The sequence below is a fragment of the Zingiber officinale genome, chromosome 1B (assembly GCF_018446385.1).
Source record: "Zingiber officinale cultivar Zhangliang chromosome 1B, Zo_v1.1, whole genome shotgun sequence".
In the NCBI taxonomy this organism is placed as follows: Eukaryota; Viridiplantae; Streptophyta; class Magnoliopsida; order Zingiberales; family Zingiberaceae; genus Zingiber; species Zingiber officinale.
This window is the reverse complement of record NC_055986.1, coordinates 10,354,549-10,426,230: the sequence shown is the minus strand read 5'-3', so window position 1 is coordinate 10,426,230 and position 71,682 is coordinate 10,354,549. Positions and strand designations below refer to the sequence as shown.

The window sequence follows — 71,682 nt, the reverse complement described above, 5'->3', positions numbered from 1 at the left end:
TATTTTTTAATTCGGTAAATAAATTATCTAACTTAACATCTGATGAATTGTTATGAGTTAGAGTAAATTTTAGATTGACACAACATTTTCGCAATTCATCATCATTCAAAGTTCTTAACATTTTCGAATCAAATAAAAAACCGAATATATTTTCAAAAGTTTTCATTTGCTCAAATCTACATTTTAAAGAAGCAATCGTCATGTCTACAACAACAACAAAATAATCAATTTTAAAGAACTCTGATAGTGAAACTTTATCGTCCTCTTTTTCATTAAATTATTTTTTCCTAAAAATATAACGCTTTGTTGTACGTATTAGCTCTATGTTCATATATGATGCAAGACTTTTAGTAATAGTTAAACTTGCAATAAAATCATCATTCCTACTTTTCAAAAAAATAAGATTATACCTTCCAATTGTTTCATGGCAGCCCCAAATCGCTAATTTTTTATTTGTTTACCACTTTACAAATTGCAACCTAAAAGGATAAAAGAAAAAGATAATATCAAGAGGTTCTGAAATATGAATTTGGGCCCAATTACCCAAGGCCCCAACTACATGCCTATAATACATAATACTAAAAAAAAAATTTTGGGTCCTCCTAAATTCTGGGTCCAGGGCCATCGCCCAGTATGACCCTCCTCCAAGGCCGGCCCTGAATAATACCAATGTGTTTTTAGAACTCCAACTGGATACCTTGTGTTAACTATAAAAAAAATGTGTTTCTAGAACTCTCTTGACTCTAATCATGCCCAAAATTTTAAAATTTAAACACTATACGACTAATTGTGAGTTTTGACCAAAACTTATTGATGACCTTATGAACATCAGAATTAACTCAAACTAGGACCAATACACTTTTATGATCCTTCTTAGTCTCATTATGTTCTAAAATTTTAATTCTATAGCTTAGATAACATTATGTGGATTTTTAAAATTTAAATAATTTTATATATTGTAACATAAACTCATTGTTTGACTTAGACATATTATATTCATTCAATAATAGCATTGATGTATTCATATAACTTTCTAGATTATAACCACGTCTAAAATTTTAAAATTTGGATATTTTATGACCAATAGTGAGTTTTAAGCCTAAACTCATTGATGACCTTAAGGATATTAAAATCAATACAAATCTAAATCAATGTACTCTTAAAAATCTCCTGAGTCTGATTATACCCTCAAACCTTAATTCCATATATAGTTTATATAGTATGTTGTAAGTTTCTAAAATTCTGACAATTTTATGTAATTTTGATATAAACTCATAGTTGGATTTAAATATATTATATTTACTTAAAAATAACATCAATGTATTCTTGAAACTCTTCTAATTCTGATTATATCTAAAATCTCAATGTATTCTTGAAACTCTTCTAATTCTATTATATCTAAAATCTAGACATTGTATGATTATTAGTGAATTTTGATAAAATTCAATGATAGCAGTACAAACTCCATAATTTAAAATTTTGGACATGATGAGACTCAAGAGATTCGTAGGAGTGTATTTGTCATGATTTGAGTTGATTCTGATATACTTAAGACTATAAGTGAGTGTTAGTCAACTATCATTAATGGTTGTACAATGTCCTTATTATAAATTTTTAGGCATAGTAACATATTGATACATTGTAGAATGAATATAATAGACTTTAGTCTAATAGCCAGTGTGCTGTGCTAAAATTATACTAAATTATTTAAATTTTAGAAATTTATAATATGATATTTAAGCTGTGGAATTAAAGTTTGAGGGCGTGATAAAATTCTGAAGGTTCCTAAGAGTCTAAGAGCGCATTAATGTTAATTTAAATTGATTAAGATGTGTGAGCAGAAAGAGCATAGAACCGTGACTACTATAGAGATCAACCGTAGATGTGTTATTATGAGCATTTTTTTGATGTATCTTATCCGCCAAGTTAATTAAGAGAGGGTCATATAACTCGGGACCAGATCTTCTTGTCCATAAAAAAATAGACTAGGAAATAGATCATTCGTATCGGATCGTGGTTGTGATTTGACCTCCGAAAGTGAGCAAGTGTCTAATTTACCGCGTGCTGAGCAGGCACGACCTCCAGACTTTCAGTGGCTTCCGGTCGTCCGCTTCGATCTAAACTATAATCTGATGGAGACGATGAATACAGAGAGAGATTGCAACAAATTGTGATCAAATTGTGACAACGATCCTGATTCCGTCCGGAAGCTGAGTCGGATGAAGGCGGACTAAGGGTGTCAATTCGGGTGGGTCGAGTCGGGTTGGGTCGGGTTGAGTTTTTTTTTTTTTAACCCAACCCGAACCCGATCCGAACCCGAGTTCAACCCAAAACACTTAAACCCGAACCCGAACCCGAACCCGACCAACCCGATCAACCCGAACCCAACCCATATAACCCGAAAAACCGATTCAAAACGACTTTTTTGGGCTATTTTCCCTATAATTCTTCACTTTTATCTCAATACTCCATCATTATCATACAAATATACATAAAAACATCTAAATTTTTAAAATAAAATTTGATTTAACCAAAAAAAAAATCTACAAAACCCTATATTTAAGTCAACCCGGGTCAACCCGAACCCGAACCCGAACCCGACCCGACCCAACTCGAAAATTTTTTACTCTCCAACCCTCCAACCCGAACCCGACCCGAACCCGAAAATGCTCAACCCGAACCTGATTTTTTTCGGGTCGGCTCGGGTTAGGTCGTCGGGTCGGGTTCATTTTTGACACCCCTAAGGCGGACCTTGTTATGTGAAAAGTTGACGGAGAGTCGTTAAAATGCTGACTCTGCGAGGTACCCTCCTAGAGAGACTCACACGAGCGACTTACGGAGAGGAATGATCAGGATGATGGTGCTGTTGCCCTGCACACACGCAGACGAGTCCACCGGTCGTCAGAGACCAAAAACCAGGGAAAAAGTTCCGGGTCAGGTCCTCCGACGCTCAAGTCAGGTACTTTTTTCCCAGAAATCGCAGAGAAAGGATGATAAGTAAAGAGCTAGTAAGCAATGACGAGTGAGCGTACTTGCATAAGGGACAAAACATTCCTTTTTATACTGCAACGAAGATTCCTGGGTCGGATGGGTGTCAGGGAATGTCGACTGTCAGACTTTGTCTGGCAGTGGTTAACACGTGGCTCTTCCTAATAGGCTGGCGGCAAAACCAAAGGTGTATTGAGCCCCGACTGTTGGCATATTCCCTGACACCTTGATTATTCCCTCTGACAAGCGATTGCGATTCCTCGGCTGATTTGTCCTGTAGCTCCTGACCGATCCAGGATCTGGACCTGCCCTGTTTTTATATACTATATACTGTTGCCTTCGACTTGTATGTCCCGATCTGTGTTAAGCTCGTGTCCAGATCTGCCCTTGTCACCTGCTATCTCGATCTGCCTTCCAGGTCTGTGTTCAGACCGGTGACCTTTGGCTTGGGCGTCCCGACCTGCACGCTGGGCCTGTTGCCGACCCCCATCTGTCTGCTGTTATCCAAGGCATGAGCGTCCCGACCTGCACGCTGGGTCATGAACGTCCCGACCTGCATGCTGGGTCTGTCCGCCGACCCACGTTTGTTTGCTATTATCCAAGGCATGAACGTCCCGACTTGCACGCTGGGTCGACTTCCCGACCCTCATCTGTCTGACTATCCAAGGCATGAGCGTCCCGACCTGCATGCTGGGTCTGTCCGCCGACCCACATCTGTCTGCTATTATCCAAGGCATGAACGTCCCAACTTGCACGCTGGGTCGGCTTCTCGACCCTCATCTGTCTAACTATCCCAGGCATGAGCGTCCCTACCTGCACGCTGGGTTTGTCCGCCGACCCACATCTGTTTGTTATTATCCAAGGCATGAACGTCCCGACCTGCATGCTGGGTCAGCTTCCAGACCCTTATCTGTCTTGACTATCCAAGGCATGAGCGTCCCAACCTGCACGCTGGGTCTGATAGCAGACCTGCTGGTAGTTTCCATCCTTAGCTATACATGGCCCCCAAGCTCATTTATTACTTACTATCAGGGCTGGGTCTTATAATCCTCTTTTTTGACTTTGGCCACATAAGCTGGACCTTTGACCTCCCTGCTGTCCATATCAGCCTGACTGCTGACTAGCCACGGAGGCTTGACTTTTGATCTTCCTGTCCTCCAGATTAGCTTGACTGCTGACCCTCTTGCGACCTTGACTCTAAGCCACATCATCTTATCGATCCCACAAAACACGCACCGTATCACAAGCCTCCCCCTCAAGTCTAGTCGAAGGAGACCCTAGTCCGACTGACTAGACCCCACTACAAGAAAATTAAGATTTTACAACACTTAAAAGACAACGTTTTTTTTTAAAAGCGTTGTCTTTGTTTTTTTAACAACGCTTTTAGTGAAAAACGTTGTTTATCTCTTTATTTTCTGACTAATAGATAACATTTTTTAAAAATCGTTGTCTATTAGTAATTTTTATGGGTCAAAGATAATGTTTTTTGAAAAATATTGTCTATTATCAATTTTTTAGTGTCTACAATAACGATTTTTAAAAAGTGTTATCTATTGTCAAATTATCATCTCAATCTGGGATGTTATTAACCGTTGGATCGTAATAAAACCCTTTTTTCATTCGATCGACAAACCCTCTATTCCCAAATCTCATCGCCCTCCTCCATCTCCCCTCCTCTGCTTTGCCAGCCTCTGCGAGATTCTCGTCTCCTCCAGCCCATCCTCCGTCGATCGCTCCCTCGACAACGCTGGCGTCCTCATCTCCTCACAGGATGTGGAGGCCTTGCTCAAGCTCTCTTACTCCTTGTCAGGTATCGTCGTTGGCTTCTTTCTTGGGCGGTATCCCGCTACCTCAACGATCAACAATCACCCTATGTGTGGAACTTTATGGTCGACCTCCTCGGCAATAACCTCCTTTTTGACACTATGTGGAACTCTGTTTGCTCCATGCAATTTGAGGGCCTTCCCTCACTATGCGAAGCTATGGATTTCTCCATCGGGTCACTGTTTTGTGCCTTGCGTTATGCCAAACTCAGCATTTTCGTGTAAGGGTTGGCTCTATAATTAAGTTCCTATCTACCAATTATTTCAAAGCCCTAACTCTTTATGACTCTAAATGTGAGGGAAAACTACCAAGTCCCACATTTAGGAGACATGTGATTCAGATGCAAGGTCTTTTATTGAAATACTGCAGAGGTAGCAAAAGACAAGTATCTTAAATGATAGAAGAGTCAAATAAAACCATTTATTACTATTATTATTATCTTTATCTTTTGATCTATGATATGAAAGGTTTTTGACCTGGATTACTTATGTTAAGAATATTATTAGTAAATATCAAGGGCTTCTTGAATGGTTTATTACAAAGCCAAGGTTTGTTGCAACTGCAGGATATATGGATGTCCTAGGACACTTTATCTTATGAGTTTTTCCATTAATCCTTTTGAAAATCTGTTATGTTCATTCTTCAGTTATTCGATCATTCTACATCCAAGGATGGCAAAGTTGCAAATTGATCTAATTTTCCATCTTTGGTGTGGTCAAATTGGGAAATCTTGAATGTTGCCAAGATCTATTTTTTTCTTGAATTTGATATATATTTATTAGCTTGAAGTATTTCAATTTGGCATCAGATATGACTGCTGTTCAAATATAATTACAGCCTGTTCCAAGAATGAACAGTATTCATGTCCAACGAGGATTTTGAATGTTGTCATCTAACCTCAAGTTTGTGTGGACAGTGGAATGCCTCTAGTTAGCCATTGAGCTATTTCTACTGGATTTAATATTTTGTAGTTTGCTAATGTATTTAATGTTAGGTTGATCCCATTGTATAGCATCAGTAGATTTCTAGTTAATCAAATAGCAAATATAACATTTGAATACAATTCTATTATTATCCTTTCACTATGACTACAAAGAGATGAAAACTAAAATGCACATATCTTTTGATTCTTGCACTATCGTCTATATTTTATTTTAGTTATCAATTTGATATTTTCTCTTTTTTGAAAAGTCACTAAAGTCATGTCTGTATGCTAAATGCACAATATTACACAACTCTGTTGTCTAAGTAGTTGTATGTATTTATAATTCTCATAAATTTGCAGGAACTGATTCTTCAACCCATTCACCTCCCAATAGGATTGGACAAGTTTCACATAGTGTTGTTCTAGGAATTGTTAATATTTATGATCAAAGAGAAGTAATGGGCTTGTTACCTGATATTCGTCGGGTATTTTCTTCAGAAGTTGTATGACTTCACCTTTACTTGAAGTTATGCATTTCTATGTTTTGGTCTCTTGCAGGTTTATCTACAATATGCTTTATCCTTTTTAAAGGTTGGTGTAGTTCTGCTATCTCTAGGAGATAGTTTTATGTTAGATGTTCAATAGTTTTCAAATTTCCCATACATTTTACATGTGAATGAGTAGCTCATTTTAAAATTATTTAATAAGTATTCTAAAAATTGTGCTCTATGTCTTAGGAATTAATGTCCTCTGTGGGGTAGGGATCCTTTCAACTCCTTATGCTGTCAAAGAAGGGAATGGCTTGACCTATCCATAGTTCTAATATTTTCTGTGCTTGCCTGGTATACTGGCATTCTGCTGCGCTACTACTTGGACAATGAGGAAGGACTTGAGACATACCCTGATATCGGACAAGCAGCCTTTGACACCACAAGCTGATTTGCCATCTCTGTACGTATAGTGCATATCAATTGCCCATCCCTTTTTACCTATTAATAAGAGATCTGATGAGCTAATTAACCTTGGTTATTTAATCCGTGTATCGTAGATTGTTCTCTACCTAGAGTTGTGTGTAAATAATGAAAACAAATTCATATTTAAGCTTTGTTGGTAGTTCTATTTTTTTTAACTAAATATTTAATATTTCTGTTTTACTAATTTTTGTATATTATGTAGGTTTGCTGTGTTGAGTATCTCATTTTAGAGAGGGATAAATTTTCTTTTTTGTTTCCAAATGCATAGTTGGAATTAGGTGGGCTACATATGGACTCTCCTCTTCTCTTTGCCATTTTAACCACTCTTCTAGTACTTCTCACAACAGGGGTTCGAGATTTAAATGTTCTTAGTTACCTATCAGGTGATTATATATTTATTTTCTTCTATTTGCATTTGTTAATTGTAATGTGGTATATTCACCTTTTGTTACCTATCAGGTGATTATATATTTATTTTCTTCTATTTGCATTTGTTAATTGTAATGTGGTATATTCACCTTTTGACTAGATAAATAATTAAATGCTAGCACTTTTTATTGAAAGAATTAGGTAGCTCCTAGTAATAGCACAGGACATTCACAAGATGTTAGTAGCAGAGCTCAACAAAACAATCAAACACAGCCACCTATTACGTTGGTCAATCAACCCTTTCAAGTGCACAGTTATAGAAGGAGAGGAAAGACTTGTTACTCTTTTTTTTTTTATTTATCAGCAACAGACTTGTTACTCATATTTCACATGTCGTTTTGCTTATTCCGGTTGACTTTCATTAAATATTGAGATTTTGAAAATTTTACATGTAGTGTCTTTTCAGATATTTTGAATGGTGAATGGATGTATTCAGAAACTCCAGCTAAATAGCTCGGATATGGATGATTATAGGAGCAGCAACTACATGTTATGTGGCACTGCATCCAAACCTCAAGGGGAGGGTGTGATTGGAAAGTACTTCAGCGAAGAACTATTAAGAAGACTTTGGGATTTAAACGAGAAGATGATTAAAGCCAATGAGTAAAGAACATTCAAGTCAAGAGGATAAGTAGCATCTATCAAGATTATTTAAGTTCATGCAATAAGATGTAGTCGATAGGAGTAGTTTTGAGTGTTTCCTAATTAAAATTTCTTTGTATGCAAGTAATTATGTTTGTTATAGAAATGTAAGGATGATAATTTCTATATTGATCTTAGTTGTTTATTTAATAATATGTTGTTAATTGAAATAGATTTATTTTCATTTGTCTTTGGTATTAAAAGACAATAGTTTAAAATTTTTTATCTTTTACTAAAAAAACAACGCTTTTTTATGCATTGTGAAATTATTGTCTTTGATAAAAAAGACAACGCTTTTTATGCATTATCTTTAACAAAGACAACGCTTTTTATGTATTGTCTTTAACAAAGACAACGTTTTTTATGAGATGTTTTTGTAAAAAATGACAACGCTTTTAAAGCGTTGTCTTTAAGCAGACTTTTAACAACAGTGCTTTTAACAACGTTTTTTTAGCCACATAGACAACGCTTTAAAAACGTTGTTTATTAGTTTTTTTCTTGTAGTGCCCCAGTGTCCTGAATACCTGATCTGGCTCTTAACTCCTTTGCCCACCTATCATCCCCCTGATTCCTGTAGGATGTCCAGCCGTCCTGTGAGGTAATCGGGCTCACTTCCTGCTTCTGTTGACTCCTCGACCTATGAATCCAGTTAGCCTTTAACTGCCACACTGGTTTCCAAGCGACTCCTCAGGTTCCGAGGGAGTCCTTTCACCTTCCTCTTCTTTATAAAAGGCTTAGTCACTTTACTCCTTACTCCTCTATCTGCACTTTCTCTTCGTACCCACTCCTTAACTTGCTCATGGAATCCCCCGATTGGTCTACTCTACGTCACCGGTTGGCTATAGCCGAAAAAGCCTTACATGACATGACTTTGAGCCGGGGTCTTCAGATCTCCTTTCGTAGGGAACTAGAAGAACTATGGCAAGCGGCTAAATGCAGGATTCGGGCGGAAGTGGCTTTGAAGATGAAGGCGCAGACAAACTTTCACGCTCAACTTCATCATGTCCTCTACTTGAAGCTGAAGCATGAGGATGAGGTGTCTTCTCTGAAAGAGGAGAATCGACTGCAGGGTGCCACCATTGATCAACTAGGGCCACCCTTGACCATGTCCAGATAAAGCTAGCTCAGGCGAAAACTCGTTTAGAAAGAGGACACCAAATGTCTGGATCTGGTAGCAATTGAGGCTGCTGTTATATGTTCCTTTTTTGAATGAAATGCAACATATTTTCTGTTTTGTGAATGTATTCCCTTGTTCTCGTGTCTTTGTGTCTTTATCGTTATGAAACACCTGCATTCTTTTAATATTTCTAACAAAGATAATAAAAACGACTGGCGTACCTCACTCTCCTTGCCCTTCGTCGGCCTACTATCAAACAGTGATGCATGAGAATAAGTCAGGCTATATCTCGCCCATATGCCTGTGAAGAAATACCGCTCGAGAAAAGTTGTTGAGCCAACCCGGAGGGTCGTTGGTCGTGAGAGCCTTGCTCACTTATAACTCGCACTATGCGCGAGAGTCTGGGACAGCCGACCGAGCAGCTCGGTCGTTGGGCGTGAGAGCAGAGCTCACTTATAACTCGCACTGGGGCGAGAGTCTGGAATAGCCGACCGAGCAGCTTGGTCGTTGGGCGTGAGAGTAGAGCTCACTTATAACTCGCACTGGGGCGAGAGTCTAGAATAGCCGACCGAGCAGCTCGGTCGTTGGGCGTGAGAGCAGAGCTCACTTATAACTCTTCTGGGGGCGTGACACAGCCGACCGAGCAGCTCGGTCGTTGGGCGTGAGAGCAGAGCTCACTTATAACTTGCACTGGGAAGAGAGTCTGGAACAGCTGACCGAGCAGCTCGGTCGTTGGGCGTGAGAGCAGAGCTCACTTATAATTCGCACTGGGGCGAGAGTCTGGAATAGCCGACCGAGCAGCTCGGTCGTTGGGTGTGATAGTAGAGCTCACTTATAACTCGCACTGGGGCGAGAGTCTGGAATAGCCGACCGAGCAGCTCGGTCGTTGGGCGTGAGAGCAGAGCTCACTTATAACTCGCACTAGGGCGAGAGTCTGGAACAGCCGACCCGGAAGGTGACCTCCAAGTCAAAATGGATGTTACCGCTCGGGATATATACTACTGACCTGGGGGTCAATCTCCCGCCCTGTAATTGCTTGAAGCACTTCGACCTCATCTGTCATCAAGAAATATATCATTAGCGATGTTGTGAGGATAACTGTATTAAAGTCTTGCTTCTCCTTAGCCTCATTGCATTTGAATTCTTTTCCCGCTACTTTTCTTCGACGGTTCCCAAGAAAATTGCTGAGTAAGCGTTTCCGTACTCTTGCTTCATCTAATGATTTTCTTATCACGTCCATCATTAAAACAGCTCCTAGGGGATCGACACCTGTCTCATGCCTTTATTGCTTATGCAGGATGACGCCACCCACGCCACTCCTTTTTGTACACGCTTTCCCATACGAACATGCCTCTCGGCAATCGAACGGCTTCAGTCACTTCACCCAAAAAGATACTCACCATCTCTTTTCGATATTCCCTAGGAGACCTCCCTTTATAAACCCTAAAGGCAGTCCGCAGTCATTGCCTTGTGCGTATTAATTACCTTCTTCCTGTTACTTCGACTTCTCCGGCGTCTGCATCTTTTCTTTTCTAGGCTCCTCCGTCTAGCGCTCTTCTCCTCCCCGACTAACCTCTTCGTCAACCTCCTGTACCCTGATAATGGCTGATGGTAAGACCACTCTTTGGTATTCCTGCTTCATTTCGGATATAGATGACCACGATCTATCCGTGATTCGCTCAGACTTGCAACTTAGTGACGCCTATGAACTCCGAGTCCCCACGCCGCATGAGCATCCTGCTAATCCTCCAGAAGGTTTTGTGACCATCTTTAGAGACCAGATTTTAGGAGGCCTTCGTTGTCCCATCCATCCATTCATTTCTTCCCTGAGTGAATACTTTGCCATTTGCATCTCTCAGTTTGCTCCTAACTTCTTTAGGGCGGTTTGCAGCACCGTTATTCTTTGTCGTGTATACCAACTTCCCTTGACTGTTCATTTATTTTACCACTTCTATTCCTTCAAACGCTCGGAGCCAGGAGTGTTTATGGTACATGCTAAGTCTGGCTACAAATTTTTTTCTGACATGCCTTCTTCGCACAAAGGGTGGAAATCCCGTTTCTTCTTTGTCAGACTTCCTGGGCCGCTAGTCGGGCCAGCACAGTGGCACTCTGATATCCCTTCCGACCTCCCTATACATCGACACCAACCTTCTTGTATCCCTGCTTCAGAAGCGCTTCAAGGCGTGCTCATTAACTTTTCTATCTTATTATTGGAAGACTTTCTATATTTGTTTGGGCTCAGTCCTGTTCAGAAGGACATCGGGGCTCCGTTTGGTAAGACCCTGTTTTCCTCTCAGCTACTATTCGCTAACTGAGGTATCTTTCTTTTTCATCACAGAGGCTGTCATGTTCCGAGCGTACGCTTCCGATGTTAAGCGCCGGTCTGCCTCTTATTTGAAAAATCTAAGTGAGGAGCTTAAACAAGGTGTGGTAGCTTCCTCCCGATCCGGCCCTTCTGCTGCCCGGCCTGCTCCTTCTTCCTCCCTACCTATCCTGTCGACGCCCACCCAGGAGGAAACTTCCTCAGCCATACCCCCGGATATGGCTTCCACAGAGGACCCGACTATTGTAGGGATGATCAATCCGTCTACCAAAGAGCAGGTTGAGGGGGCCACTGTGGAGCAGGTCGGAGAAAAGCGTGCTGCACCTTCCCGACCGGCCAAACGCCCGAAGCTTCACCGCAAAAGGCAAAAGGTTACTCCAGCTATCCAAGCATCACCGCCGCCTCTTCCTTCCATCCGTCGCTCATCTACTGCCCTTCTTCCTTCAGAAACTAAGGTTGCTACTCCCGCCCAGGAAATTAATGCGGTGCTCGAGGTTCCTGTTGCATCGCCCCACATATCAGTCCCAGCTCACGGTCAAGACATATCTCCCGAGCAGACTTCTCTTCCAGCTCAGGCTTCTTCTCCCGGTCAGCCACTCTTATCTTTAGTGGACCAGCCTGGGAACTCTGCAACTCCATCTGCCTCCCTTCACTTAGATGTTCCTGCGTCTACTTCTAGATCTCGGAGGAAAACTCACAAGAAATATTCATTTACTGATTTTTGGCGCGTGCCTTCCTCCGCAGGCCCAGGGGCCTCCACCGAAGTTACTGAAGGGGATCCACCTCTTATTGCTTTGGTCGAGTTAGAAGGAGATTTAGCGGCCTCCTGGCGTTCTGGCAATCGCAAGTTTTGGAAGAATCCTCCGATGCGGGGGCTAGATCGAGTGACTTGTCAGATGGTCGCTGTAAGTCTTCATACCTCTATGTTCATATGCTATAATCTTTTATAACCTTTTTTCTTATATCTAACTGTTAGGATGTATACTAAAAGTCTAGCTTTTGGTATAAACATTTATCTATAAATAAGAATCACATTGGTCAAATATCTACATTTGTTTGTAATTGTTCAATTAATTTTTATTGTAGATAACATAGTATGTGGTGTCACATACAGAAGATAATGTTATCAGTACCTTATAAATTATAAACAGTAGCTCATGACCAAAATGGAAAGGAACAAACCATTAGAAGGTCGTAGTGTAATTAGGTGTTAGTTTATCTTAACTATATAATTACACTAGTACACTTAGAGTGTATTGAGTAAGATCATCAGAGGTCGTTTCTTTTATACTGACTTTATAAAGGAACAAAAATCTCAGTTATTATGGAAGTGTGTGCTCTTAATCCTAATATAATAACAAACACATATATTTGATATTTATTTCTTTAATTTATCAATGGGTGAGATTTAGTTCGATAAATCAATAAGCCCGATAAGTTGGGAAATGATATCACTTATAGTGTGTATTGTTGAATATAAAAGGAAACTGTGTCCTAGTGATCTAGGTTGATAATGTCCCCAAGAGGAGCTCATAAGTATTGTCATGTTAAACCCTGCAGGTGGACTTAGTCCGACATGACGATAAGGTTGAGTGGTACTACTCTTGGACTAAGATATTAATTAAATGAGTTGTCAGTAACTCACTTAATTAGTGGACATTCGACATCTTAAACACAGGGAGACTAACACACTCATAATAAAAAGGAGCCCAAAAATGTAATTTGGAATTGGTGCGGTAGTTCAATAATAGTTCTCTAGTGGAATGAATTATTATTGATAAAATTAAGTTGTGTGTTCGGGGCGAACACGGGATGCTTAATTTTATCGGGAGATCAAAACCAATTCCTCCTCTCGGTCCCTATCGTAACCTCTTATTTATAGAGTACTATACTCACCTATACCCACCTTCATACCCATGTTGTAGGGGACGGCCAAGCTAGCTTGTGGATCAAGCTAGGGCCGGCCAAGCCTTGGTCCATGGGTGGCCGGCCCTAGCTTGAACCCAAGCTTAGGTGGCCGACCCTATTAATTTTTTAAAAAAATTTAATTTTAAAATTTTCTTATGTGAAAGATATAATTTATTGGAGAGATTAAAAATTAAAATATCTCTTTTATAAGGTTCTACAAAAGATTAAAGAAAGGGATTAAATCTCTTTCCTTATTTGTAGATTGAATAGATATTTTATTTTTCTTCTTTGTAAATTATTCACATGTTGAAAAATTAAAATTATAGAGATTTCTTTTTATCAACCATGAAAGGATTTTAAAGGGAAATTTTATTTTTTAAAATTTCAGAAGATAAATAAGGAATTTTAATTGTTGATTGAAAATTGCCTTGTTTGCTCTCTATGAGGTGGTCGACCATGATATGATCAATTAGGAAATTTTATTTAATTTTTTCTTAATTAATTCATGTCAAGGAAAGTTAAGGAAATTTTATTGTAATTAAATTTCTTTATTTGCCAAAGCCAAAGATTATAAAAGAGGGGGTTTTGGGTGTTTTCAATGTGAACAACCTCTATTATTTTCTCCCTCTTTTCTTCCTTGGTGTGGCTGGCTCTTCCCTTTCTCTTCTCTCCATCCTTGTGGCCGAAACTCTCTTCTCTCTTGGAGATCAAGGTGTGGGCGGATTCTAGCTTGGAGAAGAAGGAGAGAAAGCTTGCATCCCTTGGAGCATTGGTGGTGGTTTCTCTTCATCCTTGGAGGTGCTCTTGTTGTGGCCGAACCTTGCAAGGAGGAGAAGAAGGTGCTTTGGTGGTTTCTCATCTCGGAAAATCGTTGCCCACACAACGTCCGAGGTTAGAAGAGGAATACGGTAGAAGACCTAGAGGTTTTTGCTTGCAAAAGAAAATGTATACTAGTATTTAATTTCCGCATCATACTAGTTATATTTCTTTGAAAAATACCAAATACAAGAGGCATGCGATTCTAGTATTTCGAATTTGTTTTCGATGTTGTGTTCTTTTATTTTTCTTTTCCTTGTGATTTGATTGTTCTTTTTGGTTGACCTAAAGTTATTTAAGGAAATTAAATATTAGCTTTCTTTAAAAGGCTTTGTCTAGGCGGTGGTGGTTGTTCCCATATCCAAGAAGGTCATGTGTCTCGCCATGCAGTCCTGGAAGCCAATTTTAGAAATTAATATTTAATAGAATTAATAACCTAGGTGATTTGGATCGAACGTGTTAAGTTCCGCAGGAGATCCAAGTCTAAACCTAAAAGAACGAATAAATTAAACTTTGGATCAAACGTGTTAAGTTCCGCAGGCGATCCAAGTTTAATTTAAAAGAACACATGGTAGCTAGGAAAAGGTTCAGACCTTTGTACAAAATTTTTGTACAGTGGAACCATTAGGTTTTCCGAGTAGCAACCAACACTAACACAGGCCTGCTCTGCCAACCTAAGTGCCATTCAATACGCCTGCGGCTTGCAGAGGGAAAATGAAGTGCTGAAGGCTCGTCTTGAAGAAATAGAATTGCCCCTAACTCCCCGCGATCCACTCCACCCGACTTCTAGAGATCTGGCGCACTATCTTCGCTTAATTGGAGAGTCTACCGAATCTGCCCGCAATATTTCACATGCGGCTTTTGACAAGATAAGGGCTTTGGAAGCAGCTCTTCAAACAAGGGAGTCGGAGTTGACTTCTGTAGTGGAAAAGCATCAGGAGCTAGCAGCTGAGCTAGATAAGAAGGATGGTCAATTGGCTAGTCTGCAAAAAACCCAAGAGAATCTTCAGAAGACCATAGCAGACATCCAGGGTCAACTGGCTGCTAGCGCCGACCGGGAGAAAACACTTCAAAGCCATTGGGAGGCCAACCAAGCGACTCTTAGATCTGTGCAGGCCGACCTTCTGAAAATGCAAGAGGATATTTCCAAAGTCAACAAGCTTTGACGCAGGCCTGTACTGACAAGGAGAAGGTGAAGACTGAGCTGGCGGATTATCAAGCAGGTGAAGTCGATCGTCTGAGGGCTTACAGGCAAGCTTATGTTACCTCCCCCTTCGTTATGAAGAAAATAGGAGATCTGGTGAATTTCCTAGTATGCTGCGGCGCGGGCGGAGGAGCTCGCTAAATGTTTGAACAGGATTTGCTTAAGGCTGCCCCCTCGGAAAATTTTCTGGACATAGGTCGCATAATGGACGAGATTCCTGACGGGTCGTTTCCTTCTTTTAAAGATGATGACGACCTCTTCCTTCTTCCTGAGCCCCCGGCCGATTCTTCATCCGACCCCATTGAATATCCGTCTAGCCCTGTTGAAGAAAATCTTCCCCCTGCTGACGATAAGCCCTAAGCTGGCTCTATGTATTACACTTCTTGATGTAAAATTGTACTTAACCGACTCTTTTTCAACATCTTTATTGACTTATCTTCATTTTGGCACGCTCGTGCTTCTCATGATATTTCTTAATGGCGGGCCCTTGACTCTCTTATCATAGTATGATAATATGCTAATCTATTGTTGGTAGCTCTGTATATTGCTTGTCGGGGGTCTGTTTATAACAACACACGTCCTTGTATGCGCCTCGGCCTCTTATTTTAGGCCCCGTTTACCCCTGACCAAGGATCCTTCTATTTTCCTGACCTGCTCCCTTGTATTCCTTTGTTGACCCCGCCTTGGTCTTGCTCCTCAATCTATCCTTGGTCCCGTTTACAGATAGGGCTAACTAAAGACTAGGCTATTAAAATCTATGCACAGGCCGGGATCCGTCCTATACCAGGTCTGCATAGAAGAAGACCAGGAAATTAAGAGTTAAGGGCAGACCGGAGCCCTTTGTGCTCCAGGTCTGCATAGACAGAGGCCGAGTTATTAAGAGTTAAGCCCAGCTCGGAAAGGCGTGAACACTTTCTAAGACCACTGTTGGTATCTTTTCCTGAGGTCCGCCTCTTCGTACCTCGTGCCAGTACTTTTCCGAATATGCCCCTGGGCGTTATTTCCGAGGAAGATCCTTTGGCCGTCGCTGTTCCCACTCATTATTTTGCTCCGACGGATGATAGTCTGACGAAATTGCCCTTTTTCTCAGCGACTATAAATATCCTCCTCGCTTTTGACCTCCAGCGTTTTATATCCTTTTTCCTTCCCTTAAGCCTGAACCTCTTCTTGCTCCTGCTCTGCCTGCTTCTGTGTCGATAGTTTTCTGCTCGATCTTGCTTCTTTGTGTTCTTCTTTTCCATGGCCTCCCCCTCCTTTCTTTCTTCTTTGATGGCAGTGCACTATCCTGGCTCATCCACCTTCGATGAATTAGACCGGGATGACCTACGCTACACCTACGGAGTAGAGGATGACGTGCAAGTGATTATTCCTACTGGAATACATCAATTTTTCAATCCTCCTGCTAGCTCTAGCACTTTCTTCAAAGAACAATTTGTAGCGGGCATTCGTCTCCCTATTCACCCTTTCTTCTCCGAAGTATTCCGCTATTTTCGAATTCCCCTAGGACAACTAACACCCAACTCCATCAGGATTCTCTGTGGCTTTGTAGTACTGTGTGATGTGTGCGAGTTATCTTGGTTTGTCCACTTATTTCACTGCTTCTTCACCCTTCGGCTCCAGGAAGAGGGCACATTCCATTTTTATCCTCGTCTCCGAACCACTTTTTTCTCGCCCCTGCCTCCTTCTGCTCCCAGCTGGAAGAACAAATTTTTCTTCATTATCTTTCCCCACGAGATGGAGTGGCCCTTGCGATGGCAACAGTCACTCCCGCCCCCTCCAGAACTAGGGGAATTTCATCTTGACTCCCTTTACACAGAAACTTCATCTCGCTTGTTCGGCTGGCAGCTTAACTTGACACGGCTATTATCATCAAAGGAACTGTTGTCCTATTTTCGCCTGAGTTATCTAACCCTGGAAACACCTCATTCCCTGGGTGAGCCTCTCTTTCCTTTCTGATATGGCTTTGTGAGTACTTTGTTTCTTCTACTGCAGCTAATCTCCCCCTTTATCTTGTGCAGCTGAAGTCTTAACCCATGCCTCAGAGGTTCATCCCCTTCCTATAAGCGATATGGAAATAATGAGGCATGGACGAGTTATCCTGCAAAGGAGAGCCCTTCCCCACTCGTCTTCAACTTCAATCGGCGTGGCTTCCCGGGCCCATCCTTCACCCCGACCTACTCGGCGAGGGTCTTCTGGTAACCGCCCTGCTTCCTTGGCTCGTCCCCCTCGCCCACGCACAGCACGCATCCCTCAGCCATCTGCGCCCGCCCCCTCCTGCTCGTCCAGGCGGGCCACTTTCTACCTACATCGTACGTACATGATTCTACACACCATTCTTCAACCAGTCAGTTCTCCCCGAGCCACTTACGTCCCTGGTCTTGGTGAAAGACGTACGAGCCTTGGTGGGGGCACAGACAACGTTCCCCTCGCCAGCCCTGTTTCCCGAGAGGCTTCTCAAGCAGCTCGCCGGGCCCGGCTGCCAATGACCGCCTGAGCCAGAATGCCCCTTCTCCCTCTAGATGCAAGGCTCGATCATCTTCCGATGACTCTGATTCGGATGATCTGTCGCTGCCTCAGAGACGTCGGCGTCGAGCTCTTCCGCCGATGTTCGACTCAGGCCCGTCACCTATCCCTTCTTCTCCTCCAGCTGCAGTTGTCTCTCCACCTCCCGTTGTGCCTCAGCCACCAATCCCGAGCCCTGCAGATGATCCCCTTATTTCATCTAATGCCCAGGTCGAACCCCTGTTGGCTCAACCTTCCACATCACAGCAACCTCTGAGCGGCGAAGCTGCTTCCTCAGAACGTTCTTCAACTACCCCACCTGTATTACACCCTCAGGGGCCTTCTTTAGCTCCTTTTGAATCGACTGCTGGCCCTTCAGCTCCTCCTGGCTCAGCCACCAATCCCTCAGATTCCTCTCCCCCCGCCCCCCCGCTTACTTATGACAGTTACAACACTAGTGTCCCTTCTGAGGGGAGGTTATGGTCTCGAACAGATGTTCCCACCAGCTCCCTTAAAATGAAAGGTCGTCTGGCCACTCTGTGGGAAGAAAGCATACAGCATATGGATTCCTTGCCTTCCCTGGCCCAGATGGACAAATTCGCTGAGTTATATGTCAAGATAAACTTTGAAGCTTTCCAAACTGTTGTTTTTTCCATCTCTTATCAGATATTTCCTGTATACTCCAGGCTTGTGCAGAGTCTCTAGCGGTGAACAATTCCTTCCATGCCACTCATCATCAGAATAAGGCACTGAGAGACCAAGTTGCTGAACTGAAATTGCAATTGAATGATCCAGCCTAGGCCAGCCTTGCTTTGCGGGCGGAGATAAAAGACTTGACAAAAAAAAAAGAACAATCTGGAAGTATCTTTAACGCAAGTCCGCCATGAACTTAAAGATCTTCAGGAAAAGCAAAGTCAAACTGATACTATGCACCAGCAGAGTATAAATCAGCTGGCTTTAGAGCATCAACGAGCCATAGATCAATTGACTCAAAAGCTGCGTGCTGCCGAGGCTCTGGCGAAGGATCGAGACCAGAAATTAAAATCGCAAGAGGCCCTTTTGAAATCTCAAGAGACTCAGCTAACTTCCCAAGCAACAGAACTGGCCACTGCCCGAAGGGAACTGACTCAGGCTCGGGCCGCCACAGAGGGCGTGCCAACAGCTTTAGCTATTTACAAAGATGGAGAGAGCGATCGCTGCCTACGGAGTCGCGCTCAGTATATGCGGTCTCCCGAATTTTGTGCACAGGTTGGACAACGCTTCTCTACTTCTGTTATCTATGGTGCAGGGGGGGGCTTTGCGGCAACTTCATGAGCAAGACTACTTAAAATCACTTCCGCCTCCTGAATTTTTAGATCATGACCGAATCCTCAAAGAGATCCCGGATGAAATATTTGCTCCTTTTGAATGATATTTTTTAGCTTCTTGTACATAATGACTTGAAAATTTCTTGTAAAGTACTTTGATGTTTCCTCATTTGCATTTTAAGGCTTGCTTTTACTAAGACTGCTTAGCTTTTGTCACAAAAAGTATTAGGGCATATAATTTCTGCTTTCACATCTTTTTCTGCTTCCCATGATCTACTCTTCCCTGGTCTGCTATCCTCATTTATTGGATAAGAGACAGACCGACTTATCACCCAACCTACACTTCTTGACCTACTTCTTCAAACTCGATAAGGTCGCAGGTAATTGGCACTCCATGGTCGATATAGCCTCTTGTCCCGTTCATCTTATAGATAATAAACTCCGGATGCTAACTTTTTAACGACTTTGTACGACCCGTCCCATTGAGGTGCTAGCTTAGTCACGCCCCCCACTGGCTTGATTTGCTTCCAGATCAGATCTCCTTCTCCAAAGAACCGAGGACTCACTCTCCTGTTATAGTTTTGCCTCATTCTTTGTCGATAGGCCTCCAGTCGAGCCACCGTTCGATCTCGAGTCTCGCTAATAAGATCTAGCTCAGCCAACCTCCGTTCTGTATTTTCTTCATCATATAATGTCCTTCTGACTGACGGCACTCCAATTTCTATGGGTACAATTGCTTCATTGTCGTAAACCAAGTGGAATGGTGTCAGACCGGTGCTTTCCCGAGGTGTTGTGCGATAAGCCCATAGAATACTGGGCAGCTCTTCCACCCAATTTCCTTCGACGTGATCCAGCTTCACCTTCAAACCTCGTACTATTTCTCTGTTGATTACCTCGGTCTAACCATTGCTTTGAGGATACGCTACTGAAGTGAAGGCTTGCGTTATACCAAATCCCTTGCACCAGACCTGGATTCTTTGCTCTTGAAATTGCCTTCCATTGTCCGACACAAGCTTGTGAGGAATACCAAATCTGCAAAGAATGTTCTTCCATAGGAATTGAATGACGGCATCTTCTGTGATCCGAGCCAAGGCTTCCGCTTCCACCAACTTAGAAAAATAATCCACAGCCACTAATAAAAAGTGCCTCTGACCTGGTGCCATCAGAAATGGTCCCACGATATCCATGCCCCATTGATCAAAAGGACATGAAACTATAGAAGTTTTCAACAAGGCTGTAGGTCGATGTGTTAAATTTTGATGTTTCTGGCAGGATAAACATGTGTTCACCAACTTGTGAGCATCCCTCTGTAAAGTAGGCCAGAAATACCCAGCCAAAAGTACTTTGCGAGATAATGTTCGACCGCCCACATAACTGCCACAGCATCCCAAATGTATTTCTCGCAAGGTCTGGTCGGCCTCCTCCATACTCAAGCATTTAAGCAAGGGTCGGGAAAAGGACCTTTTGTAAAGCTGATCCCCAATCATAACATAAGCATGAGCCTGCTTCCTGATCAGCCGTGACTCTTCTGGATCGGTTGGTAGAATACCCTGCTTGAGATAGTTGATCATGGGTGCCTGCCATCAATAGTTGCTTATATACTGTTTTGCAGATCTATTTGGCTTATCAGAAAAGTTTGTGTCGTTGACCGATCCAGCACCCAAGTGGTTAGGGAACTGGCCATCTTTGCTAGCTCATCTGCTCTTTCGTTATCTGACCTAGGAATTTTGGTCACAGTGACTTCTGTGAATTCCTCTTTCATCTTTTCATATGCTTCCTGATATACTTGTAATTTGTCGCAATTTATCATAAAGTTACCATTCACCTGCTGAGTCACCAACTGGGAATCTGAATACATGATTACCCGGGCTGCCCCTACATGCCGAACTTCTTGCAATCCTGCTAACAAAGCCTCGTATTCTGCTTCATTATTCGTGGCTCGGAAATTTAATCGGACCGCCAGCTGAAGTATATCTCCTTGAGGAGATATTACCAAGACCCCAACCCCGCTTCCTTGATGATTAGCAGATCCATCCACATAAATCTTCCAGGTTTCCTCAGAATGGGTCTGATGAACTTCTGTCAGGAAATCTGCCAAGGCCTGCGCCTTAATGGCGGTGCGCGGCTGATATTGTATGTCATATTCTCCCAACTCTGTGGCCCATTTGATAAGCCGACCCGCAACTTCTACATTAGTTAGTGCTCTCCCCATAGCGCTGTTGGTTAGGACGGTGATAGGATGCGACAAGAAATAGGGTCTTAACCGCCGAGCCATAAGGACCAGTCCATAAACTAATTTTTCGAGAGCCGTGTATCGGGACTCGGCTCCTTTCAATAAATGACTGAAGAAATACACTGGTCGTTGTACATTATCATATTCTTTTACGAGCACGGCCCCTACAGCCTCAGGGGTGGCCGACAAATAGACCCATAAAGGCTCTCCTACCACTGGTTTAAAGAGAGAAGGGAGAGTCTCCAAGTACTTCTTCAGTTCTTCGAAAGCTCTGGTGCAGTCTTCATCCCATTGGAATTTGGATGTCTTCCTTAGCACCTTGAAAAAAGGAGCAGCTCGGTCGGCAGACCTGGAAATGAATCTTGACAAGGCTGTTATTCTGTCGACTAGCTTTTGGGTTTCTTTTAAATTCTGAGGAGGCTGCATATCCTTGAGCACTTGCACTTTTTCAGGATTGGCTTCTATTCCTCGCTCAATCACCAGGTAGCCCAAGAATTTTCCTTCTCTAGCTCCAAATAAGCATTTCAAGGGATTGAGCTTCAGCCCATATTTCCGAAGAGTCCTGCACGTTTCCTCCACATCTTTGATCAAGTTTTCAGCCATCAGGGATTTGATGAGTATATCATCTACATAGACCTCCACATTTCGCCTGTTCCCGGAAGATTTTATCCATCATTCGCTGGTATACGGTTCCGGCGTTCCTGAGGCCAAAAGGCATGACAGTGTAACAGAAAGTACCGTCAGCCGTAATAAAACTAACCTTTTCTTGATCCTCCCGGGCTAGAGGTATCTGATGATACCCCTGGTAGGTGTCCAGCATACATATTCTCTCGCAACCGGCCGTGGAGTCTACCATTTGATCAATCCGGGGCAAGGGATAGCAGTCTTTTGGGCTCGTCCGGTTGAGGTCCCGGAAATCTATGCACACTCTCCACTTATTGTTGGGCTTCTTTACCAAGACTACATTGGAGAGCCATGATGGGAATTGAACTTCCCGAACGTGTCTTGCCTTTTTGAGCTGATCCACCTCGGCTCTTATTATTTTATTCTGGTCAGCTGAAAAATTCCTTTTCTTTTGCTTTACCGGCCGGGAATCAGGTAATAAATGCAACTTGTGCTCAGCCACTTCCGGCTTGACTCCAGGGAGTTCCTCAGTAGACCAGGCAAAGACATCCCGGTTGCGGATCAAACACTGAATTAATTCCTCTTTGAGGGGAGAAGGAAGGTCGCTTGCCACCCGGGTCAAACTTTCAGGTCGCTCGGTGTGTAATTGTACTTCTTCCCAAGGGATGGGCTCTTCAGCTATAGGAAGAGGCTCCTCTTGAACAACATGAACACCTCCATCCTACATCCTTTGATTTTTCCGAGCCTCAACTCGGACCATGTCAATATAGCACCGCCGAGAAACCCTCTGTTCTCCTCTAACTTCCCCAACCTGCTCGCCCACAGGAAACTTGATTTTTTGATGGAAGGTCGAGATAGCAGCCTTAAATTCATGCAAGGCGGGCCTTCCGAGGATGACATTGTAGGAAGAAGGGGAGTCCACCACTATAAAAGTGCTCCTCCTGGTGCGCACCAACGGCTCGGTGCCCAAAGATATGGCCAGCTTAATCTGACCTATAGGCTTCACTTCATTGCCTGTAAATCCATACAGAGATGTGGCCACCTGTTGAAGTTCAACAGCATCAATTTGCATTTCTTCGAATGCAGCCCTGAATAGAATGTTGACTGAGCTCCCGGTGTCTACGAAAACTCGAGCCACTCGGCTATTGGCAATGATGGCTTTGATGATGAGAGCATCGTCATGAGGTAACTCCAGGCCCTCCAGATCTGCTAGCCCAAAATTAATAACAGGGCCCGTAGCTTGCTCATAACTACATCCGACGGTATGAACCTCCAAGCGCCGAACATGAGACTTGCGTGCTCTCCCTGAATCTCCGTCAGTCGGCCCTTCAGAGATCATGCCGATCTCTCTGACAGCTGCATTATCTCTGTTTTCAACCTCTCGTGATCCTTCTGGCTCTTTTCCCCGGCCAGGCTGATGAGTGCTAGGTCCTACGAGGTCGGGACGAGATGGCCCGGCCTGTCCTGCCCCCCTTTGTTCCTCCATCATCTTGATCAACTGAGGAGCTAGCTCGGGCGGAGGTAAACCCATCTCGGCAGCCCGCTTGGAGTCTCGAGCGAACTGAAAGCAACGGTTAGTATCATGCGTATGTGACCGATGATAGGTACAGTACCGATTATTCCCTGACCCTGGTCGGGGAACATGTACAGCAGCAACTCGAGGGGCAGGTCGAATTTCTGGCCCATGATTAGACCTGACCACGGTTCGGAACCGACGGTTCGACGGTTCGGAACCGCCGGTTCGACGGTTCGGAACCGCCGGTTCGACGGTTCCAGGCAGGTCGACCCTTAACCTTAACCGCCCAAGACGGTTACGGTTCACGGTTCAGAACCGCCGGTTCACGGTTCGGTTCACGGTTCGTCACGGTTCGTCACGGTTCAAGATTAATATGTTAAAAAAAATTAAAAATTAAAAATTAAACATTAAACATTAAAAATTAGAAATTAAAATTTATTAAAAAAAGGGCTTGCACTTATTTAAGTTGCCTACGTATCCCTTTAGGGGAATCAAAGCCCACGTAGTTCTTTTACATTTTTATCCTTTTACATTTTCATTCACTTCCATTTCCTGTTCCTGTCGTATTTGTTCCTTCAGTATCAAAATCTTCAACTTCGTCATTTGAAAGTTGCATTCCTTGGATTCTTTTCTCCGCTCTGGTCCAATCGTCCAGTAATGGTTGGGCTTCCAATGAGTCGGGAGACAAAGTTGATCGTCGTTCATCTAATATGTTGCCGCCGGCACTGAACGTCTGCTCCACAGCAACAGTTGACACTGGACAAGCTAAAATTTCTTTTGCGATCACGGAGAGAACGGGAAAGCTTTGAGCCTTCTGTGACCACCACTTTAAGATATCGAAGTTTTCGCTATCTGCTTCATTAAAATCAAAAGAAGTCGTAAAATAATTCTCAAGTTCCTGTGTGGAACTTGAGGATCCCCGTGGACGTTTTGTCCGTTCTTTTAATAAGAGTTGTGCTTTTGTAAGTTTTAAATTACTACTAGTAGTTTGTTGAATTTCAGAAATATTAATTTGTGTTCCATATTTTGCATAATATTGATTATAAATATCATATAAATAAATTCTAACATTATATATAATATTAGCTGGATCAAGAGAAGAAGAATCTTTAATTGGAATTAAAGCATCATAATATAAAGTTAACATTTCTTGTAAAACTTCTAATTTAAATCTAGGATCTAAAACAAATGCAATTAAATAAATTTCAGGAATTAAATAAAAATATTTTTCCCATTTAGTTTTCATAGCTAAGATGTAAGGAGATAAAGATTCATTATTAATATGTTCATTTAAAACTAATACTATATTAGAAAATTTTTCTAAAACTAATTGAGCAGTTGGATAATAAACACCGGAAAGTTGTTCGGTTGCATCATTAAATACTTTTAAAATTTCACAAATACTACTACAAATATTCCATTGTTGTGAAAATAAATATATATTAGTATTAATGTTTTGTGCAAAAAATGAACATAATAATTCTTTATATTGAAATGAATCTTGTAATAATTGGTATGTTGAATTCCAACGTGTTGGTACATCACGTGGAAATTTTTTAGGTCTCATTCCATTAATTTTACAAAACCTACCCCATTGTTTCATTATAGATGGATGAGACCATAAATAAGAAATTGCAACTCTAATTAGTTTAATATAACTTTCTAAAATTTTTAAACCATCTTGAACACATAAATTTAAAACATGGCATGCACAACGAATATGAAAAAATAAACCTCCAATAATAGGTTGACAAACAAATTTTAGATCATCTATACAAGCGGTATTAGAACTAGCATTATCTAATGATATTGAAAATATTTTATGAGTTAAACCATATTCTTCTAAAATTAAACATAATAATTGTGCGATATTATGAGCATTATGTGATTCATCAAAAACTCTATAAGCTAATAATCTTTTTTGGAGGTTCCAAGAGTTATCGATCCAATGGCAAGTCACACCATATACGAATGTGTTTCAATGATCACTCAAATATCGGAACATAAAGAAACTTTATTATCTAATTTACTAAATTCATCAATTAAATTCTTTTTTCCTTATTTTACTAATTTTTTAATTGTACGAGTAAGTGTAGTCCTAGGAACACGTTTAGCACATGGATTAAGAGATTCTTTACAAAAATCTTCAAATGTGCATTTAGATCCAAAACTAAAAGAAAGATGTTCTACGGAAACAAATTTAGCTAATGATTCTCTTAATTTATTATCCGAATATAAAAATAAACCGGAATCGATACTACCGCTAGTTGAAGAAAATCTTGATAATTGTGTTTGAGAACGGTCGAGTCCATATTCCGTCGGGTGCTTCGTTTCTACATGTCGTTTCAACGACCCATAGCCGCCGCCGGCTTGGAATTTGTAGGAAGCATTGCAGTGCTTACATTTTGCACGCATTTCTCCCGACGGAAGAGTGACCTTCTTAAAATGTTTAGTAAAAATAGAAGACTTTAGAGGAGGAAGTTCCCGAACCTTAGAAGTAATTGCATCGGTACTTCCTTGTGTGTCGGGTGTCGGATTCGGAAGATGCTCGATCTCATCATCGGTGGATTGAATGTTGGGGTCCTCCTCCCGTGGATTCATTATTTGCTTTCCCTTCCGAGCTCGAGATGATGCACCTCCGCGGCCTCCTTCCATTGTAATTGAAAATTGAAAACGAAAGCGTATAGAGATTAGAGAATACGAAAATGAGATTAAGAGTAGAGAAGATGTGTGTGAAAAATGATGAAATAAGCTCTCTATTTATAAAGTTTTGATAGTAACGGACACTAAATCATAGCCATTGATCAAAAAACGGTCAAATGATCCTAACCGTTGAAAAAAAATACCTAAAAAACCCTCCCAACGGCTACGAACCGCCGGTTAACCGGCGGTTCCAATGGCTATGAACCGCCGGTTAACCGGAGGTTCAAGCCGTTTAAAAAAAAAATTGCGGCTGAACCGCCGGTTCAACCCACCGGTTTTTACACCCATTGAACCGGAACCGGCCCGGAAACTTGCCGGGCCGGTTCCGGTTCGACCCGGCGAACCGGGTCAACGGGCGACCGGCCCGTTGACCCGGTTACGGGCCCGGGCCGGGTCCGGGCCAGACCCGGCCCGGGGTCGGGTCTACCCATGATGAAAGGCAGGTCTGCCTTCTCGGGCTCGCGGCAGAGGTTGAGGGTGTAGATGAGGCGCTCTTCTTTCTTGCTTATTGGCGGAAGGAAGTGGTCTTTCAGCCTTCCTTCGGGCTTGTGCTTCTTCCACCTTAATGTAGGAAGCAGCTTTTTCCACCATCTCATCAAAATTTCGAGCGGGATTTTTGATGAGAACTCTGAAGAATTCCCCTTCTCCTAATCCATGGGAGAAGGCGCTCATCAGAATCTCTGAAGTGGCAGTGGGGACATCTTGAGCCACTTGATTAAAACGGTTAATATAACTTCTCAGGGGCTCAGTCGGCCCTTGCTTCAGAGCGAAGAGACAATGATCTGTCTTTTGATATTTCTTGCTGCTAGCAAATCGGCGCAGAAAAGCCGTTTTGAAGTCCAGAAAACAGGTGATGGGCCCTTGAGGTAACCCATCGAACCACTTTAAGGCTGAGCCAGCTAAAGTATTCAAGAAAACTCTGCATTTAATAGCATCACTATATTGATGCAGCAGGGCTGCATTTTTGAATTTCCGCAAGTGCTCTTCCGGATCCTTGCTCCCGTCATATTCTCCGATCGACGGGGCTCTATAACCTTTAGACAGTCTTTCATTTAGAATCCTAACCGAGAAAGGTACTTTCTCGTCCGGATCCTCGGGGAGCACCTTAGGTGCGACAAAGGCCTTCCCCTTCTTTGAATCCCGCGGTAGTGAACTCTCAGCCATAGAGGCTTGAGGCTGCTCCTTCTTAAGGCTCTGTTCTTGGGGCTCTGGCTGATAATATCCCACCCCATGCTCACGATAAGGATTTTGAGGAAATACCTCAGGCTGTTTCTTTTAGAACCCCGATCTGAAACGGGGAGGGGCTCCTTGGAAGCTTCAGCAGGAGCTTGTCGTGGTCGTGAAACAGTTGCCTGTCTCTCAGATGTTGCCAACCTTTTGGCCTCCTTGAAGAGCTCGTACTCTCCGGCGGTCATAGTGACATGAATACGGCCAGACTCCTCCATCGTCACGTCACGTCCCGGAACAGGTTGTTGTGTTCCCACAGACGCCGCCAAATTTGATCCCGTCCGGAAGCTGAGTCGGATGAAGGCGGGCCTTGTTGTGTGAAAAGTTGACGGAGAGTCGTTAAAATGCTGACTCTGCAAGGTACCCTCCTGGAGAGACTCACACGAGCGGCTTACGGAGAGGAATGATCAGGATGATGGTGTTGTTGCCCTACACACACGCAGACGAGTCCACCGGTCGTCAGAGACCAAAAACCAGGGAAAAAGTCCCGGGTCAGGTCCTCCGACGCTCAAGTCAGGTAATTTTTCCCCAGAAATCGCAGAGAATGGACGAAAAGTAAAGAGCTAGTAAGAAATGACGAGTGAGTGTACCTACATAAGGGACAAGGCATCCCTTTTTATACTGCAACGAAGATTCCTGGGTCGGATGGGTGTCAGGGAATGTCGGCTGTCAGGCTTTGTCTAGCGGTGGTTGACACGTGGCTCTTCCTAATAGGCTGGCGGCAAAACCAAAGGTGTATTGAGCCCCGACTGTTGGCATATTCCCTAACACCTTGATTATTCCCTTTGACAAGCGGTTGCGATTCCTCGGCTGATTTGTCCTGTAGCTCCTGACTGATCCAGGATCTGGACCTGCCCTGTTTTTATATACTATATATTGTTTCCTTCAACTTGTATGTCCCAATCTATGTTAAGCTCGTGTCCGGATCTGCCCTTGTCGCCTGCTATCTCGATCTGCCTTCCAGGTCTGTGTTCAGACCGGTGACCTTTGGCTTGGGCGTCCCGACCTGCACGCTGGGCCTGTTTGCCGGCCCCCATCTGTCTGCTATTATCCAAAGCATGAGCGTCCCGACCTGCACGCTGGGTATGTCCGCCGACCCACATCTGTGTTGTTATCCAGGGCATGAACGTCCCGACCTGCACGCTGGGTCTGTCCGCCAACCCACGTTTGTCTGCTATTATCCAAGGCATGAACGTCCCGACCTGCACGCTGGGTCGGCTTCCCAACCCTCATCTGTCTGACTATCCAAGGCAAATGCGTCCCGACCTGCACGCTGGGTCTGTCCGCCGACCCACATCTGTTTGCTATTATCCAAGGCATGAACGTCCCGACTTACACGCTGGGTCGGCTTCCCGACCCTTATCTGTCTGACTATCCAAGGCATGAGCGTCCCGACCTGCACGCTGGGTCTGTCCGCCGACCCACATCTGTCTGTTATTATCCAAGGCATGAACGTCTCGACCTGCATGCTGGGTCAGCTTCCCGACCCTCATATGTCTTGACTATCCAAGGCATGAGCGTCCCGACCTGCACACTGGGCCTGATAGCAGACCTGCTGGTAGTTTCCATCCTTAGCTATACATGGCCCCCAATCCCATTTATTACTTACTATCAGGGCTGGGTCTTATAATCCTTTTTTTTGACTTTGGCCACATAAGCTGGACTTTTGACCTCCCTGCTGTCCATATCAGCCCGACTGCTGACCAGCCACGGAGGCTTGACTTTTGACCTTCCTGTCCTCCAGATCAACTTGACTGCTGACCCTCTTGTGGCCTTGACTCCAAGCCACATCATCCTATCTTCCCCACAAAACACGCACCATATCAGATCCAATTATAATTACGAATGATATATCTTTTGATCCATCTCCATATAATTTCAGAATTAATTAGGCAATCGACATAGTAGAGGTAAATGCCTTCTTTATAGGGATGTAAATGAACCAAATGGTTCGCGAGTTATTTAAAACTCGGTTCGATAAAAAACTCGTTCGAGTTCCTTCGTTTATCTTATCGAGTCGAGCTAGAGCTCGATTTCGAGCTCGACAATTTTATCGAGCCGAGCTCGAGCTTAAGGATATTCGGCTCGTGAGCTTGCGAGTTGTGAACATGTTCGTTTGTAGGCTCACAAGCCAAAAAAAATGAGCCTTAAATCGAGCCAAACAAAGAGTTCTAAAACGAGCCAAAAAACGAATTCTAAAATGAACTTTAAAATGAGTCAAAAAAAAACGAACTCTAAAATGAGCCCGAAAATGAGCTCGAGCTCGCTTAACGAATTAAGCTCGTTAACTATAATAATCGAGCTAATAACGAGTCGAGCTCGAATTGTTCGCGAACTTGATAATTCCAAATCGAGCCGAGCTCGAGCCTTGTAATAAAAATTTAATTCAAGCTCAAGCCGAGCTCGAGCATAATAACGTTCGGCTCGGTTCGGCTCATTTACATCCCTATTTCTTTATGTGCTAGTCTTTATTCTCTAAGTTAATAGTCATCCGTGATTTACCTCCTCAGTGAGCGCCAAAGGCAAACCAGAATCAATTAGGCAAAGTTTGTACATACGACGACAAGGGAGATAAGAGAGGCTATTAAAGCAGTACGGCGAACTGCCTTGGATTAGGAGAGAGGGCGAGGAAAGCAGCCACGTTGGGCCTCCGCAATGGCGAGTTGGGCCGTCACCCTCCTACCTTCCCTCGCCTCCAATCCGGCGTTCTGCCCGCCGCCGGCCTCCTCTGTCCCGTCCCCTCCACTTCAACCTGTTTTTTAGCCTCCACCGCCAATGGCATCGATCTCCGCTGCCCCTTCGGCCACCGGGAGTGGGTGCTTCGTGTCAGCGTGCCGTCAAGCGTGATTCGTCCGAGGGCAGCGGAGGGCCTAGCGTTTGACCCCGTAATGCTGCCGCTGTTCGGGCTAGCGGAGATCCGCGCGGCCATTCCCAAGCATTTCTGGGTGAGGGATCCGTGGCGCTCGATGAGCTATGCGGTGCGCGATGTGGTGGTGTTATTAGGGCTTGCAGCAGCGGCTGTGTACATCAATAGTTGGATAGTGTGGTCGCTCTACTGGGTTGCCCAGGGGGCGATGTTCTGGGCTCTCTTCGTTCTCGGCCATGACTGGTATGTAACAAACCCTAATTTAAAATGTGAAATTTACTTGTTTCCTCTAGAAACTTGAAATTTTTTGGCTTGTAAATTTTAAAACAAAGCTTCAATTCTGCGGCCCTGGGCATGGGAGTTTCTGAAACGACCCAAAGCTTAACAGTGTGGTTGGGCATTTGCTTCATTCTTCCATTCTTGTTCCTTACCACGGATGGTAACAATTTTCTCCAAATCTAAGGATTCTAACTTCTAAATCTTAGTAAGTCAATTTATGTTTGCATTAATGACTAATGCCAATTAATCTGATTGCTTTGAGCTGTGCAGGAGGATTAGCCACCGGATTCATCACCAGAATCATGGGCTTGTTGAGAATGATGAATCATGGCACCCGGTTAATAACTCATCTTTCATCCTTGCGTTGGAGATTGTTTTTTTCTGTTACCGTATCCACCTTGAAAACGACTGTATTAGTGAAGCTAATTCATCTTGTTCTAGTTGCAGTTGCCTAATAACTCAACCAAGAAGCTTCGATTCACATCGTCATTCCCTATGTTTGGATACCCCTTCTACCTGGTGACTAACAAACTAGACACCTTGCAGTTGACTACAGAGAAATCATTATTTCAATCATGCTTAGACTTAATCCTCTATTCATAACAGTAGGGGAGAAGTCCAGGGAAGTCCGGTTCGCATTTCCACCCTAGTAGTGATTTATTTGCTCCTAGCGAGAGGAAGGATGTTATTACATCAACTGTCTGTTGGACAGCAATGTTGGTGATCCTCACTGGTTTAACCTTTTTGATGGGTCCTATTCAGATGCTTAAGCTTTATGGTGTTCCATATTGGGTTGGTTTTTCTTCTTCTTTCCATCTTGTTCTTCACGTGGCAATTGGATGATGCTGAAACTATTTTGGTTCCAAACACAGGTTTTTGTCATGTGGCTTGATCTTGTGACATACTTGCATTATCATGGACATGAGGAGAAGCTGCCTTTGTTGAAGTATATACTGAAAGCCTAAGCTTTGTAAACATTCATTATGAATAAAGAATCACATTTGGTCAAATTGTCTACATTTGTTTGTAGTTGTTCATATAGTTTATATTGTAGATAAAATAGTATGTGGTGTCACATGCAGAAGATGATGTTATCAGTACCTTATAAATTATAAACAGTAGCTCACGACCAGAATGGAAAGGAACAAACCATTAGAAGGTCGTAGTGTAATTAGGTATTAGTTTATTTTAACTATATAATTACACTAGTACACTCAGAGTGTATTGAGTAGGACCATTTGAGGTCGTTCCTTTTATACTGACTTTATAAAGGAACAAAGACCTCAGTTATTATAGAAGTGTGTGCTCTTAATCCTAATATAATAACAAGCACATATATTTGATATTTATTTCTTTAATTTATCAATGGGTGAGATTTAGTTCGATGAATCAATAAGCCCGATAAATTGGGAAATGATATCACTTATAGTGTGTGTTGTTGATTATGGAAGGAAACTGTGTCCTAGAGATACTAGGTTGATAATGTCCCCAAGAGGAGTTCATAAGGATTGTCATGTTAAACCCTGCGGTGGACTTAGTCCATGACGATAAGGTTGAGTGGTACTACTCTTGGACTTAGATATTAATTAAATGAGTTATCGGTAACTCACTTAATTAGTGGACATTCGATATCTTAAACACGGGAGACTAACACTCGTAATAAGAAGGAGCCCAAAATGTAATTTGGGATTGGTGCGGTAGTTCATTATAGTTCTCTAGTGGAATGAATTATCATTGATAAAATTAAGTTGTGTGTTCGGCGAACACGAGATGCTTAATTTTATCGGAGACAAACCAATTCCTCCTCTCGGTCCCTATCGTAGCCTCTTATTTATAGAGTTATACCCACCTATACCCACCTTACATACCCCAATAGGGGACCAAGCTAGCTTGGGAAGCTAAGTGGCTAGGTATAAAATTGGTGGTAGGCCTAACAGACCCAAGCTAGTAGGGGACAAATTAAATAAAGAAATTTAATTTTAATTTTTATTATTATGTGGAAGATATAATTTAAAGAGAATTAAAATTAAAATATCTCTCTTGTAAAAAGATCTATAAAAGATTAAAGAAAGAGATTAGATCTCTTTCATTATTTGTAGATTGGAGAGATGTTTTATTTTCTCTTTAAAAATTATTCACATGTTGATAAAATTAAAATTATAGAAATTTCCTTTTATCAACCATGAAGAGATTTTAAAGAGAAATTTTATTTTTTAAAATTTCCGGAAACAAATTAGGAAGTTTTAATTGTTGACTAAAACTTGTCCAATTTGTTCTCCAATGATGTGGCCGGCCATGAGATTGTAATTTGGGAAATTTTATTTTATTTTTCTCAATTAAATCATGTCAAGGAAATTGAGGAAATTTTATTGTAATTAAATTTCCTAATTTGCCTAGGCCAAGGAATATAAAAGAAGGGGTGAGGGTGCCTTCATGAGACACAACATCTATTATTTCCTCTCCCTCTTTTGTTCCTTGGTGTGGCCGGCCATCCTCTCCCTCTCTTCCTCTTGTGGTGGACGAACCCTTCTCTTCCATTGGAGCTCTTGTGGTGGCCGGATACTACTCGGAGAAGAAGGAGAAAAAGCTAGCATCTCTTGGAGCTTGGTTAGTATTTTGGTTTTCCTCCTTGGTGAAGTTTTTCCTTTGTGGCCGAACCTTGCTTGGAGGAGAAGAAGGTGGTTGGTGGTTTCTCATCTCGGAAGATCGTTGCCCACACAACGTTCGAGGTTAGAAGAGGAATACGGTAGAAGATCAAGAGGTTTTTTCTACAAGGTATAACTAGTAATTTTTCTTTCCGCATCATGCTAGTTATTTATGGAAATAATACCAAATACAAGAGGCTTACGTTCTAGAATTTCGAATATATTTTTTCGAAGTTGTGTTCTTTTGTTTTTTTCTTTTCCTTGTGATTTGATTGTTCTCTTTGGTTAACCTAAAGTTATTTTAGGAAATTAAATATTATCTTTCTATAAAAGGTTTTGTCTAGTCGGTGGTGGTTGCTCCCATATCCAAGAAGGCCGTCTCGCCACGTCAATATTGGGAACCAATTATGGAAATTAATATTTAATGGAATTAATAACTTAAGGAGACTTGGGTCGAGCGTGTTAAGTTCCGCAGGAGATCCAAGTCAAAACCTAAAAGAACAAATAGATTAAGTTTTGGATCAAACGTGTTAAGTTCAGCGATCCAAAATTTAATTTAAAAGAACACACTGGTAGCTAGGAAAGGTTCGGACCTTTGTACAAAATTTTTTGCGATGGAACCTATAGGTTTTGAGCTACCAACAATTGGTATCGAGCTAGGGTTTTGCCTCGTGTATTTGGTATTTAGTTTAATTATGCACATGTCATACATAATTTAGGCAGGATAATAGTAGGATGTGCTAACTTTGTGGATGCAGGATCCAACTATTATGGCTTTTAGTTATTATGTGTGTGATTGGACCCTTGAACATGTCAAGGTCATTAATATGTGTGTGCATGATTGTATTAAAATACAGCAGAAGCTGTATTTAGTTTTTATTAGGATTTTATTTTTGATCTAGATACATGTACATTCCTTTTATGGAATATAGGATCAAAATGTAAAATTCTATTTATGTCGCGGATCGAATCTTGCAAAGCGTGGAACCTTCTAAGAACCAGAGGCGCAGTGGAACTAGGAGCAAGATGGATGCGACAGCTAGACCCGGAGGCGGTGGCCAAATATGGCAGCAGCTTGGGATGACAACACACGGAGGACAATTAAAGATAAAAGTCATAATAGTTGAAAATTAAATTTTCTATTTATTGCTTTTATATTGTGCTGTGTGTGCATGTTAGTTTACAAGTATTAAGTAGGCTAACATAGTTAAAATTCCTCATTTATAAATAACTAAGTGGGAGAGGGATTTTTAAATAAATCTCATGGTCTCCATTACTGGTTTGTAAGTGATGCAAACAAGCTTGCACGTTGGCTCTGAGTGCCTTCCTCCATAACGGATGAGCTTGTTTGTGGATCACTATAACAGACTTCCATTTTTGGATGACTATAGGAAATTAATTAAGAGCGTGTGTTCTTCCCCAACGGAAGGGACATAATCTTATTAAAGGACTTAGTGTCAAGTAATGGTACACACTTAGACACATCTAATAGTATCCTCCCCAATGGAGTCACTATTATTATTTGTGTGACCAAATAATACCAACTATTAATTTTATTTGTCAAAAAGTTAGGTTGACAAGATAATAAAATTAATGGGTTAAAACCCTCCTTTTACAAATGTTGAATTTGTATACGTCCACACTAACGTGGCATACAAAATTCACGGTGTGATGAGGTGTTGGTTAATTTAAAATAGTATTGTTTGAGGAATCAATATTATTCTAAATTTAGAGTTCTGACCAAAAGTTATTTGTGATTCTTAGGATGACTTTCAACCCATCCATCATACTTCAACAAAATAGACTTCTGAACCTAATTACATAGATTGGAAAAGGAACACGGACATTGTTCATTGCTGAAAGCTATAAATTTATCTTGATGAACCTTGTCCCGATGCACCCATTGGTGAATCAACCCAAGAGGAGATTGAATATCATAAGAGATGGGTAAAGCGGATGAGATGGCGTGGTGTTACATTTTGACTTCAATGTCAAATGTATTGCAACATCGGCATAAAGATTTACCAACTGCTTATGATATTATGAACAATCTCAAGGAACTCTTTGGTCATCGGGATAGGGCTTCTAGACAAGAAGCTATGAGAAAGATAATGACCACCATGAAAGAGGGTACTCCTGTAGGGATCATATCCTAAAGATGATGGCTTATCCGAATGAGATACAAATCCTTGGAGGAGAAATTGATGGGAAACCCGGATCGATATGATCCTCCAAACGCTAGAAGTTTTGAGCGTTTCACTGAACTATAATATGAATAAAAGGATTTATTCATTAGGGGAACTACTGAGCAGCAGAAGGATTATTTCGTCATAATTCTCAAATTCACTATGCTGAAAATGGTTCTACTTCTAAACCGAAAGGAAAGAAGAAGAAGAAACAAGCTGGCTCAGCAAAGAAAGTGAATAAATCTCAGAGTACGGGATTTAAAGCTGGAGTGAAGAAGCCCAAGGGCAAGTGCTTCATCTGCAAGCAGGCAGGACATTGGAAGGTGGACTGTCCTCGTAGGAATCAGAACAACAAAGGTATATCTCATGCTCTAGTTGTTGAAACATGTTTAGCGGTGTTATCTACTAGCACCTGGTGTGTAGATACTGGAGCCACTGATCATGTCTGCAATTCCTTGCAGGGGTTCCAGGAAACCCGACGACTAACTGAAGGAGAGATTACCGTCTACATGGGCAATGCTACTAAGGTGGCGGCTGTTGCAGTGGGAGATGTCTACTTATCTTTTAGTAGAAATAGAAATTTGATTTTAAGAAATTGTCTTTATGTACCCAGTTTTAGAAAGAATTTAATTTCAGTTTCTAAACTGTTTTTAGATGTGTTCCGGATATGAGAATGGCATGAGGGGAATTAATTAGAGGTCAAAGGGCGTTTTGGTCTTTTGGGCTCATTGAGGGTTTGGAGTGCTTTTAAGCACTGTTCATAGATTCAGGAAGAGGGGGCGGGGGTTCGTGATTTTGGGCCGCCGCCAGCCATCAAGGAGACTCTCTCTCCTTCTCCAGCTCTCCGCCGACGCTGACGAAGCCGCCGGCGCTTCCTTCTTCTCCTCCTCTCCTCCCTCGCCGGCAGCCTCAGCGCGCACAGCAGCTCCCTCGCCGGCAGCCTCCGCGCGCACAGCGCCTCCCTCGCCGGCAGCCTCCGCGCGCACAGCGCCTCCCTCGCCGGCAGCCTCCGCGCGCACAGCGCCTCCCTCGCCGGCAGCCTCCGCGCGCACAGCAGCCCTCCTCCGGCACTTACCGGCAGTCCTGGTGCCGACTTTGCCTAGTGTTCCGGCCTACGCGTCGTTGTCACATTCCGGCCTACGCGTCGTTGTCGCATTCCGGCCTGCGAGCCGATGTCGTACGCCGGTCGTGTCGCCGTTGTATTCCGATTGTGTGTCACCCTTCAGATCCATGCCACATTCGGCTCCGCGTTGTCACCTCCGGACCCAGCTCCTCTTCGGTCGGTTCAGAGGCATCCACCCTTCCGGGTCAAGACGACTCGGTCAGTTTCACGACTAGCTCACTCATCCATCCGAGGGCGCCCTCCTGGGCCAGGGTACGTTCTCGTACCTTTTCCGCATTTAGTTAACTATTCTGTCATTATTATGCGGTTACTTATATGTCTGGGATTCGCCTCGAGCACCGAGGTACCAGAGACCGGGGGAACCCGGTCGCTGGATACAGGTACAGTTGACTGGAGGAGGACTTCTGACGATCTGGTCAACGTAGAGGACAGATCATCGACCGGGTCATGGGGATGCGGTCAACCTTCCAGACACGTCACACCGGCAGGTTCGTTTTCTCAGCTTCCAGACAGGATCAAGATGGATATTCAGTTTCTTTCAGTAACGATGTAGTTATTAAAAGAAATAAAGTGATTATCTGTTCTGGTGCATTAGTTGGCAATTTGTATACTTTAAATCCAATTTCTTCCACAAAGCAAAACATGGAAATTTATAACTCATCTTCTAATTCTAATAAGAGAAAAGAACCTTCGGAAATGAACCAAGCATATCTTTGGCATCTAAGGCTTGGTCATATTAACTTAAGTAGGATTCAGAGGCTTATAGCCGATGGACTTTTGAGTTCATTAGAGTTGGAAAATTTTTCAACTTGTGAGCTTAGAAGGTAAAATGACCAAAAGGCCGTTCAAGGCCAAGGGTATAGAGCCAAAGAAGTGTTAGAATTGGTTCACTCGGATTTGTGTGTCCTATGTCTATCTAGGCAAGAGGAGGTTTTGAATATTTTGTCTCTTTCATGGGCGATTATTCAAGATACGGATATATTTACCTAATGCTCGTGCAAGTCCGAGTGCTTTGATAAGTTCAAAGAATACAAGGTCGATGTGGAAAAACGATTAGGTAAAGTATCAAGACACTACGATCGATCGTGGTGGCGAATACCTTTAGGAGAGTTTAGGAATTACTTATCGGAGGTCGATTCAATCCCAATTCGACTCGTAACAAGAATGGTGTAGCGAGCGAAGGAATAGGACTCTTATAGAGATGGTTAGATCGATGATGAGTTATTGAATTACCAAATTCGTTTTGGGATATGCTCTGGAAACAAATGTATGTTTTGAACTTAGTACCTTCTAAATCAGTTTCTTACTCCCATGGAATTGTGGAATGGGCGAAAACCCAGTCTAAAACATATTCGGTTTGGGGTAGTCCGGCACGTGTCTTTGAAACCAGATCTTGATAAGTTATAATCCGTCTGAAGTTCGTATTTGTAGGATATCCCAAAGGAACGAAAGGTGGTTTATTTTATAGTCCTAAAGACCGGAAGGTCATTGTTAGCACCAATGCCCGCTTTTAGAAGAAGACTATATAATGGATCACACCAGTAGTAAAGTAGTTTTAGAAGAAATTAGAGAGGACACGCTTTAATACTACCAGTACAAGATGAAGTACCACAAGAGACTGCAACACGTGTCACACATGATACACAACCACAGACAGTGCCTCGTCGTAGTGGGAGGGTTGTAAGGCAACCTGAAAGATTCATGTTTTTGGGAGAATCTTCAGATTTGATCCCGGGTAAACATGAACCTGATCCCCGGACATATGACGAAGCATTCCAAGATATAGATGCAGCATCTTGGCAAAAGGCAATGAATTCTGAAATAGAGTCTATGTACTCTAATAAGGTCTGGGAGCTTGTAGAACCACCTGATGGTGTAAAAGTCGTTGGATGCAAGTGGATCTACAAAAGGAAAAGAGGGACAGACGGGAAGGTAGAAACCTTTAAAGCTAGGCTTGTTGCGAAAGGGTACACTTAGAAAGAGGGAATCGATTATGAGGAGACCTTTTCACCGGTAGCCATGCTTAAGTCTATCCGGATACTCTTATCCATTGCTGCTCATATGGATTATGAGATTTGACAAATGGATGTCAAGACAGCTTTCCTTAATGGAAGTCTTGAAGAAAGCATCCATATGAAGCAACCAGAAGGGTTCATTGAAAAGGGCAAAGAGCATCTATTGTGCAAGCTCAATCGGTCCATTTATGGATTAAAGTAAGCTTCAAGATCTTGGAACATCCGGTTTAATGAAGTAATCCAGTCATATGGATTTATTCAAAGTCCGGATGAGTCTTGTGTATATAAGAAGTGTAACGGAAACGTGGTGGTATTTCTTGTACTATACGTAGATGATATTTTGTTAATTGGCAACAATGTCAAGGTATTATCAGACGTAAGGGTATGGTTGTCCAAACAATTTGATATGAAGGACTTAGGAGAATGTGCACACATTCTTGGGATCAAAGTTATAAGGGATCGTAAGAAAAGAATGTTGTATCTATCCCAAGCTTCATATATAGATACAATCCTTGCTCGTTTTAGCATGCAGGATTCCAAGAAAGGTTTCTTACCTTTTAGACATGGAGTAGCTCTATCTAAAGAGATGTCTCCAAGACATCGAAAGAGATAGAGGACATGAAAGCGGTTCCTTATGCTTGGTGTAGGAAGCCTAATGTATGCAATGTTATGTACGAGACACGATATCTATTTTCCGTGGGCATGGTCAGGATATCGAAGTAACCCAGACAAGGACATTGGATTGCGGTAAAGCATATATTAAAGTACCCGAGAAGGACTAGAGATTATATGCTAGTTTACCAAGCAGACGATCTGCTCCCTGTGGGTTACACGATTGATTTCCAATCGATAGGGATAACAGTAAGTCTACATCAGGTTATGTGTTTACTTTAGGAGGTGGAGCCATTTCATGGAGGTGTTAGCGAAATGCGTTTCGGACTCAACCATGGAAGAAGAATATGTAGCAGCTAAAGAAGCAGTATGGCTCAGGAACTTTCTAATGGACTTAGATGTGATTCCTGGTTTGCCCAAAATCATCACAATTTATTGTGATAATAGTGGTGCAGTTGCAAACTCGAAGGAACCACGAGCCCATAAGGCAAGTAAACATATAGAGCGCAAGTACCACCTGATACGAGATATCGTGAAGCGAGGAGAAGTTGTCATCGCCAAGATTGCATCAGCAGATAACCTGGCAGATCCTTTCACTAAGGCCCTTCCGGCGAAAGCTTTCGATCGGCATGTGGAGGGAATGAGAATCAGATGTATGGTAGAAGATATGGCAGCTTAGTCATTAGTATAAGTGGGAGATTGTTGGAGTATATACTGAAAGCCTAAGCTTTGTAAACATTCATTATAAATAAAGAATCACATTTAGTCAAATTGTCTACATTTGTTTGTAGTTGTTCATATAGTTTATATTGTAGATAACATAGTATGTGGTGTCACATGCAGAAGATGATGTTATCAGTACCTTATAAATTATAAACAGTAGCTCACGACCAGAATGGAAAGGAACAAACCATTAGAAGGTCGTAGTGTAATTAGGTATTAATTTATCTTAACTATATAATTATACTAGTACACTCAGAGTGTATTGAGTAGGACCATTTGAGGTCGTTCCTTTTATACTGACTTTATAAAGGAACAAAGACCTCAGTTATTATAGAAGTGTGTGCTCTTAATCCTAATATAATAACAAGCACATATATTTGATATTTATTTCTTTAATTTATCAATGGGTGAGATTTAGTTCGATGAATCAATAAGCCCGATAAATTGGGAAATGATATCACTTATAGTGTGTGTTGTTGATTATGGAAGGAAACTGTGTCCTAGAGATACTAGGTTGATAATGTCCCCAAGAGGAGCTCATAAGGATTGCCATGTTAAACCCTGCAGGTGGACTTAGTCCAACATGACGATAAGGTTGAGTGGTACTACTCTTGGACTTAGATATTAATTAAATGACTTGTCAGTAACTCACTTAATTAGTGGACATTCGATATCTTAAACACAGGGAGACTAACACGCTCATAATAAGAAGGAGCCCAAAAATGTAATTTGGGATTGGTGCGGTAGTTCAATTATAGTTCTCTAGTGGAATGAATTATCATTGATAAAATTAAGTTGTGTGTTCAGGGCGAACACGGGATGCTTAATTTTATCGGGAGACCAAAACCAATTCCTCCTCTCGGTCCCTATCGTAGCCTCTTATTTATAGAGTTCTATACCCACCTATACCCACCTTCTATACCCAATAGGGGCCGGCCAAGCTAGGAACAAGCTAGGGCCGGCCTAGGTATAAAATTGGGTGGCCGGCCCTAGCTTGAACCCAAGCTAGTAGGGCCGGCCAAATTAAATTAAAAAAGAAATTTAATTTTAATTTTTATTATTATGTGGAAGATATAATTTAAAGAGAATTAAAATTAAAATATCTCTCTTGTAAAAGATCTACAAAAGATTAAAGAAAGAGATTAGATCTCTTTCCTTATTTGTAGATTGGAGAGATGTTTTATTTTCTCTTTAAAAATTATTCACATGTTGATAAAATTAAAATTATAGAAATTTCCTTTTATCAACCATGAAGAGATTTTAAAGAGAAATTTTATTTTTTAAAATTTCCGGAAACAAATTAGGAAGTTTTAATTGTTGATTAAAACTTGTCCAATTTGTTCTCCAATGATGTGGCCGGCCATGAGATTGTAATTTGGGAAATTTTATTTTATTTTTCTCAATTAAATCATGTCAAGGAAATTGAGGAAATTTTATTGTAATTAAATTTTCTAATTTGCCTAGGCCAAGGAATATAAAAGAATGGGTGAGGGTGCCTTCATGAGACACAACATCTATTATTTCCTCTCCCTCTTTTGTTCCTTGGTGTGGCCGGCCATCCTCTCCCTCTCTTCCTCTTGTGGTGGCCGAACCCTTCTCTTCCATTGGAGCTCTTGTGGTGGCCGGATACTACTCGGAGAAGAAGAAGAAGAAGGAGAGAAAGCTAGCATCTCTTGGAGCTTGGTTAGTATTTTGGTTTTCCTCCTTGGTGAAGTTTTTCCTTTGTGGCCGAACCTTGCTTGGAGGAGAAGAAGGTGGTTGGTGGTTTCTCATCTCGGAAGATCGTTGCCCACACAACGTTCGAGGTTAGAAGAGGAATACGGTAGAAGATCAAGAGGTTTTTTTTCTACAAGGTATAACTAGTAATTTTTCTTTCCGCATCATGCTAGTTATTTATGGAAATAATACCAAATACAAGAGGCTTACGTTCTAGAATTTCGAATATGTTTTTTCGAAGTTGTGTTCTTTTGTTTTTTCTTTTCCTTGTGATTTGATTGTTCTCTTTGGTTAACCTAAAGTTATTTTAGGAAATTAAATATTATCTTTCTATAAAAGGTTTTGTCTAGTCGGTGGTGGTTGCTCCCATATCCAAGAAGGCCATGTGCCTCGCCACGTCAGTACTGGGAACCAATTATGGAAATTAATATTTAATGGAATTAATAACTTAAGGAGACTTGGGTCGAACGTGTTAAGTTTCGCAGGAGATCCAAGTCAAAACCTAAAAGAACAAATAGATTAAGTTTTGGATCAAACGTGTTAAGTTCCGCAGGCGATCCAAAATTTAATTTAAAAGAACATGTGGTAGCTAGGAAAAGGTTCAGACCTTTGTACAAAATTTTTGTACGGTGGAACCTATAGATTTTCCGAGTAGTAACCAACAACCTTGGTTCCGTGGAAAGGTAAGAAGTCATTGCAAGTATCCAGATAACCTTCTATTGTTTTGCATAATCCGGTAGCATCTTTGTTATTTCCAATCCATTAGTGTTTGCTTTGTTAAAAATCCGGAATCAAGCTTTCAGCAGAACTTTGTATGGCTGAACTCAGAACAGCGTCATATCAGCTAATTAATCTAGGATTCTATAGCATAGTTAATTGTGATCAAACCGTGGTGCTGGTGATCCAAAGTTACATGTTGAGGCTCATAATCCTTTACATCTCAATTTTTCATATTTGTCCACAAAGCATGATTTTCTAAAGGAAGCTGGATAATGAATTTTGAAAGAAACTTGGTGTGCTGCATTTAAACTCACCCATCTGAAAAGCTAACAATCTATTGCTCATATCAACTAGGAGCAAGATCTTTAGTTGGTCACTATTTTCCACTGAGCCAAATAGTTGACTGTGATAAAATGTTGGTGCTGTCGATCCAAAATTCTTGAATGCTAATAATTTTTTGTCCATCTCACCTAGGAACAAAGTAATTCTTATTAGCTGATAGTGTAGCACCAAAGCAAGATTTTTTTCCAGTTAAAATTTTATGTAGTTATAACTATATTAACCAAAACTTGATGTTATTGTTCAAAAACCATCCATCTTAACAGCCAATAATTTTGCACTCTTGTCATCTACCAGGAGTGGAGTTATCTTAGAGGAGGATTGACTACACTTGATCGTGATTATGGATGGATTAACAATATCCACCATGATATTGGTACTCCTGTGATTCATCACCTCTTCCCACAGATACCTTACTACCATTTAATAGAAGCTGTGAGTACTACCAGTTTTCTCCTTGGACATCCGTGCTTGTATATATTTAAGAAGAATTGCTCTGAGCATACTTATCTTGCATCAGACTGAGGCAGCAAAACCAGTGCTTGGAAAATACTACAAGGTACCAGCAAATCTGATTCTTTGCCATTTCACCTATTTGGGATCCTACTAAGGAGTTTGAAACCAGATCATTATGTTAGCTGACACCGGAGATATTGTTTACTATGAGACTGATCCACAACTAACCGTTGCTTCGTAACCATTGATGGAATTGTATCAATTCATGTTGTTTAGAAAGGTTTGCCAATGTTTCTAACGTATAGTCATTGTACTAAAACTTTGAAGGTGATAAATATAATGCAATTGTTCCTTTTGGCTCTGGTCACTGGATTTCATTGCTTTCCTAAGGCTTTGATGGAACTCTTTCAACTGTTTAGCAGAAACTGATGCTCTTTTTTTTTTGGACTACTTTTTACATTTCAAACTTGCCATAATTCCAATGGATTAGATGTCTTTTCCGGACTCCTAAAGAGTACCAATCTACTCATTGAGCTTTGATTCTATTGCCTACCCAACTTTTGTTTTTTTGTAAATTGAAGTAAATAAATATCAATTACAAATATTTCTTAAATAACCCTTTTTTATGCAAATAATAACAAAGATGGTTGTTATATGATCTGGAGATCAATATAGGATAAGATTAGAAAAAAGATAACCTGATGCATCAAGTTTTCGTTATATGAGATATCAGAGAAGGATCTAAGCTCTCGTTATATGAGATATCAGAGAAGGATCTATTGTATGTAGTTTTAATTTATTTTTTTATAAGAGGTTATTTTTAGGATTCAAACCTGTAAACTTTTGATTATAAAGTAATAATTTTATTATTATGTCAAGACTCCCCTTTTAATATAGGATAAAATTATATATAATAAACTCAATATGATCTAACCTAGGCGGTTAGATATGCTCACCTATGGTGGGACAGGTGGCTCGTCAAAAATTCATCTTTCGACAGATGAGCTAAGAACTCAGTTCAATCATACCACCTAAAAAAACTATAACAAAAAAAAATATAGGTTTTTTTACAATTCATTGAATTTGATGTTTCATGAATAAATATTTATAGAAAAATTCCTAATTCATTTTTTTCAAAATTCCTAATTTTTTATTTCACACGTATACCTATTAACTAAAGCAATTGAAACAAAAAAAAAAAAATCATAATTTTTATTTAAAAATATACATGGTGTATACCATCATAATCCATAATCCAAAATTTTGAAGAAAAAAATTCCTTTCTCAATCCATGGACCAACTCGAGTCCGTCCCATATTACCTTATCTCATCTGGATCCGTAACTCGCATAAGGTGACACATTTAAATTCATTTTTAAATGAGTTAATATAATCTCAATTTAATCTGTTTAAATTATTTGATCGATGGATCAATCTGAAATTGACGACTTTGATCCGACCCTTCTTTGAAACTCATGTGAAAATTATGTACACCATACTACCCCTTTAATAGCCAAGATGACTATTGATTAAAATTTAAATTTATAATGACTACAATAAGTTAATAATTTGAGCAAAAGTTACTATTGTTCATTCTAAGTAGGTCATTATCATTGATCCCATGATAAAATATATATAATAAATTATGAAAAGTATTTTATTCTAATTCAATGACCCGTTATATGAGAAATATTAAGTATTCAGTAAGATATTTTATACCGTTAGAAATTAATTCCAAAACTATTTAAATAAAAAATGATGTAGGTACACGTCAATGGCACAATAAGCTAATAATGGCGAGAGACATACTAATTAATAAGTAGGCAAATACTAAACAAATTTTAATGATAAAATATATAAATAAAATTTATTTATGATATAATTAATCTCAGCACAAACCAAATAGTTAATGGAAACACGGAGGTCGCAGGTGACGTCGCCTTCCTCCCACCATTAGTCCCGCCTATAATTTGTTCGACGGAATGCCCAATAGAAGTTTGTCCCCGGAACAGCTCTGTGGGCGCAACGGATGGCGGCGGCGGCGACGAAGAAGGGCCCGTGGACGGAGGAGGAGGACGCGCGACTGGGGTGGTTCGTGGGCTTGTTCGGCGAACGCCGATGGGATTACTTAGCCCAGGTATCAGGTTTGAGCGGTGGTGGGGGATCGATGAAGGCAACCGACCATTAAATTAGGGTTTTAGGAAGCAATCATCGATCGATGCAAATGTCCTTTTTTTTGTTTTAGTTAATTTGCTTGGTCGCGCGGATGTATGTGTGTTGTTGTAGGGCTCGGCAGGTCGGGGAAGAGCTGCAGGCTGCGTTGGGTCAATTACCTTCATCCCGGACTCAAGCATGGCCGATTCGCCCCTGAGGAGGAGCAGCTTGTGATCCAACTCCATGCCAAATGGGGCAACAGGTTTGAATTTTACATGTGTTGAAAAATATTGAATTTTTTTCGCCCTTCCTTGGCTGCTGAGCTGATGTTGTGCTTAATGCTATGTAGCCTGAATTTTGGGGGAAAAAATACACGAAAATGGAATTAACAACTCGTATTAATTTTGCAATGATTTGATCGTCCTGTTTGTGGTCAAACTTACCCTGTGATCCAATGGTATTGCTGTGCTTAATGTTTAGCAATTTGATTTGGGAAAGTATCTTTATGAAATTGAAAGTGACATTAGTTCCACTGCCAATCTGTAGTTTAGTGATTATTTTCTGTGTCTGAAATAGTAGAAACTTTTAAGTTATAGGCTAAAGGTTGGTTTTTTAACTCTCTGTTGGTTGATTGATTATATTAACTTAATCTACTGAAACATTGTGAGGAACAGAATACTTTTCGTTTCTTTTTTCCTTCACCATGAGAATCAAAGTCAAATTCTTGAGATTTTCTTGTATTCATAGTTTAGTGTGTTTATTTGTTCTAAAAATTTTAAATTCTATAGTTGGGGATAATTTTTGACACTCGGGTGATCTATTGGCCTTTATGCTTGTCTAATCATTTAACTAAATTGCTCTACATATGGAAAGGTCTTCGCTGAGAAAAAAAAGTTGTTGGTTTTCTTCTCATCGTATGACATCGAAAATCAAAGTTATAGTTTTTCTTTTTTTCCCCCATGGTTCAAATAGCTACAGACTAAAAATGGCTTGCATTTATATCCTTTCTGTCCTTTGCTGATTATAGTTTCTTAGCTGAAATTTGGTGGATAAAGAGAAATTTAGGCTTGAAAAATCTGAAATATATCAATCTTATTGAGACTTGGGGATGTTGAGGTGCACAATTAGTTCCTCACTTCACCACTTCATGCATAGTTTAAGTGACATACTTAACCTACTATTAGTGCAGCTACAACTTCTACAGTCTTAATATTACTCGGTGTAATATGCATGTTGAAACTACAGGTGGTCTCAGATTGCACGTTCCCTCCCTGGTCGTACCGACAACGAGATCAAGAACTACTGGAGGACTCACATGCGCAAGAAGGCACAGGAGTTGAATCTCTTCAGCTCACCATCCAGCTCGTCATCCTCATCGTCTTCCCCTGCTAACGTACCAAAGCATGAGTTAGAAAGCATGGCAGAAGAAGATACCTCTGCTGCTGCAGCATTCGGAGTGACTGAGGGTGTGAAAGTCTACAGCATGGACCAGATATGGGATGAGATTGCTGCCTCTGAGTCATTTTGTGAGGAGGAAGACGACGAATTCAAGATGAACATAAAAATTGATGATGATAATTTCATGCACAATTGTTAATCTGGAGGCAAAGTAATTAGCTTGTCTACTTATCGCAGATGGCTTAACCATTGCCTCTGTTCTTGCCTTGTCCATATCCGATGTGCTTTTGTAATCTAAGCTCGATGTAGGACTTATAATATGATCTTTTTTTTTTTTTTTAAGTTGTAACCTTTTGTTGATGACAAGGAACAGAATGTAGTTGATATTAAAGACCTGTTCTATGTAATCCTTTGTTCGATATACATAAAGAACTATTGGTTGATCAAAAAGTTTTGTTCAGATTTTTCTTAACTTTTGGTTTTTGAAGATAAAGCACAGTGGTTCTGATAAGCCACTAGTGCACCACTCCAAAAGCTGGGTGGCCTTCAGATTTAGTGGGTGTAGTGGCCTTATCTTGCCATGAATTAACTTTAGACTAAACTAGGGCGGCCAGTGTGTCAGCACAAGACTTGAATAAGTTAATATGACCTAGACTTTTGGGATGGAATAAAACCAGATTAATAATTGCATTAGTCAAACCGCCCATAATTTAGTTGTGTTTTTTAAGCTTTATGATCAAACTGAAACTTGATGACGAACATCCATCATCCATGTGATTAAATAATACGTTAGCAAAGATCAGCATCCGTATCTAGTTTCCTTATTTAAATTGCACTAATTATTTCTTTTTCCAAAACAATGACTTGCGCTTTTTAACCCAAAAAAAGTCTTCTCTTTCACGGATATGTTCAGAGGGTGTTAATTTTTCTGCTCTTCTAAGTGTTTTCCTTATGAAAGATTTGTGTTTAAAAAGAATTGTATTACTATCAGCTTTGGAATTTTGTGGAAGCAAATAGCCGTCAATGAAAAAAATATTGGATTTTTTTTTTAAATTTAGGGAATTAGTTATAATCAATTAATTTTGGAGATGATCAATTCAAAAAAATTTCCCAACAAAGTAAATCCTTGACAGATGATCTAACATCACAAATAACTCAAACACCACGGGCATAAATTTTATTTTTCCTTATATCTACTAAAAGTATACACTTTACTTGTAATAAGAGCATCCATAATAAGAGTTTTATTTTTATCGTGGAGCTTTGACGTGGCCATGGGAAAGAAATCCCTCCCATAGTAGAAGGGAGTTCTTTCACTTCTATGAAAAAGTGGCTCCATGTTCACGGAGCCGCTCCTTCGTTCTCTTTTTTTTATTATTTTTTTATTTCTATTCAAAACAATAAAACAATAAAATTATTTTAGCTGTTGAACAACGACTAATTTTTAACCATTGTTCAACGGTTAATTTTTATTTTTTTATCTAAAAAATTATCTATAAATATATTTTTAATTTTTCATTCTTCTTATCATTTTCTTAATTCTCCATTTCTTTCAACCACGAAAATATCTTGATTTATTTCAAATGACTAAAAATCCAGATCAATCTATGCTTCATGAATTCTGAAGAAATGAATTGATAGAAAATACAGAGGATATAGATAAACAAAGAATACTCAAGCTATATGAGCAGCGACAAACGATACTTTAAAGAGTTCAAAATTCTTCCGGTAGAACACAGAGAAGGTATTTGAATTGGGATCGTGAAGTCAGACATGCTCGTCTTTTCAATTATTACTTCTCTGATTAACCGGTATATCTTGATAATATATTTCGACATCGATTCTTAATGCAAAGAGGGTTATTCCTTTGTATAGTCGATGCCTCGAAAAATCATTTAAAATATTTTCAATGGAAGGTTGATGCGACGGGAAAAAAAACGTTTGCTGCCACTTTAAAAATGCACAGCGGTTATCCGTCAATTGCCGTATGGAGTCTCTGTTGATCATTACGATGAGTATCTACGAATTGCTGAAACAACTGTCATTCAATGCTTATTCAACTTCTGTCGATGTGTAATTAAAGTATTCGGGACCCAATATTTGAGAATACCTAATACTGCTTATATCCAACACTTACCTGAAATGCATGAGCAGAGACATGACTTCCCTAGTACGTTGGGTAATCTTGATTATATGCATTGGCAATGAAAAAATTACCCCGTCGCTTGGAAAGGCTAGTTTACTCGGAGATCATGACATCCCAACAATTGTATTTGAAGCAATCGCATCTGCGAACTTATGGATATGACACACCTTTTTTGAGATTGTATGGTGGTGTAATGATATTAACATGGTTAATGAATCATCTTTATTCGACAACATCTTACAAGGAAATGAGGTTAATTTTATGATTAACAATCCATAATATACAAAAAGATACTATCTAACCGAAGGGATTTATCTTGAATAGACTACTTTTGTCAAGAAGATCCTAAGAAAAAAATGTTTAAGGAACGACAAGAGGTCACGAGAAAGAATGTCGAGCAGACATTTAAGGTACTCTAACTTGATGGGCAATGATAGGGGTGGCAATTCGGTTTGGGTTCGGGTTGGCGAGTTCGGGTTGGCAGGTTGGCGGCTTGGCAAATGACAACCTGAACCCGACCTGATTATTAATTCGGGTCAAACTATTCAACCTGAACCTGATCTGTTTAATTGCACTTGACCCGAACCCAACCCATTTGACCTATTTGACCCGGTTTACCCGTTTGACCCGTTTGACTCGCACATGACCTGAATTTATTAAAGAAATTTTGTATATTAAATTAAAAATTAAAAATAGCATTTATCTACACAAATTGAGAATTCATATCATAAATGATAAATCATAGCAACATTGCAATCAATAGTATATATCTATATTTAGGGTTTTTAACTTATTTAAATTTGTAATTTTAGTTTAAATTTATAATTATTTATAAACGGATTCGCGGGTTGTAATTGGGTTATTTCAGGTTGACCCGAACCCGACCTGTTTATTAATTGGGTCAATTGGGTCAACCCGATTTCGACCCGAACCCGAAACTACCCAACCCTAACCTTATTTTTTCGTATTCGGTTCGAGTCGTGTTTTCGTGTCGGGTCAAAAATTACCACCCCCAGGCAATGATAAGAGATCCAGGACGATTTTGTATAAGGATAATTTAAAGGACATCATGTATATATACATTATTTTGCAGAACATAATTATTGAGAATAAGGAGATGTAAGAGTCAATTGGTCAGATGATGAAGAAGATCCTCCATCATAAATATTTCAAGTTCCATCCAAAAATTTCAAGAATACCTTCGAAGAAATTACAAGCTATATAATAATCAACTGTATTATCAACTTCGAGCCGACTTAGTTGAGCATATATAGGCACGCTACGATTGTAATTCATAAAAATATAATTTATTAATTATGATATATTTAATTATCTTATGCTATGTTATATTTAATTATCTTGAATTATATTTAAATAATTGATAAAAAATATGAAACCTATAAAAGAATTGTTAGAGAGATTTTTTAATAATAGAAAGATATGAAATTTTTTATTTTTAACGTGACACATACTCTCTAAATTTCATGTTCTCGAAATCTGATGTACTTGATATTTTTTCATAAATTGGGCATGGAAAACTCGCATTGGTATAACTCGATATGAAACGTGGAACAGACTGATTATAATAAGCAAAGAAGCCATTGTTTAAATAGTGGTTTAAAGTCAAAACCACGACGAAGTAGTTTTGACATTCTGAGCAATATCAAATAAGGTATGCCATCCTTCAATAGAACAAAAAGATATGGTTAATTTGAGAATGAAGCGGTCATAATTCTCATAAACAAATATACATAAAAGAAATTACATAACCATCCTCCAGCAATGATTGACATTTGATGTAATGACCAAAACTTATGGAAAATTTCCAATAATTGAGAGCAATAATGAGTGAGACATGTTTCAAGGGCTTCATTGCTTGCACTGATTATATGTTTTGATGTCGCTCAGCTTCTGTCTGGAGGATGGCAGGCAGTGGAGCAACAATTTCTACTCTCTGCAAGGAAAATCAAATAAATTAAACCAATAATACAGTCAAATTGCCAAGTTTACCAGATGCATGGTATCAATAGCAGAGCACTTTAGCTAATTACAAAATTCACCAAAGATGCAAAATAATAGAGAAGAAGCCAATACAAAAATGGCTTGTTTAGATTCGCCAAAAATTTCTTGGCATATCTGGTAAATTGCAAATCTGCAGAGTTACAGGCATAACTACCTTGGAATAAATTTCTTAAACTCACATTGGAAGTAGTGACCTGAAGTAGAATTTTACTTCAGGAATCACCACCATTCAAGTGTGAACTAATCTGGTTGATGACTATACTTTCACCTTTAAATAAACAAAATCTTATATAGTCCTATCCACATACAATCCTAATATAAACAAACGTGTTTGCTTTGCTTTAATCTGGCGACTGGTCTGAGCCATAGTCATATACCTGAGGCGTGCACAGGCTATGTCATGCAATTAGATAAACTGCGAATGCCACTATTTTGTTTTGGCCTGGTTCATGCTCAGAGTGACAAGCACACAAACCAGCAGGAACTTTTAACGTACTTCCAACATTTATTTAAGAAACATTTTAGGGATCAAAACATCGTGTTTTGTTCAATCAATCAGATGTATGTTACAAAACATGGAAGTTAGATTGTTGATTTCTCTATCATCTTAGCATAAACCAAAAAGCTGCTAGTTTATGTTCTCTAGCATTTCTAATATTTCAAAATTTCTGCTAAAGAGAATGGAGGTTCGAGTGCTAATACCATACAAATGTCTCCCATAGATAACCTATTTCAAGGTATCAAATGATCAAGAAAAACAAGTAAACAATTACCTTACTTGTAATTGGATGATCAAGGAAGAGCTTATGTGCATGCAAGTAATAACCACAATCTCCAGGTACAGCTTGCATTGGCTTCTGATATCCCCTGAGGGAATAAAAACGATAAAATCATAATAAAAAGCATATATTATAAAAAGGTAAACGAGAAATCAATAAATCATTAAATTATCTCAAAACCTCACAGTTTATCACAAACATTATAAAAAACAAGACTGACATACCCATCATTCGCAAAACAATCACCGATAGACTCCGACTCAAAAGCTTTAGGTTGCCCACCAATGTCATAAAGAGGATCACCTGCTTAGTTGTGACAAAAGAGCATGTCAAATTCATACCATTGCGATGAAAATATAAATCGTTTAGTAAATGCTCTTAGCCAGCATAAACCTTGACAAAGTGCCCAAAAAACGTTCATCTTGCTTTAAATACCCAAAACAAATACAGAACTCAGTATTGAGGTGATAATAAAATTAGATATATTACAATTCTCTCTTATGGGCACTGATAAGGAATTTTATAAATGGGGCCATTGTTGTTGGGTGTCTGACCTCCCCGAGCCACTGCACTAAGGCAAAATACCCTCCGTGATTTACTATCTTGCCGTGGGGCTCGGCCTGGGATAAGCAATATCACATTTTGCTCAAATAAATGGGGTCATTGTTTGGGAATTTTCGATCAAGAGTTTTTTTTTTGGCACGTGTGCATGCATTTGCCACATAAGCATCAACACAAATAAAAAAATATATAAAAATAAATAAAAGGCTACTCACACCTACAAATATAACAACAACTAAACTTTATCCCACTAGGAGGGATTGGCAATATGGATCCTTCTATGTCATTGGGCTCTATCCTCTATTATATCATCATTTATATTTAAATAAATTTTATCTTGTTTTATTTTTGTTAACCTAGCCTTTTTTGATCTTCCTTTTCCTTGTTTAATATGGACATTTGTCATAATTTCACATCGCCTAACGTAAGCATTTATTGGTTGTCTAAGTAAATGTCCGTACAATCTTAAAGGTGTCTCCCGGAGTTTTCCTTCAATAAGTGCAATCTGACTTTCTCTAATATTTTTATTTCTTATCTTATTCATCCTTGTATGTCCGCACATGCACCTTAACATCTTCATATCTACAACTCTCATCTTCTGCTCATGTACTCGCATCATAACCCAACATTCAGTTCCATATAACATAGCAGATCTAACCATCTTTTTATAAAACTTACCTTTAAGTCTTAGAGGTACTTTACGATCACAAAGAACACCTGACGTTATCCTCCATTTCAACCATCCCGCTTGTATTATGTAAAACATATCTCTCAATTCCTTCATCATTTTGCATAAATAATCCTAAATCCTTAAAACTCAACGACTCATCATCTCATATCTTAACAATTATCTCATTACATCTAATATTGTTAAATTTCATATATTCTGTTTTTACTCTACTAAGCCTAAAATCTTTTACTTCTAACATTTCCTACTAAGATTCAAGTTTAACATTTACTCTTTCACGTGTCTCATCTATCAAAACAATATCTGCAAACGACATACATCGTGGTATTGTATCTTGGATGTATCTAGTGAGCTCATCCATGATTAGTGTAAAAAGATAGGACTTAGAGTTGATCCTTGATATAACTCTATCTCTATGAGAAATGTTTCGATTAATCTGTCTAAAGTCTTCACTCTTGTCATTACATCCTCGTACATATCCTTAATTAGTTCAATATACGCTATACTAGCACCTCTCTTTTCTAACGTTCTCCATATAATTTCTATCATAAGCTTTTTCTAGATCAACGAATACCATCTATATATCTTGCTTTTGTTCTCGATACTTTTCAATGAGAAGATATATAATTCTATTGTGGACCTCCCAAGCAAAAAATCCAAATTAATTTTTGATCACCGTGGTCTTCTTCCTTAGTCTTTTTTTTATTACTCTTTCCCAAAGTTTCATAGTATAACTCACTAATTTAATACTCCTATAGTTTGCACAATTTTGTGTGTCGCCTTTATTCTTATATAAGGAAACTAGAGTACTTACTCTATTAGGCATTTTTTAAGTTTTCAATATCACGTTGAATAACTTTGTGAATCATTCAATACCTTCCACACCTCTATCGAAATATCTGATCTAACTGCTTTTCCATTTTGCATCTCATTTAAAGCTTACTCTACTTTTGAAATTTGAATTCTACGATAAAATAAAAAAAAAGATAGCCCGATGCACGAAGCTCCCGCCATGCGGGATCCCGAGGAAGGATCTATTGTACGCAGCCTTACCCTGTTTTTTGCAAGAGGTTGTTTCCAAGATTCGAACCCGTGACCTTTTGGTCACATGGCAACAACTTTACCGTTGCGCCAAGGCTCCCTTTCAAATTTGAATTCTACGATAAAAATTTAAATTTCTATACTCATTTGATTTACTTAAATTATCTAAATTAAATTGATCATCTAAACTTTGATCTTTTGTCTTCCTCTCTCTCGCTTTAGCTATTCTGTAAATATTTCTTTCCCCTTCTTTTGTATTCAATTTTGATATAAACATTCAAAAGTTTCACTCTTAGCTTCATTCACTGCTTGCTTAGCTACTTACATTTTTTAAAGTTTTTCTCATTTTAAAATCATATAATTCCTTATAGACTATTTATTTTTCCTTCACTTTATCCTGCACTTTCTCATTCCACCACCAAGATTCTTTACTTAGTAGTACACGTCCCTTTGACTTACTCTTGGTTATAATTTTCAACTTTGATATCATCTTATTCCATATCATATTCTAGTCGCTGTATATTTCTTCTAATACTTGTAATCCTACCATGTTCTTAAATATGTTTTGCTTCCTATCCTTTAACTTCCACCATTTAATTCTAGGAGTCGTGCATATTTTCCTTCTATTGATATTGTGTTTAAGGCATATATCCAACACTATTAAATATTAGGTAGTTAAATTTTCTCATGGATTGATTATGCAATCTTTACAAATCTTTCTATCATTTTTCCTAACCATAAGAAAGTCAATTTGTGATTTATTATTCCCACTTTTGAAGACGACCAAATATTCTTTTCTTTTCTTAAAAAACACATTAGCTAGTATAAGATCATGTGATGTCGCAAAATCCAATATAATTTTCCCTTCTTCATTTCTTGCTCCAAACCCATAACCCACATATTCCTCATTTACTCACACCTACAGATCCAATATGAAACTATTCATCATTTTCACTAAATGGCTTTCAACATAATGAGGAATGTTCAATACTAATTCCAGAATTAGGAAATCATGGTTAGGAATAACAACTCAACTATAAGAATAGAAAATGCCTATACTTGATGTGTTAGCCTATGCCAATTAACCCATGTCTTCATGACAGTCTACAAATATAGAAGCAGATTCTGGAAGCCCAACAATGCTGCACAAAACACTTATAACCGCTTATTCAGATTGGAAAATTTGATTTATTAACTGAAAAGGCTAATCCCAAAGTGTTTATATCCAAGTTAACGCTAGTTCATCCTTCAAGACTACATACTCCCTTAATTAATTCACAATTTTCCATGTGGACTGATCTGAGGTGTCATCTCGCCCACAAATTTGATGTTCTAATCAAGGCCCAATGTCTAACTATCTTAGCATTATCCTAGTCCATAACATGTGAAGCCCATGGCGGCTCAACTGTCAAAGGTAGCTGTCCAAAAATTTGAATAAGCCTAGGACTATGTATGCTCTAATACTGTGTATAACAATCCACCCAAAAAAGCAACTTAATTATCTGTTGGCAATTTTTTTTTCTGCACTTGCATTTATTGTTGCCATACCAACAAATGGACTCACATGAGACAATTGTACTCTTACAAATGTTCATTCTAACTACTCTGCAAGTGATCAGTTGGTGGCTTTCTTCAATTGCTTATTTCAGAATTTAAGCTATTACAGATTAACTAACTACAACATTACCCATTATCTCATTCATTGCAGAATGAAGACTCCAGTTAGCATTCTTTTTTCCTTTAACAATATGCAGTTGATAATGTTTATGAGAAACTCAGCATCCCATATTCCTCAAATTGCCAGGATCACTTGGCAGAATTTTACTTTTGAGGAACGTTAGCGACAACCTAACAGGTACTAAGGACCCAAGGTAGAAGGATAGCAAATGGAATACCGCATGTCGATGACAAAAGAATGCCCAAACACAGTAGAGTCTAAAAACTGAAATTCTTGAAATGTGTATTTCAACAATCAACAAAATTATAGCAGGCAGTTAAAAAGTTAATTACAGCTTTTATTTATATTGGACAAGGAAGTAAGAAGCATACAACTTAAACTCCAGCACAAACAAAAAGAAGTTCAAATGTAACGCACCTACAAGTGGATGGCCAACAAATGCAAGATGGATGCGAATTTGATGTGGTCGACCAGAATGGATCTCAACCTTTCAATATTCCAAAGGGCATATTAAGAAATCATAAAACAATTGTAGCTAACACATGTCAGGTTAAACTATCTAAAAAAGGATGATCCAATCCATAGTATCTTGAAAACGATAAGCATTTGGCATTGCACACATGGAACACAATGGTTCCTCTACAAGTAATATAGTTCAAATAAATAATGCAACAAAAGAATTAAGACTTAAATATCGAAAATCAAAAGGATAAGATATGAGAGAAGTGAAATAGCAAGAATGAGCTCTCTAGCAATGAGTGAGGTAAATGAAAGTATGCTAATGCTCACATAAAAAGAAATAATATCGTAGTTCATTCACTAGTAAAGGAACATAATTTACTATATTTGCTACTGTTCAGCCCCTTCCTCAGAATTTCCTGTTTTCTACTATACAAGCAAAAGCATTAGTTATGAAAAGTAAACAGAGACAAATGATTTTAGGCTGCTGATATGCATTGAAGAAGTTAAGCATAAGCCCACGAGCAAAAAATTAACAAGGATACACTCTGAAGCAAAAAAGATAAAGAGGCTTCACTAATTCAGTTCTCCACATGTAGTTTCAATAATGCAGATTAGCTTTGATGAGGATAAGAACATAGGAAAATATAGTAAGTAGATCCTGAGCATATGTTCAATAATATACCTGCACCAAAGTTTGGTTTCTCTGATCATCTCTTTCAAGAACTTGCATTCTGCTCAGTGCTGGCTTCCCTGTGTACAATTTTACCATTCAAGATGAAAAATCTAACAAATACTTCTGAAGAAAATAAAACTGATAGTCTGGATCAGAAAGAAAATGACCTGATGAAGAAGCTACATAAAGTCCCTTCGCTACTCCTGGATAATTGATTGTACCAATGGGCTGCCTGATTACCAACTACAAAGGAAATATTGGCTAGTGTTAAAGAGAAAACTTGCACGTACTTTACCACCAGAATCTTGACATCAATAGACTTCTCTCAATAAGTTTCATTTGAATGACTAAGAACACATAGAAGAACAAATAACTCCTATATTCCATGTCAAAAAGATATCCTTGTTTCTGCTAGAGAAATGAAAACAGAGTAAAGTTCCCAAAAATGCAAAAGAACTCATAGTAACACAGAATTCCTGGAAATGTTGACAATATTTATCTCCTACCAACAACACTATGGCAATTCTGTGATATATAAAACATGTTATCCACATGTTGACAATATTTATCTCCAAAAAAATTCAAGAGGTATGGCTATAACTCCAATTTGAATTAAATTTATATAAAAGATGTCTTTATGGAATATAACAATAAAAGTAATATTTATACATTGAAGTCATTGAAGGACATATACATATAAACAAATGCAACCCAATTCTGACAAGATACTAAATTTGAATGACTTTCCTCATTATAAAGCAACCTAGACCTCTCTCTAACAATGCAGGATAATAACTCAGAGAGAAAAATGATGGCAAAAAATGGTTTTACCTAAATTGTTTCCTGCAAAAGCATCACATACTAACCATAGGCATCAGAGTTTTTCTTACACAAACTCTCAAACATATTAACAAAAATAAAGCATGAACAATAGGTTGCTAAAGAACACTTTTATATATTCTTTAGCATAAATTGTTCATTTAAGATTTCAATCAATATCAGAATACACAAGAAAAAAAGTATGCTAGGCGAACAAATTCACCTCATCTTTTTTAATAATACCACCAACTAATGCTCGATAGTATTTTGAGATGTTTCGTGGTTTACCAAGCTCCATTTCACCCCTACAAATGCATTAGTTCTTGATGTGCTAAAAACACTCAAATAAACAAAGATATCCAATAAAAATCTGCCTAACCTGTCATCCCCAGCAAATATGGCACCACTAGCAAAATAGGCCGCAAGACGACACTTAGCAAGTTTTGTCTTAGCACAAAGCAATATACCTGATATATAGAATCAATTACCTTAAAAGTGATTAAATACTTCTCGACTTGCCACACTGACAAGTAACAACAGTAGTCATAACTTGGAAAGTAGTTATTATTCTTAGAATAGTCAAAGTACTAATCAAATGTAGGCGATTACACATACAATCTGTAGAATCTGTATAACACTATACATGGACAAACTAAATTAAACCTGATGTGCCCCTCCCCAATCGATGTACGGGAACAGGATGAGTTTCTTGTGACTTTGATCTTTTAGAACTGTTACATGCGAGAAAATTCCATTCTTTCCATTGAAGCTGCATTAGAACAGTTCTCTGCTGAAAAAGGCCTCCAGGTAGAACTTGCAAACCTGACGGTTTATTTAAAGCAACCTAAGAACCAAAGAAAAGGAAGTAAATACACCTTTTTTGCATCATGCAGTTCCTGTTCTATAGTTGCATTGACAATAAAAAAACTGGAACCAAGTGAAGGTCCTGCTCTTATGAGAAACAATATTACAGGAGAACCATACAATCCACTATGTTTAAATTATAAGCAGTTATGACAGCAATACTGCTAGCAGTATTCAATTAAAGAAGGCAATTGGTTACCAATAGACCTACAAGTATAACACTAGGGATGGAGTATTCAAGTCAGAAGGCCAAAAAGCAAAATTTGCTATCTGATGGGTCTCCAAGTTCCCTTGCCTATACACTTGGAGGATTCTTCAATATGTTCACATGATCATTTGTCACAGTTAGGTCAGTTGAATAAAAGACCTTCATCAGCTAAAATTTAAAAGAAGCAAAAGCTTAAGTATGCAATTGCTGGATACAAAACCATGAGAACAGTTTCAAGTCTTCACACTTGAAATCAACAACTCCAATGCATATATGATGACTTCGGACAAACTATAATTTTGTCCATGCTCACAATCTATCAATGAAGCCCCTATGCCATTAGTTTAGGTACTTATAACATTGTGATAGTGTTACTGACTATCTAGCCATTTTAAAAGGATTTTTTATGTTTTGTTCAAATGTTCTATCAGCTTATATAATGCACACATGGTAGGACTAGAAAAAGAGAAATGAAGGAAATATATACATAAGAGACAAGATAAAAGCAAACTAACCAACGGATCCAGAATATATAACATTGCCACTCATATCATCATTTTATGACTCTCTAATGTCACAAGATCAAGTTTTCACTTTAGATTCATAACTGGATCCTAACCTTTTTCACTTTCCAGAGGCATTAGTGATTGATCTCATACTCTGCATAATCTAACTAAAGAAAGTTTTTGTCATCTTGTCAAATTCTAGTTGAATCCACGAAAAGAAGCAGCTTAGTTAACTTGAATAAATCCAAGAGCTTGTTAATTTTCCTTGCACTTGTTATGGTGAAGGTTTCAAGAAGCATGTGCAATATGTGGAGTACATGCAATCTACATTAGAAATTATTTATACTGAGAAAAATTCTTTAAGTGTATATACAACAATGTATACTGATCAACCTATCCAGTCCATAATTACATTGGAAAATAATACATGTAATCATACACTTGAAAAAAAAATATATTTTTCAACAAACTACATTAATCAACAATGTTCAAATCATGGTTTTAAATCACTTTCTGTGACAATTGGCAGAGAATTTACTCGATTCATCTATATCAATAGCTACCAACCCTCTGTCTTAGCATATATCAAAAAAATACTAGGCTTGAAGACAGAATAGAGTAAAGACAAAGTTCCGTGGCAGAGCTAGGTGAGTTTGCAACAAATGACCAAAGCACATGGAGGCTTTGCATGAGTCTCTCAACATAGTGAATGATGGAGTTCAGTTGCACCTTGAATATTGACAGTGGAGGTGATTAGCAATGAGGATCAAAAATTAACAATCCCACTGAGGAGAGGTGTGAAGAGAATAAGAATCATAATTGAGCATGTATTAACTAAATCGTAACTTATTACGTACAGGCAGATGCCTATGCCGTCAAATGGACTTTTTGTTTAAACATTGATCATGGTATGTGAAAATCATTGACTAAAAATAAAGAATATAAGAAATTCAGTTTTGTATAATAAGTAATTCTGTTCTATTTTAATACTACATCAATGCAAAAGGATGAAAGATGGACTAGGAAAATGTACATGAATTGCTTGTTACAAAAGTATACTCCTTATCTTTTAATTTCTCTCCTTCCGTAATTTTGCAGTCATATCGTAGTAGAACAATATTCCTGAATGATTCAGGATTCAATAAGCTTGAAACTACAAGTGAGGATTTGTCATTTCTGACTCTTAAAGTTGACCAAAAAGCTACATTGATCTGTTGCAATAAAATTCAGGAACCTATACCAGTTACCATATATGAAATTTAGCCTGAGTAAAGGCATACCATGTCATTATCATCATAAAGAACTTCAAGCAAGTATGGTGTGGAAGGCTCTGTCCAAGGAAGACGATGGTAAACAACTTGGAGACCATCTCTAAAGAAAAACAACAAAGCGTTAAAACAAAAATGGTATCAACAGCTAGAGTATCCTAACTAGTGAAATCCAACTGTAGCAGATTGAGAATTGTGTAAAAAAAATCATGGCAAGTTACAAAATGCATGCTTGTTATGCCCAAATATTTATTTAACCCATAGCCATTTAATTGAGTTTCTATTTGAAATTTGGCACTAGAGTAAATTTAAATTGGATACAAGTGCATTGAATTAGAGTCAATTGAGTTCAAGTTGGGTTTACAGTGGATTAAATCGAATTCAGGGTTTGATTGAACTTGTTTGGGCTCAAACTGGGTTGAAATTGAGCCACATTTATGATTGCAAGATTTTGCTGCCAGATTTAGGTTCTGCCATTGTGTCATCATTAATCATGTTTGATCAAAGTTTTAGTATTTGTTTCACTACGTTCTAGCTGGATTTATTGTTTAAGTAATGGATTTTGTGGACCTATTAGGTTGTTTGGTTGATTCTTCGATGTGAATTTATGCTTCATTTGTGTGGTTAATTGCTTATGGTTTATTTGACTTACTATAGACCATTGCTTCACATTGAGCCACCATGCTATGAGATAGCAGATGAGTACGAAGTGTTGAATGCAACAATATCAAACTATTGCATTATGACTCATGAGGCAGTTGTATGTATGTTTAAGCAGGCATACAGTGACTTGAACTGGGGTTAGAATGCAGAGAAATTCATTAATCACACTCATGAGTTACAAGTTGACATGCAGGTTGATATATTATTAGTTTTGTGCTACACTTATTAGTCATCATTGCGTGTTGTCGTACTTGTTGGTAGTTGATTGTTGCATTAGGTGTAGTGTGTTCTTACACTTTTTAAAAGCTACATCAACTATTGGTGTTGTTATTACACATTGAAAGAATTTTTGTTGCATTTGTTGTGACTAGTAGGATACATTGTCACAGTGTCGTTGTACTTTTATCGGTAGTCAAATCATACATTACATTTATGTTTGCCGGATTTCTACACAACACCTTCTAATTCATTGCTGTTGCCTCCAATTTTAGGTATGGATGTCAATATGGTTATGCTAAATTTGTGAGAGTAATTGTAGGAACCCAATAAAGATTTATACTATACTAAATTATGCTCCAACACTACTAATTTTACTACATATCAGGCTACGCTGTTGTAGGCAATATCAACTAACATGTAGATTGTCCCTAGGCAAGGCCTAATGGCATGTGTGCTACATCACATTAGCACCTACTGACATGCAACCAATTGCAGATCTGATTTTGGCATACAGATAATTAGTAAAAAAGGTTGTTCCACCAAGCATGGAAGAACAAAAGGGAATGTTTTTAGCATTTATTTTATTATAAAAATACCAAATAGAATTACCTACACTAGGTTTATGGACAAGCATGCACAAAACTTGATAAGAACTAAACAAGAATAATTACCTAAGCATGTACATAGGATCTGTAACTACCTCCCCATTAACCGTTATCTGGGAGGATAAAAAAATAAAATATGTTCAGTATACCAAAAAAAAAGTCTTTCCGATGCAAAAGAAACAGAATATGGACAGATTGTATCAACACTCAGAAAGTCATCAAACCTGACCATTCTGAATCCTCTGAAACCAGCTGGCCAAGGAACCAATAGAATAAATAAGACATTATTCCAAAACAACAAAACATATAGAACAACTTCCGTAGGCTTGGGAGGCCGACCAACCCTTGCAATGGTGCCGAATTCTTGTACTTGGTGGAGTAGAACTCAATCAGAGTCGTAGCTGTTTAAATCAGAGTGAGCTGAAGTATCGGAAAACCAATCAAAAGCTCCAATTTCGACGAAACAGAAGGAGAAAAAAAAGGGAAACCGAACTGAGACCACTGCCGCTGGATCGGACGACGTCAGTGTACAGAAGTCCTTCGTTGAGTTCAGGCCAGGGAACCCCAAAAGAGTAAAGCGGCAAAGACGACGGCGAAGTCAGGTGGGAAGACGAAGTGGTGGCGGTGCCGGCGGCAGCCATCGAAGCGGCGTACGGCAGCGGGTACGGGGACGGGAGGGAACCTAACTCGAAGAGGATGCATAATAAAGGAAGCAGGCAAATCGGATCTGTTAAATGGTTTTCTACCAAACCCGTTTGTTCCTCTCTATCGGGCCTATTTTCATGAAGGACGCTTGTTAAAACGAATGTTGAAATTATTGGTATCAATTATTTATATCTAGAAAAGGTAGAATAATATTCTTCCATGTGGCGGTGAATATTCTAAGAGGCCAGATCACCTGTCTATAAAAATTAAATAATCATTTGTAATTATAATTATATCATAATCCTGATTCAATTATAATTAATTATAATATTTTTTTAGATTTATCTTCGCAACTAGTGAATATTGATTAAGGGCAGAGGAGTAATTAAGAGAATGAGAGAACTATTTTGGTCATTTTACTATAGCAGCCCTTCTTAGGGCACTGTTCACATAGAAAAGAAGAGGCTTCGTTTTTTGGAGTTCCAGGCACCTCTCCTCTTCCTTCTCTCCGTCGTCACGACGAACCAAGGGGGAGAGAGTTTCTCCTTCGTCTCTCGCCGCCGCCTCGCGCACAGGGGTCTTCTTCTCCGCCGCGACGACGAACTGAGGGGACTGGTTCAGGTTTCGAGTGGGCTGCCGAGAAGAGGGTCTTCTTCCTCCCTATCACGTTCCTCGCCGACGACGACGCTGGCCGCCAGCTACTCCTCTCCTTTTCTTCCTCTGGTTGTCCCTTCACCTCACCCACGCGACCCTCGTCTCAAACGTCGTCACCGTCGCTTCCTCTTGTGATGTCGTAGCCACCTCTCATCCTCCTTCGACGCTGCTATTTCATGTCCCATTCGTGAGTACCGCCGGCAACGCCAGCGGCCGTCGCCTCCTCTCCGCCATTCACACACAATGCCAGCGAGGCATACAGCAGCCGCCTCCCTTTCCACGCGGACACTGCCACTTTACCTCCTCTCTCGTCGCCTTCGCTAGCCGCACGGGTGCACGCCACCATTGCACGGGCCACCTCCCTTGTTTATCCGGTGGTTGCCACTTCCTAAGTTTGTCAGCACTCTAGTGGTCACCTTCCAGCGACAGCCTACCCATCGCCTTGGTCGACTCATTGCCTCAATCAATCCAGCACTCCTCAGCAATAGGCTCTGCTGTCGGCATCTTAGATCCGTCGGTCCGGTGTTCTAGCTCTCGATCCGCATTGTAGTTTGCCTCCGATGTCGTTTGGGTCCCTGAGCCCTCGCTGTCATTATGTTCTGACCTGACTTGTGTGATGTTTTATATGCCGGCCTGCATGCCGATTTCATATCCCGGTCTGCGTGCCAATGTCTTATTCCGGCATGCGTACCGATGTCATATCCCGGCTTGTGCACCGATGTCATAACTCGGACTACGTGTCGAGGTCGCATCAGTTTTTGTGTCACCGCATCCGGCTTCTCGTCGTTAGATCCAACTCTTCATCCAGCTCGACGTCATCTACTCTTCCGGGTCACACCAACTCGAGCAGTGTCCCATCCGAGGACGCCCCCCCGGCCAGCGAATGTTTTTCGTACTCACCCCTCATTTATTTTATTATTATATTATTAGTGATACGGTTAGTGATGGAGGGGCCCAAGAGGAAAGGATTGGAAAAGTCCAGGCTATGTGGCGATCAAAAGTTACGAGGAGGTGGCAGTCAATAATCATGGCGACTTGGCGTTCAAAAAGGGCAGGCTGACAGGGCAGTCAGGGCTCAGCATAGGCGGAAGCGGGTCGAGGTCGGCAGAGCTGAGCGGAGTCAGCCCGAGCTACAGACCTGCGGTGGAGGGCCAGGAAGTACAAAGTGCAGGACACAAGTCGAGGTCGGCAGAGCTGAGCAGAGGCCAAGAACTGGAGGTATAGGCCAACGAGTCAGGGTTGGCAGAGCTGAGCGGCCAGCTCTGGACCTGCGGTGGAGGGTCGGGAAGTACAAAGTCAGTGACGGGGCCAAGTCGGTCAGCGGTGAGTCGGCCGAGCTCTGAGACTGCGGTGGAGGCAGGAAGTACAAAGTGCGGGGCCTTGAGTCAGCCGAGCGGAGTCGGCCGAGCTCTGGACTGCGGTGGAGGCAGGAAGTACAAAGTGACGCAAGTCGAGGTCGGCAGAGCGCAGAGGCCAAGAACTGGAGGTGTAGGCCAACGAGTCAGGGTCGGCAGAGCGGAGCGGAGTCACAGGCCTGCGGTGGAGGGCCAGGGAATACAAAGTGCGGAGGTAAGTCGAGGTCGGCAGAGCTGAGCAGAGGCCAAGAACTGGAGGTATAGGCCAACGAGTCAGGGTCGGCAGAGCTGAGCGGAGTCAGCCCGAGCTACAGATCTGCGGTGAAGGGCCAGGAAGTACAAAGTGCAGGATGCAAGTCGAGGTCGGTAGAGCTAAGCAGAGGCCAAGAATTGGAAGTATAAGCCAACGGGTCGGGAGCGGCAGAGCTGATCAGAAGCGGCCCGAGCTACAGACCTGCGGTTGAGGGCCAGAAAGTACAAAGCGCAGGATGCAGGGTGAAGATCAGCGTAGCTAGGTCTAGACAGTTAGGGCTGCAGGTTTGCGAGTTGGAGGCCTGGAAGTGCGAACCACTGGTGCAGGCTGGTGCGCAGACACAATGAATCGGAGGAGCTAAGTGATAAGGGAGCGGAGAATCTCAACGGCCCGTCAGGGGTAATCATTACATACCAACAATGCGGGTGAAGGCGAAGGTTCCTGAAACGAAAAGATGCCCTCATAGCCAGTAGTAGCCTGCCAGCTGTCCCTCATTACAGGACAAAACCCAAGTGCGAAGGCGGAGGTTCCTAACAGAAAGATGCTCTCACAACAAATAGCAACGCGACAGGTGTCCTGGACTAGCGGACAAAGCCGGGTGTCTAACGTTTTCTGACAGGAGGGCAGGTTCTGGCAGGAGGACGCATAAAAGGGGAGAAATCCCTCGTACGCAGGTACGCGCACATACTCTCTCGTCACTTTTTTTTCCACAACTGTTTTTTCTTCGGCTTCTCTCTGTTCTTTCTGGGGAAAAAGGACCTGACTTGAGCGTCGGAGGGCCTGATCCGGGGACTTTTTCCCTGGGTTTCGGTCTCTAACGTGAAGGGGAGATCGTCTGAGTGTGTGCAGGGGTCCTGTAGCGGCGTCAGCCACCCGTGGGGAGCCTGCATCGCCCGCGACTTCCCGTCAACGCCCAGTCCACCGCGACCGGCCTCTGTCCGACTCAGCCTCCGGACGGGATCAAATTTGGCGCCGTCTGTGGGAAGACAAGAGCCTGTTCCGGAGCGTGAAGATGGAGGACTCCGGTCGAAGCTCTAGCCGGAGGATCAACGTGACTATGACTGCGGGGGAATACGAGCTTTTCAAGGAGGTTAGGAAGCAAGCCGCCTCCGAAAGACAAGGCACAGTTTCACGACCCCGCCTAGCCCCTGAGGTGTCCAAAGAACTAGCGCCCGCTTCCGACAGGAGCTCAAAGAGGAAGCAGCCGGAAGAACTTCCACATGCCTCATTCCGAGAACCTCGCCGCGATTATCATCGGGCCGGACCTCGCGGGCGTAGTCCAAAGAAGGAGGAGCCGCCAGCCTCAGTTGCGGAAAGCTCTCTGCACCCGCCTCGGGATTCAAGAAAGGGGAAGGCCGTGATCCTGGCTGAAGAGCTGCCCGAAGATCCTGACGATAAGGTACCTTTCTCTGCCCAGATCTTGAAAGAAAGCCTGCCGCGAGGTTACCGAGCCCCAAACATTGGAGAATATGATGGGAGCAAGGACCCAGAAGAGCACTTGAGAAAATTCAAGAACGCGGCTATATTGTATCAATATAGCGATGCCGTCAAATGCCGAGTCTTCCTGCACACTCTGTCTGGATCGACGCAAAAGTGGTTCGATGGATTGCCCCCAGAATCCATCAGCCGCTTCAGGGACTTCAAAACAGCCTTCCTGCGCCGTTTCGCCAGCAGTCGTAAGTACCAGAAAACCGACCACTGTCTTTTTGCTCTCAAGCAGGAGTCAACGGAGCCCCTGCGAAACTACATCAATCGATTCAGTCAAGTGGCCAACGACGTCCCCTCTGCCACCTCTGAGATACTGATGAGCGCCTTCTCCCACGGATTGCGAGAAGGGGAATTCTTCAGGGATCTCATCAAAAACCCCGCCCGGAGTTTTGACGATATGGTAGAGAAAGCTTCGTGCTACATCAAAGTGGAAGAAGCGCAGGCCGCCAGGCGGAAAGCCGAGAAGACGGTGGCACCAGGCAACCGACCTGAAAGAAGAGCACCACAGCCAGTCCAGCCCTTCCAGCGCATTCAACCCAGGCCTGCCCCCCAGCCCGCTCAGGGAGCCAGACCAGCTCCGCGAGTCGCCGCCATACAAGCGCCCAGGCCTGGACCAAGGGGAGCACCATATTGCACATATCATCGGTCCAGGACGCACGATCTCAGCAACTGCTTCCAATTCGCCCGGGATTCCAGGCGAGCTGCGGAGCAAGGCTTGCCTCCCCCGGCGCTGGCGCCTCAAATACAGAGAATGGAGGAAGAACGGGCTGCAGCTGGACGTGCTCGGCAGGCCCGGCCCATCCAGCCAAGCTGGCCCCGGCGAAGACCGAAGAGAAGCCGGAGAACTGGATAATCAGGGCAACGTGGCTGTACGAGAGATCGGTATGATCTCAGGAGGGCCCACTGACGGGGACTCGGGCCGGGCTCGTAAAGCACATAGCCGGCGACTATATGTGGGGGCCATAGGATGCAGCTACGAGCAGGCATCTGGTCCTGTCCTCAGCTTCGGGCCCCAAGACTTGGAGGGTTTAGAGCTGCCCCACGATGACGCCCTCATAATCAGGGCCGTTATTGCTAATAGCCGAGTGGCTCGGGTCTTTGTGGATACCGGGAGCTCGGTCAACATTTTATTCAGGGCTGCGTTTGAGGAGATGCAGATCGACGCCGCTGAGCTCCAACCTGTAACCACTTCCTTGTACGGATTCACAAGTAATGAAGTCAAACCCATGGGGCAGATCAAGCTGGTCATTTCCATGGGCACTAAGCCATTGGTGCGCACGCGGAGGAGCACTTTCATTGTGGTAGATTCGCCTTCCTCCTACAACGTCATCCTGGGAAGGCCAGCCCTGCATGAGTTCCGGGCTGCCGTTTCCACCTTTCACCAGAAGATCAAGTTCCCGGTCGGCGAGCAGGTCGGGGAGGTCAAAGGGGAGCAGAAAGTGTCTCGTAGCTGCTACATAGACATGGTCCGAGTAGAGGCGCGCAAAAGCCGGAGGACGCAAGATGGGGGAGTACACGCTATCCAAGAGGAACCGCTACATATTACTGAAGAACCGATCTCTTGGGAGGAGGTCCAGCTACACCCCGACAGATCAGAGAGCATCACTCGCATCGCCAGTGACTTACCTCCGGAGCTTAGAGCGGAGCTGATACAGTGTCTGAGCCGCAACCGAGACGTCTTTGCTTGGTCGCCAGAGGAGTTGCCCGGGGTCAGACCAGAAGTAGCCGAACACAAATTGCATATTATACCCGACGTCAAGCCAGTCAAGCAGAAGAAGAGAAACTTCCCTGCCGAGCAGAATAAAATTATCCGAGCTGAAGTAGAGCAGCTCCTGAAGGCTGGACACGTCCGGGAGGTGCAATTCCCGTCTTGGCTCTCTAACGTCGTGTTGGTAAAGAAGCCAAACAACAAGTGGAGGGTGTGCATTGACTTTTGCGACCTCAACAAAGCCACTCCCAAAGACTATTATTCTCTCCCGCGTATCGATCAGGTGGTGGACTCAACGGCTGGTTGTGAAAGGATATGCATGATGGACGCTTATCAGGGATATCATCAAATACCCTTAGCCCGGGAAGACCAGGAGAAGGTCAGCTTCATAACGGCTGACGGTACTTTCTGCTATACCGTCATGCCATTCGGACTCAGGAACGCCGGAGCTACCTACCAAAGGATGATGGACAAAGTCTTTCGGGCTCAGATCGGGCGGAACGTAGAGGTTTATGTTGATGACATCCTGATCAAGTCCCCCCTGGCGTCCAATCTGATAAAAGATGTAGAAGACACCTGCGAGACTTTGAGGCAATATGGGGTGAAGCTGAATCGCTTGAAATGTCTGTTCGGGGCCAAAGGAGGGAAGTTTCTGGGCTATCTGGTGACCGAATGAGGGATAGAGGCCAACCCTGAGAAGGTGCAAGCGCTTCGGAACATGCAGAGCCCTCAGAATCTGAAGGAGACGCAGAAGCTGGTCGGCAGGATAACAGCCCTGTCTCGATTTATCTCCAGATCTGCAGATAGAGCGGCGCCCTTCTTCAAAGTGCTCAGAAAAGCGGCCAAGTTTCAGTGGACGAAAGAATGCACACAGGCCTTTGAAGAGCTGAAGTAATACCTGGAGTCTTTGCCATCACTGTTCAAGCCTGTTATGGGAGAGCCCCTTTGGGTCTATTTGTCAGCCACCCCCGAGGCCGTGGGGGCCGTGCTAGTTAAGGAGCAGGATAATGTACAACGGCCGGTGTATTTTTTCAGTCATTTATTGAAGGGGGCCGAGTCTCGGTATACGGCCCTGGAAAAGTTGGTCTATGGACTTGTTCTCATGGCTCGGCGTCTCTGACCGTATTTCTTAGCGCACCCCATTACCGTCTTGACGAACAGTACAATGGGCCGGGCTCTCACCAAGGTGGAAGTGGCGGGTCGACTTATCAAGTGGGCAACTGAGCTAGGGGAATATGACATACAATATCAGCCTCGAACCGCAGTCAAGGCACAGGCTCTGGCAGATTTCCTGACAGAAGTATACCCAGTGGACTCAGAAGAGGTCTGGAAAATTTACGTGGACGGGTCGGCTACCCATCGGGGGAGTGGCGTAGGGGCATTGCTCATATCCCCACAGGGAGATATCATGCAGTTGGTCGTGCGGTTAAATTTCAGAACCACCAACAATGAGGCAGAATATGAAGCTCTACTAACAGGCCTGCAAGCGGCTCGGCATGTGGGGGCGAGCCGAGTCATCATATATTCCGATTCCCAGCTGGTAACGCAGCAGGCAACCGGGCAATTTGGGGTGAATAGCGAGAGGATGCAAGTTTATAAAGAGGCTTATGAAAAGATGAAGGGAGAATTCAAGGAGGTCACAGTCACGAAGATTTCTAGAGCTGAAAACGGAAGAGCGGATGAGTTGGCTAAAATGGCTAGTTCCCTGAGTACATGGACGCTCGACCGGTCTATAGCGCAGACCTTCCTGGTAGCCAAGATAGATTTACAGAATAACGCGGGAGAAGTAATTGATTGGAGGGCGCCCATAATGAGCTTTCTTCAGCAAGGAGCCATACCCACCAGCCCTGAGGAAGCGCGTATGATCAGGAGGCAAGCCCACTCTTATGTAATGATTGGGGATCAGCTGTACAAAAAGTCTTTTTCCAGACTGATCCTGTCCGAACCAGGAGTCAACGGACACTGGGCACGTGGCGCTCCCTGCTGGATCCTCGAGCGCTCCGGCGAACCTGCAGTACGGCCCTCCGACGCTCAAGTCAGGCGAGGAATAACGAATAGGTGGCCTCAAGATGAAGATTTTTGCATACCTCCGGTGAAGAAATGGAAGCCTTATATAGACCTCTCGAAGAAGCCTGGGCGCGCCAGTCGAAGCAACCACCTGCCTTTGACCATGCCCAGGTATGGGTCTGTCAGAAGGGTCATGCCCAAATATGGATCTGTCAGGCAGACGTCCATGAGACCATACTGCTACTATATCAACCTTTCCATGATGTGACGGCAAGATCCTCCATCGTACGATCTTGTGTACGGCCTAATCATCCTTCTGCTGATATCCCATAACCCGAGCCGAGCGCATAGGCCGCTCGGCCACCTTTGTACCCTCGCCCCTATCCTGGCCGAACGGACCACCCGATCGGCCCTTCGGTCCCAACCGAGCGGACTTCCGCTCGGCCCTTCGATCTTCCTGCCTTGGCGTCAGAAACCCAAGCCCATGGATGGGTTATCTCTAGCTCCGCTCGGACCATTACCCGCTTGGCCAGCCCTCCATCCGTCCTTAGGTTGGGACCCTTCAGAAGGTGGGCCCCGCATTCTTACCGTCGGATCACTTGCCTTGAGTCCGACTGACTGGACTATATGTGTCCGAGCGGGCGGTCGCCGCTTTTCCGTAGCTTATAATATCACTGGGGCCGTCCGGCCCTTCTGCCAAATTCAGCCGCTCGGCTCCTTATTTTGGTTGTCTTGTCGCTTAATGTTGATATTTGCTTGTCTAGATCTCCTCGAAAGTCATGCAAATCCTCTCCATTAAGTCGGAGCATGCGTGGTATGGGCGCATTAATTGCACTCGGTGACAGGGCGCCACGTGTCGACCCTTGTGTGGCGGCGGCGTCACTTGCGATGGGACGCCCCCGTTTGAAATGGACGGCCCGATGGCGTCCTTGTCCTTCGTGACCTGGATCGGACGGTGGAGGCCGACGGGCCTCGGTTGTATAAAGTCTCAGTTCTCCTCCTCTGCCGCACGCTCGCTCGTGCTTCCTCCTTCTGCCTCCTTCTGTTGCTGCGGCCTCCGGCGATCTAGTGTCTGGTTTTAGGCGGCGATCACCTCATCGGTGATTCTTTCCACCCGTTTCCTTCCCAGTGAGTCTCCTTCCTTCACTTACTAAGTCTTCCCTGCTCATCTCGCCGTTTTCGTTTCCCTTCCTTCGATTTCTTGCTATTCTTTCGCCTCTCCGAGGTGGCAAGCTCCTCTGAACCCGCTGTTGGCGTTCAGGGCCCTTGGTACCTGACCATGGAGAGCCGATTTGATGAGGAGGGTGCTCGGCGCCTGGTTCGGACGTATGGGATTCCTGATGACCACGAAATAATTATAGCCGACCCGACCGACCGGCCACATGACCCGCCGATCGGCACAATTTGTTTCTTTTTAGATCAATTCCAGGGCGGCCTCAGATTTCCTACCCATCCCTTTATTTTGGAGGTTTGTAACTATTTCCGCATCCCGCTCAAACAACTTGTGCCGAATTCCTTTAGGCTGCTGAGCGGAGTGGTCGTCCTCTTTAAGTTGCACAGTATTCCTCTTGACCCTAAAATATTTCACTTCTTCTTCTACCCCAAGCAATCCGAGCCGGGCACTTTTATTTTCCAAAGTAGAATAGGCTTTAAATTTTTTGATAATATGCCGACCTCCAACAAACACTGGAAGGAGTTTTTCTTTTACATCCGACTTCCCGAGCAGCCAGCATTCCGAACCAGATGGCAGACCACTGTGCCGACTCAGCCGGAGCTTGGCAAGTTCAGAAGCAACCCAGCCTATCTTCATGCGGTGAACTGGTTGTCCGGTCAGCGATACAAGATCGACCAGTTGCTGCTCAAGGGGGTGTTGTATA

General features: G+C 41.4%; 3 protein-coding genes and 1 long non-coding RNA gene across 6 annotated transcripts; 3 read left to right on the top strand and 1 right to left on the bottom strand.

The window, feature by feature from the left end:
- The first annotated feature begins 28,384 nt into the window (after positions 1–28,384).
- On the top strand, positions 28,385–31,417 carry LOC122026542. Its single transcript, XM_042585305.1, has 5 exons — positions 28,385–28,539; positions 29,856–30,371; positions 30,461–30,567; positions 30,678–30,744; positions 30,855–31,417. Exons 1-5 carry the CDS (start codon positions 28,385–28,387, stop codon positions 30,928–30,930), a joined length of 921 nt encoding a protein of 306 aa, XP_042441239.1. The 3' UTR covers positions 30,931–31,417.
- Positions 31,418–42,787: 11,370 nt separating this feature from the next.
- LOC122050331 lies at positions 42,788–43,304 on the top strand. The gene is made up of 2 exons (XR_006131264.1): positions 42,788–42,921; positions 43,007–43,304. It is a non-coding gene; the product is annotated as an uncharacterized LOC122050331 (long non-coding RNA).
- Positions 43,305–44,837: 1,533 nt separating this feature from the next.
- LOC122050320 (myb-related protein MYBAS1-like) lies at positions 44,838–46,943 on the top strand. Its single transcript, XM_042611240.1, has 3 exons — positions 44,838–45,085; positions 45,228–45,357; positions 46,341–46,943. Exons 1-3 carry the CDS (start codon positions 44,971–44,973, stop codon positions 46,690–46,692), a joined length of 597 nt encoding a protein of 198 aa, XP_042467174.1. The 5' UTR covers positions 44,838–44,970; the 3' UTR covers positions 46,693–46,943.
- A 3,300-nt stretch (positions 46,944–50,243) lies between these two features.
- LOC122050297 (RNA pseudouridine synthase 5-like) lies at positions 50,244–62,382 on the bottom strand. 3 transcript variants are annotated; one of them, XM_042611219.1, is made up of 14 exons: positions 62,189–62,382; positions 62,039–62,096; positions 61,920–61,947; positions 61,762–61,808; positions 60,221–60,311; positions 58,026–58,206; positions 57,742–57,829; positions 57,586–57,667; positions 56,711–56,786; positions 56,553–56,620; positions 55,826–55,895; positions 51,665–51,743; positions 51,435–51,528; positions 50,244–50,593 (listed from the first exon to the last, which is right to left on the bottom strand). In XM_042611219.1, the coding sequence occupies exons 1-14, from the start codon at positions 62,334–62,336 to the stop codon at positions 50,525–50,527; spliced, it is 1,179 nt and encodes a 392-aa protein (XP_042467153.1). In that variant the 5' UTR covers positions 62,337–62,382; the 3' UTR covers positions 50,244–50,524. The 3 variants fall into 3 exon arrangements, with proteins under 3 accessions (XP_042467153.1, XP_042467160.1, XP_042467166.1); XM_042611226.1 differs by having other exon boundaries at positions 51,440–51,528; XM_042611232.1 differs by having other exon boundaries at positions 61,925–61,947; positions 62,189–62,231.
- Positions 62,383–71,682: the final 9,300 nt, after the last annotated feature.

Coding starts and splice junctions, on each gene's coding strand:
- LOC122050297 (XM_042611219.1), bottom strand. CDS start 62,336: ATGGCTGCCGCCGGCACCGCCACCACTTCGTCTTCCCACCTGACTTCG. Junction 61,809..61,919: donor AGAGGATTCAGAATGGTCAG/GTTTGATGACTT, acceptor TTATCCTCCCAG/ATAACGGTTAATGGGGAGGT. Junction 51,529..51,664: donor GATTGTTTTGCGAATGATGG/GTATGTCAGTCT, acceptor TTATTCCCTCAG/GGGATATCAGAAGCCAATGC.
- LOC122050320 (XM_042611240.1), top strand. CDS start 44,971: ATGGCGGCGGCGGCGACGAAGAAGGGCCCGTGGACGGAGGAGGAGGAC. Junction 45,086..45,227: donor TTACTTAGCCCAGGTATCAG/GTTTGAGCGGTG, acceptor GTGTTGTTGTAG/GGCTCGGCAGGTCGGGGAAG. Junction 45,358..46,340: donor CATGCCAAATGGGGCAACAG/GTTTGAATTTTA, acceptor TTGAAACTACAG/GTGGTCTCAGATTGCACGTT.
- LOC122026542 (XM_042585305.1), top strand. CDS start 28,385: ATGAACGTCCCGACCTGCACGCTGGGTCTGTCCGCCAACCCACGTTTG. Junction 30,372..30,460: donor TTCGTTCTCGGCCATGACTG/GTATGTAACAAA, acceptor TTTAAAACAAAG/CTTCAATTCTGCGGCCCTGG. Junction 30,568..30,677: donor CTTGTTCCTTACCACGGATG/GTAACAATTTTC, acceptor TGAGCTGTGCAG/GAGGATTAGCCACCGGATTC.